The 62890-nt window shown below is 45.9% G+C and overlaps 1 protein-coding gene across 1 annotated transcript; it reads right to left on the bottom strand.

The window, feature by feature from the left end:
* Positions 1-3754: 3754 nt before the first annotated feature.
* RIMS4 (regulating synaptic membrane exocytosis 4) lies at positions 3755-54684 on the bottom strand (the record flags this gene model as incomplete). Its single annotated transcript, XM_082491191.1, has 6 exons — positions 3755-3973; positions 5910-6049; positions 6307-6408; positions 7065-7177; positions 20116-20257; positions 54588-54684. 6 exons carry the CDS (start codon positions 54682-54684, stop codon positions 3755-3757), a joined length of 813 nt encoding a protein of 270 aa, XP_082347317.1.
* Between the last annotated feature and the right edge of the window lie 8206 nt (positions 54685-62890).

Below are 62890 nucleotides of genomic sequence, written 5' to 3'. Positions count from 1 at the left end.
GGGAAAGCAACACCAGGAGACTGGGAAAATAGCACATTTTTTGCCTGAACAAACCAGGACCAACCACGGTCACAGCTGCTTTTTGCTCAGACCACAAAGTGGACAAAGCCGCGTGCCAGGCATGGTTCCAGGGCTCTGCTCTCCCTGTGTGCAGGGGATTCCCACTGGGGAGAGATGATTCTGCTCTCACCACCAGGATTTCTGCTTTCCATGGTAATACTAATGCAGGTAACATTTAGGAACCAGCTCTCCTTTTTTTTTGGTTTGGGTTTTTTTTTTTTTTGTAAGCAACCCTTCCATTACTATTAAAATGTAGTATTTCATGCACAAAGAACAGGGAATCAACCGTCAGCTGGGCAGGTATTTATCTCTCTTCAGTCTCATCCCTCATCATTGCTCACAGACCAAAAATATTATGAAGCCTTTTTCTTTTTTAAGTCTTCTGCTCTTCCTCTCCCTCCCCCTCCCTGACTATAACTAACAGCTAGACTCAGACACAGGAAAAAAACTCAGTCAGGACTTGCAAAGGGAACCAAAGTTTAGTTTTCAGCTGCTCATCACTCTTGCAAACTGCTGCTTTTTACACGACCACACTGGTAATCCCAACTGTCATATCACATCACCTTAGACAGAAACTGGCAAGTCAAATTTGGGGGGGAAAAGGGGTTAGGCTTTATAAAAATAAGCTATTCCAAGCCTGAGACTTGCCTTGGATGCTATACTAGGAGTCTTTAAATTGATGGATAACTAGAAGACTCCTTTTTAAACTATAATTCACCGTGGTCAGTGCAGGAATTGTGGGCATAAGTGAAGCAAGAATTTAGACTGTAGGGTACTGTGCAACTCTCCCGGCATCACCCCTGTGCCCCGTGGGCACTCTCAGCAGGGCTCCTGTGAGTCTGCTTTACGGAGGAATACCACCTGCGCTTGCCAGTTCGCCTGACTCGGCTGTGCGTGGCAGCCAGGGGTTGCAACGTTCGCTCACTGGGGAGAAACAGGACTTGGAAGTGAGCAGAAACAAAAGCGAGAACCACTGGACTACAATCAACCATGTAAAAAATGCAGAAGAAAACAGGACAGAGCAGACTGTTAAAACTGCCTCCAAATTTCAGAATCTGAGATGTTAACAAAAATAACACAAGTAGAACTGTAACTTTTCTTTTTTTTTTTTGTTTTACCCTGACAGTGACCTTTTAGCATGATTAAAAACATACGGAAGATAGTCCTCAGCGTTAAGTAGTGCTATTGTAACTAAACTGATCATCATCAAGCTTGCAGAGCTTTTGGAGGGGTAGGATATAGAGACACCTTGCATTTGCCGGGCACACAGGAACTGAGCTTTTCAACAGACAGTCATTAAACAAAGTTTTCGGGGCAGGGGGGGAGGGGAGATATTTTTGGCCTATATAGTCTCCTAGTCCCCATTAAAGACCGCAAAAATGTTGCATTCACCTTATTGGACACAGGAAAACTGATTAACTAGCTATTACTGGTACATAATGTCCAAACTAAGTACCAACGTGAAGTTTTTGGCATAACCTAAGACAGAAGCCCTGTTACTCAGCTGCCAGGTCTGGGATGTACCTGGAGCTCCCCACGGTCCTTTTGAAGACATAGTTATTAAAAGATCCAGTGCTACAAACCACTAAATCTATCTAATTTATTCTAGTTCATACACATATTATACAATATTGCCTAGTACTCACTACATACCAAGAGGAAAAGATGCGGACTTGAATTACAGTAAATGTGCTTTTTTAAAAAATAAAAATAAAAGAGAGAGCCACAACATAGTTTGACCAGCATGCAACAAACTTTCTTCAGCTAATATATAGAAATTGTCTAATACGATTAGAAAAAATAATTAGTGAGAGGGAGAGACATATTTGATCAAGGAAATTAAGAGATTTATCTGAAACGTTGAGGCTTTTGCCACTGAAGACTCAAAAAACTATTCATTCTACATCCCTTATCCTCCTTCCCTCTCCTTTATATTATATAATTTTTTACAGAGATTATTGTAAGGCCTATTATTTTTGCATCTATCCTGTAATTTATCTCAAAATAATTTAAAATGCCATAGACAAGCTAGGACCAAAAGCAACTGCTTTTACCATCCACTCAACACTCATGCTTTAATTCTAACAAAGCTGAGGTCCACATGCAGAAATAAATGTTCAGTATGCCTCTACGACAGCTCAAAAATCTGCTCATTCCTAAACGTGACATGGGACCTTCACTTTTAAATCACAAAGTAAAACATCTCCAAAAGTTTATTCTGAGACATCAGTCATCAAATCCTCTTTAGGAACTAAGACAAAACTTAGCCAAGAGGTCTATCAACAGCAAATCTTTGGAGATTCTCTGTTATTTTGGATAATAAGTTTTTAATTGTCTGAAGGATTTAGCGCACTTACTCCAGCACGTGACTCTGCTGACAACAGCCGCTGTAGCTCAGCAGCTCAGAGCATGTGCTTTACTGGCTTAACCTACACGACTCGTTTACAGTTAGTGTTGCACTTTAACTAACAAAATATACATGCTGTGACCACTACGTCTTCAGACTCCTCACCCACTACCTCTCCATACTTTGGGGATTGCATCTCCTCTTGCAGGACACTTGACTATGTTTGTGTACTGCCGAGACTGCCTAAAGCACCTTTCTCTCCACAAGGAAGGTTACACGCTCTCCAGCACCTTCTCGTCAGATGACAAACTGAGGGTTCTTTCTTCTGCACCCCCAGAAACCTTTACTCTCCTCTCCCGTGGCAGAATAAAACAGTCCTGTTTCAGGTCAGTCCATAGCACAACAGGAAGGGCAGCATCTCCAGCAGATATGTACCAGTACAAAGGAGATGGAAGAAAAGCGGGAGATAGAAGACATTGTGACTGAAGGATGCACAGCAACAAGTAAGGGAGTCAGTAAATTGCAGAACGTTGTATCTGACAATACAAAACGTATCTCAAGCTGCAAGTCTGATGTTCAGCTCCCACTTCTAGTGGGTTTTTTTCTGAGCAAAATTGCAGTTAATTAGCCCGCTAAACTCGAACTCTGTTCAAACTGTCTGGTCTAAGTAGGCGCTACTTATTCTCCCACCAAGTATGCTTCATCAGCAGTGTTAGACAAGTAATGCAGTAAAGACACTTGCTGGTAATTTGGCACAGTTTGAAAACACAGCAACGACACTGTTACAGTTAACATGACTCAGTGATAGGGAACCGATTCTAAAGAAAGAGTTGCAGTTTTCTTTCATTTGCTTCCTTTCAAGAAGAAAGACCTTATCAAAAACCTAAATCTTCCTCTTAAACTTTCTGCTCCTGCCCTTTTTGGGTCAGATATTGGCCTCTGAATTTTTCAGGTACTTTCTCATGAAAGAATCCATATAAGAAATTTCTAAGAGGCACAGTCAAGAAAAATTCCTTCCTTACTCCCCCCAAATTCTTTCAAATGCTGCAACTTTCCAGGGTTAATACTGATCGGAAACAAGGGTCCAAGAATGACAGCGAGAGAAGTGAAACAAGAGGTGTATGTCTAATTTGACAACTAGGACTCATGCCCCACGGCACCTCCTCCTCGGACGGAGGGGGCACAGCGCCCTCCCCCACGTCTTCTGTCTAAGGTCACTGGTTTATCCTCCTCTTCCAGCTCCACAAGAACTGATTGAACATGCATTGCGCTTGAGGTCAGAGTTCCAGCAAACAAAACCTTGACAGCATGTTTAAAAAACAAAAGCAGTTCCCCCTTCCTTACTCACTAAGACCTGTCACAGCAGGGTCCCACTGTGCTCTCCAGGGAAAGCTGTGAGGACTGACGCAGGAGCGGGCCTGTAGTGGGATCTACCATCGAGGAGGTTGGGAAGAGCTTGTACCAGCCGATTGCTAAAGTTGACAAATCCAGTTCTTCCAGGAGGACCCTGGCGACTCCCATGAAGTGCTTGCGTTCCATGCGCCCATAGTTTCCCCAGACTATCACCTTAGGAACAAGAGGGGGGAGCACAGTTAATCCTCCAACTTGCACACTTGCTTTGGGAGCATAAGTCTGATCAATCCTTCTTTCTGCTCATCCAACTTCCCGGGGCTTTACTACAGTCCGAGAAGAGCAGAAAGGTTTACACTACCAACAGGTGACATGAAGCTCTGGCTGATCATTTTACTTTTTTTTTTTTTTTAACCAACATTTTACAAATCCTAATGTTATCAAACTTCCCCCCTGCCATGGAAAAGAGGTGAATGCCCATGTGGATGAGAGACCATTCTGTGTTCTACCTGCTGGGCAGGGACAGCGCATGCACAAAGTATCCCTGGAGCTGCAGCTCCACCACCTGCAGGTAAAACCTGGTCCTGGCGCAGTGACGGGCCTTGGACACAACAAAAGATGGCCTGTGGGAAAGGAGCAGGAAGGGCTCCTGATCTGGAAAAATACACTGGCAAAAAAAGGTGGGCAATAGTTGGGTCAAGAGCCAACAGTTTGAGAAAAAGAGCATGTCTTCTGCACTCGGAGCTCGTGACACAAGGCAGATGGAGACGAGGCACGGCTACTCACCTGGAGAAAGGGCAGCAGCCGAGCGCTGGCAAGCAGGACTGGTGACGCAAGGGGCACACATGGAGTGGCATGCAGGGGAAGCGGAACAGACTGCCGAGAAAGGCTTGCAGACGCAGAGGAAGGTCTAATGAAAGAGAGCTGGCAGACGAGCAGGGAAAGCTGAATCACACTTACGACACGATGGAGACCAGTGGGTGGAACAACAGATGCAGTGAGGGTCACGGGCTTAGGCATGCTGGAGGTCTGCACGTGACCAAGTGGCCCTATGTGGCTCAAGACAAAGGTGACGACTGACTCCAGAGCGAGTCCATGTTCTGAAGAGGAGAGGATGAGTACGATGGGTTATGGTGGTGACTAGTGATCTCTGGCTAATCCTGACAGCTTCTTTCCCTAGGCTCCAAATAACCAGAATATTACAATTTTCTGTAAAATGAGGTAGGGGAGACAACGAATGCCAATTAAAAGACAAAAATAACACTCTAGGTCAGCATGAGATGGTGGAGCAAGCCACTGCAGAAGGTCGGTTTGGTGGCACAGCCGCTGGCAGAGCTCCAAGCTCCTCGTTTTATTCTCTTGGAATAAGTGCCTTTCCTGGCAGCACGGCAGCAGGTAAGGAAACCCATGCAAGGCAAGAGCAGACCAAGCCAGGTCCACCCCATTTCTGTCAAAAATGTGCAGTCTCATTGCAACAGGGAAAAAATGCTTCTAGTCACGGTAAATGAGGAAGAGTTCAGAAATGAGAAGGATCCAGCAGCTCAGCTGGCAATTCATATGCCAGTGGACATAAGCAATAGAAAGTCGCAGATTAATTACAGCAGTATTACCAATCGATTTTAGCCAGGCTTTATTGGATGGAAATGATTTAGGTATGAATTAACAATGCAAATCACTCTTTGCTCTGGAAACATAGGTGCAGAATTGAAAACATGAGTATGGCAGAAAATGTATGGCAGTAAAAGAAAAGAGGTAGAAAAAGGTAGGATGTGTGACTGGGCAATGGCCAAAGCAGAGTGCTCTGAATGCCTGTAAACACAGAAGACAACCTACGCTGCAAGATTTTTTAGCATCTATAGGTACTACCTATCTCCTAACTGGTCGGGGAAAAAAGAATTAAAAAAATAAAAATCAAACCTTTTCCTGGTAGGCACTCATGTTGCCTGGCAGGGTGTCAAATAACAATCAGTTTGAGTATGAAAAAAAGGTTTTCCTTTCCATTCGTTACGTTCAGATCGAGTGCATTTGGTTCAATGTGAAAACATTGGCTTTTTCTCATCTATGTCAACTATCCAGATCCCTTGCCAAACTTAGTATCTTCCAACAGAGGTGGAAGAGAGAGATGGGCAGACCTGAGACTTGCTCATCTTACCTGTAATACTTTGCCCTGTGGGCTTTCAGCAAACAGTAACACCTGATTGTACAAAGGATCTAATGATTTGCGAGCCACTTTTGTCTTCTTTTTCGCAATGCACACGCCATTCTCTAGCAGGTAAGCTTTGATGTAAGCAGCTGGAAAAAATAAATATGGTCAAATATGAAAAAAATCTTCATGCTCACTTTAGAAAAGACAGAGTGCCATGTCTCAGGTATTTCTAAAGAAGGCATTTACAGCAGTGAAAAGATTTGCTCAACCAGCTTTATTTTCAATACCGCATACAGACTGCTTATTTCTGCAGAAGCCAAGCAGAATTAATTTTTTTCCTATTCACAAGCATCGCAGGAGGCTGGGGGTCAGTGAATTACTTTAGGAGGTCAAAGCATGCTACCTGGCAGTGTTTTGGAGCCGGGTTTTGGTGTCAGTCCTCGAGCCTGAATGATATCCACTTCTAGCTGCCCATTTCGCTCTTGCAAGCCAATTTCCACGTCCCCTAAACCAAAATGTCAAAATAGACAGAAGACTTTCAAAACGATGTATCTGTGGGCTACTAAAATGTTAAAACAAATAGTCCTCATGTCACGCCTGCTATGAGCTAGAACAAACTGTAGGCCCTGAGTGCCTGATCTCCTCCTGCGTTACTCTGGAGCAGCTCTGCAGTGATTCAAGCCCATATTTTCAAAAGCAATCTCTAATCTCAGCCCTCTAACATGGCTTTGGTGACTCAGTCTCGTACTCTTCAGTGGCAGCTAGCCTCTCATCTCTCCCAAACTGCAGTACCTAGAGTTGCAGGCTGCTTTGGAAAATGTATTTACGGTGGACCATAAGAAAATCTTTAGAGAGCCCGGTGGGCCTTAGAAAGCAAGAAAAACACAAAGATGCACAGGATGTATTTTCAGGATTTTAACTGTGTTTTACTTAGTCTGTGCTTTTCAGATCTGACGGATGAAAGCATAAAGCTGCTGCTCTCCTACTAACACCATGTTCACAGCAATCAGCAAAACCTTTCAGCCAAGCTTACTTGATTTAACGGAGAAACGGAGTGGGGGAGTGGTAGAGCAGCAGATGCTGGACATGTTATTAGGTGGCTTGTAAGAGCGGTCTGTTCAAGATTAAATTAAAGCTACCTAACATCTTTGTGTTCCTTACCCATGGAGGTGGTGGCCAAGGTCTGACGCCCAACAAATTGTGCAGGGCCCATGCTCCCCAGGAAGTCACTAAACTGCCCAGCAGATGCCAGATGGACTCCACTGAAATTCAAGCTGCAAAAGAAATTGATTTTGGCAAGTGGTTAATTTGCATTTTAAAGCAATCCAGTAACTAAAGAACCAGATTTAATATATCTTTGAAATGAATGACATCTACTGAAGCCTTTTTCCCTTGCAAAACTCCCTGATTTTCAGGCAGTTTAGTTACATGGAATCCATTTAAAATCCCTTTCCTCATGCAAAAAAAAAAAAAAAAAGGTAATGGTTGCAATCACCAGTTGGTTAATACTTGTTTAACTATAACTGTCTGTAAGGAAAATCTCTGCCATCTCAGACTCACGTGCAGCCTGTCACCTCTTGCAGGTAGCATTATAATCTAAGCGGCTTCCTAGCATAGCTTATAGGATCTCTCTCAGTACCTGTCACTTCCCAACCTTCGTTTTTGGGGAGGAAATACTGCATCTAGAGCAGTAGTTAAAAGTGAGATGAGGAGTGCTGGCATCAATCCCCTTGGGACTCAATTCCCTGTTTATTTCTTACCCCCGCACAGAGCGATTCATCTCCTTCTTGACCAGAAGTTCCCATTTCTTACTGCTTAACACCAGAAGCACCCATCACATCCACTGTGTGGCTTTCAGACCTGCTTTCACAACCAGTCCTAAAGGGATCATGAAGAGGACCTGAACACTGGTGCAAGGCTAAAGGGACAACACCCTCAAACACCGGCAATGCCTCTGATGCAGTTGCTGCAGCAAAACAGGAGGACACAGCCCCCAAATCTATTCACCAGGCACCTGAGGCTGGTCTATGGCATGGCTACAGGTGCTGGTCACTGCACTGGACATGGGTGAAGCCATGTGAAAGGCTCAAATCCTGTGGTACGCTGATACAAAATCAAGGTTTACCCAGTTGTACCCCGATTTACGCAGCTGTATCACAGGCTGTGGGAAACCTTGCTGCCTGACTTGCTGCAAATGGTTAATGAGGAAGCTTGAGGTCACCATTCGGCACTGACTTTTGTCCTACAGGCATCTGCCAAACCGAAATACAGCTGCTGAAACACAGGTCAGGAGCTTTGTGCCAGGGTACCCAGGCTGCTGCGCTGGGTTTTGCACTCTGCCTCTGGGGAAGCTGCTGCACGTCGGAGTCAGGCACAATTACGAACCTCACGCACTTTTGGCAAATGTCCTTGGGTGGGGGACAATTACCCATGTCATGACACAGCTCCCTGCTGCCCCAAATTCGTTTCTTAGAAAGGATGCTGTGAGGAGGCTGCACGTTCGGTAGAAGCGAGGCCGGGGAGGGAACCCTGCCTGTGGGGCGGGCTGGGGACCACAGGCTCTCACGCAGCCTGAGTCAGCCACAACGATTCATTGATACCCCCCTGCAAGCCAGTTACATTTAAAGCACATTTTTAAAAAGAAAATTTTTTAAACCCTATTCAGCCACAAGAGTGCTAATTTCGGGTTGGGATTTCAGTTCTCACTAGCTATTTGCAGACCTGGTCTCAGCCCTGTGGGAATATTTATTTATTTATTCATAGGAGGAATGAGGAAGCCAGCACACACACCTCAGCATCTTGCCATGCAGGGGACTGAAAAGGACGTGTCACTGGCACATGTCTTCATGACAGGTTCATGGGGTGGCTCAGCTCACTGTGACGGGGGCACAGGATTAAACGGCCAGACTTTTCCACGGAGCACTGCACCTCCCCTCTGCGCTGACCCTGCTCTTTGAGAAACCTGGTTACTGCTGCTACACAGGGAACTGCCGCTGAGCTTTCAGCATGGAAAAACCTGCCCTTGAGCTCTTTACAAATGTCACCTTTGTGAAAAGGGATGATGGAGGAGGGCGCCTTGGCGTCCTGGAAGACATGCTCGGGAGGGGCTCTGCACAGGGTGGATTTTCCCTGGTTTTGTGGGTTTTTTTCACCCTGCATCCACTGTTTGCGCAAACGCTCCAGGTGATATTTTGAAGTACAACAGAAACAGCAGGATTTATAATTGGCATTAATTACAGAGAAGGCTTAAGATTTTTCTCAGTTTTCAGCATCTCCGACTCCTCAGATGCACATCCCCAGTGCCACCATCCACCCCGGGGACAGAGGCAGCACGGGGCCACACTCTGCTCCCTGTGAGTACGTGACTCCTGCCCCACCACCCACCTGCATCTGCCAGCCCCGATGGGGCACACCTCTCCAGGGAGCAGCATCCTGAGCACAGGACCAGGGCAGAGATGCTGGATGTGTAGCAAGGCTGCCGAGGACAGGCTGTGCACAGGGACATGCCCAGGGCTGCTAAATCCACAGGGACAGGGACATGTGATGGGAAAAGCAGGGGAAGGGGGAGCCCAGAGCCAGACGGGCTTTATCAGGCTCGTGATTTGTCCATACAAGGAGGGAAGAAGTGAGTCGTGGTGCACAGGAGGACCAGTGAGACTCCTCGAGCCTGCTGGCTCAGGCGTTTTGAGCTGCCCATAGACAGTCAAAAAACAATGAAAACTAGTGCTTAGAGAACCCAAAATAGTTCAAGAAAAAGGAGACCTGACACAGAAAGACATAAGATTCAGCAGGAGATGAATGGACCATCAGCCAGAAGGTAAATGTTTTCTTTATTCTCAACTCATGGAAGATAAATGGGCTGAGCTCGGGTCTCACTCCTACCCTGGGGAGTATGTGACCTGAACAAGCACGTAAATAACAAGCTGGCAAGACAACTCACAGCCGTTCAGGGAAATGTTCACTGCTGTGCTCAAAACAGATGCTTGGGTTCATTAACAAGATGCTGAGGACCAGAAAAGCGGAGGGGAAATCCAGGACTGAGCGAAGCCTAGCACTGGGAGAGCCCGCAGCACACCCAGAACCAGGTCTTGGAGGGATGCCTCTCTGGGGTGAAGCTCCGGCCCCGTTACTGCAGTGGGGACACAAAACTGGGAGAAGACCACCCACAGAAACTCCATTCGCTGCAATATAGCGGAGAAGAGACACCCTTCTGGCCCCTGAACACTCAAAATAATTCACAAAACCTGCCACAGGAGACCATTTCCCCTTACCTGCTGGGGAGAGAATCATGTCAAAGGCTGATGCCAAGTATTTGTCTGCACTTGATACGTCCGTGGAGAGAAACCAGCCATGCTTTCACACACCAGCTCACCCCTCCTTTGGGCAACACTGCTCCCAAAGGCTCTGCCCAGCAGCTGGGGCAGCTCAGGGGAAAATAAAAGCTCCTGCTCATGGAGCAGCTGATGCTGCAGCCTACATCAATGATATGGAGCAGAACTGCAGGAGAGCATGAAGAATCGTGTTAAAAAGCACAAGAACAACAGCTGTTGGGCTAAAGGTGAACCACAGACAACTGGAAGTGTTTACAGGAAAGCAAAGGTGCTGTTACTGCCACACAGATTTGGAAATCAGAGGGCTTGGGGGGACCTCAAAACAATGAACGCTCCTCAGTGCAAATTACAGCGAGAGGGCAGAACATTGCTGCAGGGAGACCAGGGCTGTGCCGCAAGCGCAGACCCTTGCAAGGACAGCACTGGAGCTGCTGCTCGAATGAAGCTGCTGCCGCTTTGTAGTGTCGAGGTTGATCTCAAGAGGAACAGCAAAAGCCCACTTAAAAACACAGGCCAAGGTCAAGACTCTGGCAGTTTGGATAACAGCCTCAGTTAATAGGTTTACTAGCACTATATGAAACTCAATATTAGGTTAGACAGTTAATGTTTCCCATTCTTGTTATATTTGACCGGGAAGGGAAGATGTAGGGAATAAAATCTTTAATAGATTATGCCATTAGCTGGTGGGACTGGCTGCTATGTTGCACAGAGGCTGACCTTTTGCAGTCCTGCTTTATTAGACATTAGAAGCAGCAGCTCTAAATCAGGCTTCTTGGCTTTGACGGATTCCTGGACATATATTTGGGTATTGCCAATAACCCTGGAATGGAAACAATTTCTGTCTGGAAAAATCATAAGGTACCTCCAAGAAAGCCATTGCTTCTCCCTTGAGAGAAGAGGGAAGGGGAAAATAAAACTGCTGAAATTTAGTACGAATGTGAATTAAAACCAGCAGGAACCATTTAGCTGCATCGGTTAAATTTAGGATGCTCAAATCCAGCTCTGAGCTCTGTCTGTCAAGCGCTTGGAGAAAAACTGGGGTGCTGAGGGGAGGGGGCCACACACAGTGTGATTCCGAGATCAGTGGGACAGACCTTTCCCATTCACTCACAGGCTTTTCCTGCAGCTGAAGCAGGGAGGAAAAGAGCTCCAGGGACCACCGTGACTTCTTTCAGGTCTTTAAACACAGCCCTGGTGCTCCCAAGAGTCCTCTCCTGCCACCCTGCTGCACGCTCAGCAGACTTTTTCTGCCTGACCTCTGCAGAAACCGAGCTGTTTCTCACCTGCCTTTGATTCAGCAACCAGCTCTCCAGCTGAACCACCGCACGCTGGGTGTGCTGGCAGAGAGACATGCTCCAGAAGGGATCCACCGCAGGTGATGGTGGTCGCTCCACCTTGGGTAACAGCTAGCAGATGGGTTCCACATGCACTGGAGCAGCCCTGGGAAGCCCTTCCTCTCCCATCCCCAAACATTCCTGTCCCTTAAGGGGAGAAACTGCTACAACCTGGTTATCTCCAACACGAGATGGCTTTTTTTTTTTTTATTGCAATCTATAAAGAAGCGCTAAAAATAGCTGGAGGAATAAAGGGGGAGCATTTTGCAGCTGATTTGCAAATAGCAAGTGCCATAACCAGCAGTGCCCTGGGGACCGGGGCTGCAGCAGGACCATCTCATGCTGACAAACAGCCGCACACAGAGAAGATTAACAGGTGACACTTGTCAGCCTTTTGTCTAAAGGGCACAAATCCTCCACTGAGCGAGGGCAGCGCAGCCTTTTGAACAGGAAAGAGGAATTAATTATCTCTTCTCTGGCCCCTCTGCTTTCACTAATCATGATTCATGGGCTCTGCTTTGCCACAGCTGAATGAGAATGATTTTAATGAAGTTAAAGATTATGCATTTTGCTGTGGAATTGTTTTTAAGTTGAACGTTACTCTGTTATTGACCTGAAGGCACAGAGAGAGTACAGGGAGGTCAGTGACACCTCTGGGGTGTCAAGGACAAATGAAGGCCATTTTGCTGGAAGACCTGCAGAACACGGCTCTCGGCTGTAGGTAAGGAAGCAGAGCAAGGGCAGCTGGAGGACGACACTCAGAATACCGATGCCGGGGTCTCTGAGCCCTCTAACGCGAAGTATCGTCAGCAGAAACTTGCACAAACATTCATTTTGTTTGCACAGGTACCGGTTCCACCCCAAAGCCCAGCACAAGCTGCAAACCCCATTTCAGACACATGGATAAAACAGCCATTCCCGAGCCCAGGCTGTCCCTGGCACAGCAGCCGGTCAGCGGGGATGCCTCTGCTCCACGCTGAAGGCAGCGCAGCACGGACGCTCCGTGGGACAGCAGGGCACAACTGCTCCCGTTGCAGTCGCCTGGACACCCGCGAGAGGGAGACAAGACACCGGCCTGCGGGGCGACCGAGCCCGCAGCCCAGCTTGCCAGCCCCAGGCGGCTGCAAGCGCTGCCCGCATGCAACCCCCATGCAGAGCGCGTAGCGGGGCACCACTCCCGACTACGTGAACAAGGCGACTGCGTTAAAAAAAAACAAAAAACAAAAAACAAAAAAAAAAACACCAACAAAAACCAAAAAGAAACAACAAACCCCAGGTATTTCTTTTGCCACACGTTTATATGCAGAAAAAAAACGTGTGTTCGCTCCATTTTAAGAACCGTGTGCTCAAACTGGGGCTGAGATTGCCTAGATGTTCTTCTTTTTAAACACAACATTCATAATCCTGATTATTGAGGAAAGCTGTGCAGCAGTCTATGAAGACTGTGCTCGCGCGTTGCACGCTGTAGGTCAGGGCGTATGAAATCTATCTGTCCTCTGTAGTGTAATTTAAGAGTGGCTTAAAGGCTCTTTGCCAGCCACTTGCTTCTCTGCTCTTTCAAGGTAGCAGCATCTCCCGACCTACCCATGGCAAAGATCCGTGCCCTTCCTCTCCGCCTGCAAAGCGGCGAGCAGTTGGTTCCTTCACAGCAAGGTCACTTTTCTTCAGATATATTCGAATGGAGAACTGGATTTTCAAAGTTTGCTTGTAAACTGATCAGGATTTGAATGACTATACAATGCCGATTGCCATATAAAATGGTATAAAGAAGATGCAGAGCCCCTGTGTCGATCCCTCTCATACCGCATATGTGGCTCTGCTCAGCTTCTCCCGCACCCCCACCCGTCACTGGCTGCACATCAGCATGCAGAGCATGTAACAGCACAGACACATTTAGGGAAAATGTATCATTAATTTCTTTTCCTGTCCATGCGGAGTTTGTCTGACCTCTTTTCTAAATCTATTTTTAAATTGCCTCTGGGACTCTGTATGCCAGGTATACCATTATGCTGCTGCAAGCGTCTGCAGAATCAGCTTGTCAAAACCTCGCAAAACTCGCAGGCAATACGGTAAGAAGGCATCTCCACAGGTCACCCAGTCCACAGCCAGGTCCCAAGGCCAGAGCAGCTTTATTTACATCACTCGTGACAGCTGCTTGTCTAACCTGTTCTTAAAATCCCTCCCTAGAGAATTTATTGCTGTGCTTTGCTTTACTTTTTCCTTCCAACTCTTTTTCCAGTCCCTCCTCTTTGCACATCAGTCCTCAACACCATTAGTTATCAGTTCGAAGCACAGACCAGCTTATTTCCTTTCTTTTGTGCTGGATACAGTATTTTTTAATTCTGTCTTGCAAGACTTTGGGACTGGTGGTGATTGTAGCAACTTGTAATGGCCACGCAGTGGCTGCTATGTCTGAGCAGAAGAAATGTAGAGCAAGGTATTTATCTCCTGCTGCCTTCCCAGGCTGGGTGTAACACCCTTTTGTTGAAGAGCTCTGTCAAGAAGAGGGGTATTCCGAGAAGACTTTGTGTGTCCCTTCCTTGGACCAAATTTCCATTACTGCCTCTCTGTTATACCTGCACATCTTGACTGCCGCAGAGCTGCACTGCTCCACCACTGTGGGTTCAACCAGGTGGGATAGTGGCGAAGCCAAATACCTTCAACACAGCCACCCCCTGGCACATCCAGAGAACAGCTATTTTCAGAAGATAAACATTTTGTCTTATGCTTTTCATGGATTTAGTCACACTATCCACACAACCGCCTATTTGCCATCAACTCAAGCCTTTAGAAGCAATACACTCTTAAAGAGGTGCTCCACTGTGTCTAGTATGTTACATGAGATGCGTTTGAGCCCAGGGTTGAGAAATTATTGTTCTGTTCTTGTAAATATTTTCTAAAAGACTTTTTTTTTGTCCTCTTAGTACACAAAGTTGCAATTAATAAGCAAGTTGCCTAAACACAGCCATGCAACTGAATGGTTTGACTTGCACAGCTGAACTAACAAATTTGCTATACATTTACATCTAATGCATACTTAAGTTCTCCAGCTATGTTTTTAAAAACCAGGGACAGCAACACATGCTTCTTTCATCCAGAAGAAAGGGGAGGGGGGAGTCTCCTCTGAGACTGATAATATATTTGACAGTAATTTTATTTGAGCATAAAAAAAAAAACAAAACATCAGAACTCCAATTTCAGGGAGCAGTAATGTTCTGTATAACAATCACACTCATCCATACTGCATGTTAAGGTCTTTTAAATCACATCTTACACAGAGAAGCCAAGTAGATATCTATCAGATAAGGAGGAAGGCAGAACCAGTTAATCTAACACGTCCACCGCCCCTACCTTTAAAATATTTATGGTGCACATGAGGAGTTATTAATGCAATACGCATCTGACTGCGTTGTCAGGGCACCAGGCACACAGCCCCTTACCCTGTCAAAATCGATGTGAACGCCGCAGGAGCCTTCACTTTGGCTGGAAAGCTTTTCTATGAGCATCTGTCCCTGCAGGAACCAACCCAGCCTAACCCCACCGACTGCACACCTCTCCTCTGCCAGGCAGTATCCCCGTCTCTGCCTCTCAACAAGCTCCGCTTCTCTCCTGGCCACTTCACTTTCTCTAACATTTTTAGCACTGTGACGTGCTGTCTTATGTGCTGTAACACCCTGTACTCCACTCGTGTATCCGATTCCTTCTGCTGTATGAATTCTGCCACCGAAATGAAGCTATAAAAACTATGCAGTGATTTATGTACAAAGACCTCCCCCATTCCCTTACCAGGCTAGCTCCATTTTTAGCAATCACAAGTCATCTCAAGACGCACTGAATAGAAGATAGCTACCTGCCTTCAGAGAGCAATTTTGCCTGTTCCCAAGAGGCTGCTGAAGGTGGGATTCACTGTATTTACTGCTGTAACTACAGCTCTCGGGGCTGCATCCCCTCTGAGCTGTGCTGGTCAAGCTTAACAGCACACAAGGCTGTGCTGGTGCTGAAGAGGCTGATGATTTTTTCTTGGCGTATGACAGAAACAATCTCCATGCCTTTCCTGGTTTCCATCTCGGAAGGCCTTGATTTCTCATAGCCTGAACTGTATTAACAACACATTTCATTACATTTTTTTAAAAGGACTTGGATAAAAGGAGAGCCCTAAAGATAATTTGCCATAAAAGAGTCTAGAAGACCCCTGCCTTCGATACCAAAAGAGACATTCAGTGAATAGCTACGACATGAATCTCCTGAATGGTGCGTTTAGGAATCAAGTCTTTTGGTAATTCTTGAATGACAATGGATAATTTTTGGTGAAGGAAAGTGAATTTTCACATGGCCATATGGTCACAAGCCAGGCCATTATTTTCTCCAGTTTCCTTTTAGTTACTGCTCCATAGCGAAGCAGAGAAGGGCAGGCAGCTCTCCGTGCCTAAGTGCAAGTACTGGTTCACCAGCCCTGCACACACAGAGGGGAGAATTGATCCAAGCCATAGCTTGCAGAAACAGCACGAGACAGAGCAAAGACAAGAGGTGCAAGATGCCTGTGCCAACAGCATGAACGCCAAGCTGCATTCTGCCTACAGCCCTCGTCACAACAGTGGCTTCAGGCAGGGCTCAGGCTGGTGCTGCCCTCACAGTGGGGAGAGGAAGATGATATGGCTAACGATGATGCTTCCTTGCTGGACAGGCAGACTCATCTCAGGTAATACAAGAATAATCCTCTAAGTCTTTGCTAGTCATCACCTGCTGTGCTTTTCTAAGATAAAAATCACCTTAGCTCTGCATAACTTAATCATCTCAGCAGTAGCCAGCAAGAATAAAAAAGCCAATGAGTACCACTTATTAGGGACTATGGCAGCTAGCAGTCTTTTGTTCCAGGTCCATTTTTGTCTTTCTGCTCCATTTTCAGAAAGAAAAGTGGTTAGCAGGAATAAGTCATACGTAAGTCCAGAATCTATCGCTTTCTGAATGTTGTACATGGTCTTGTGCAGCTGCAGCAAAACCCAGCCAAAACAAGATGTGGGTTGTGCAAGAGCCAGGATGGAGCTGGAGATCTCTGTTGAACCTCAGGGGTTTGTTTGTAAGCTATTCCTATATTCGGAATTTTATCCTTGCAGTAATCTTGGTGACCTGAAACTACTCGGTAGGCACTTGCTACAGTGGGTAGCTGTCCTCTTTTGAGTACATACATAGAAAAAAACACCACTGTAGAGATTTGTAACCAGTATTAAGACAGGTCTGGATGAATTATGAATGGAAACATTTGTGTGTACAGAATCACAATGAACCTGTCAGCAGCAGACCTGTCCTCTGATGACAAGAGGAGAACATCAAAGTTAGAGAGCACGCCTCTTCCATACCCTGTCTGAAGGCAGGCTGTCGCCATAAAGATGCCCCAGACAAGGACGCAAAAAGGTAGCAGCACTGCTTAAGATCCATGGAAACCAAAAAAAGAAAGACCCTAAGGTGAAAGATCACCCCATAATAACAGGTAATCCTAGAAAGCATAAAAAACAGTGCAGAAGCCATCCTGTTGCGAAGAACAGCTCAGAAGACATAGCGAGGGTGTGACAGATGGTGTCCCTGTCTACAGCACCTGGATGCAGGAGGCTTGGTGCCTGCACGGGGCGGTGAGAGCGCGAGCAAGTGAAACCTAGAAGTGTAAATGACTGAAAACAGTTTTGTTTAGAATAAATATCACCTTTCCCTTCTATAAGGTCTCACATTGAGTTTTATTATATTAATTTCCAAGACTGGTGCACAGCCACTGTGCAGTATAAAAGCTGGGTAATATAGCTGGGGGACGTTTTGTATGGCAAAAAATTACATGGAGCAGCGGGCTGACATTGTCAGCACTTACTGGCATGCGCACAAGCTTAAATTCCAGGAGACACATCCTTCAGACAAGCTAATCTTCAGTATACTTCATCTTCAGGTAAAACCCTAAAGGGAATATTTTCTTGAAGGAGGGCCTCAGCATACCTGAGGAGAAGTATATCCCTACCTAATACGCCTCTCCAAAAGAAAAAAAACACAAACCAAACCCAAAAAAACCAAAACCAACCAAAACCCCAGATTTCATACACTCTGGTATTCACAGGAAAAGCAGCATTGCTCAAATTCATGCACTACAGAAAATTCTTCAGCTGCGGTGCTTTGTACTGGCACTGAGCAGCTGCAGCCAGCTGCAGCCAGCGCGCCACAACAAACATGAAAGCAATCAGTCGGCATCACTTTAAAAGCACGTTTGTATGACTGACAGCAGGTATTTTAAGACCTTCTGCAGCAAAGTTTCACCAAATCTTTGATCATTTCAGTGTGCCACTTTTGGAAGTTCTCCTTTTAGTCCTTAAATTGAAAAGGATTACAAAAACACAGGGAACTTGGGAAAACAAACCCTCTTGGAAGATGAGGTTTTGAATCCATTTTCTTCCTCGTGTGAACATACTGAAGAGACGTATGGGTAGGAAGAACTAGGGCAACCTCGTCTTGCTGAAAAACAGGTTTGACAGTCACTGGCAAAAACTGTCTCTGACCTAGGAGTATGTGCAGCAGTCAGAAACCCAGCATTAAAAAAAACCTAAACCTGCCACAGCTAACACAGTCGTATGAATCTTCATTTTGCCTCCCTAGGAACACAGCTCCAGGAAACAAGAGAGGTCAAGAGAAATCTGATTTAGGAGAATACACTTCTGTTCCTCAAAGCTATTCCCCAAACAATTTCTTTCTTTATTGCAGGAAAAGAAAGCAAAGAAACTGCCCTCCCACCATGTTTCAAGAGAATAGAGCCCTCTTAGCTCTTTGTACTCTCAGCCATGTTTGCTTATCACTTCCAGCTCAGACAGACAGCTGCAATTCCCACCGGCTTTCCAGAGGAGATCAATTATCCCACCTAGGAACAAAGCATCCAGGAACCACTTAATCACACTTTTCAGCGAGGTAAGAGGAGAAACCATCCCGTCCCTGGCAGAGGGGCTGGCGAGGATGTCCTGGCAGCATTCGAGGTTGGAATACCAAATGTTAGACTTGTTCTAATAAAGACATTTGGATTGTAAGACAGTATTTTTTCTTTCTTTGTTGAGCTGATAGCTACATGCCGCCTTGCCTTCAGGGTAAAACAGCGCTTGTACAGATGCAATATTTTGTTGGCAGAAATATTCTCTCTCCAGGAAAGTGCAATCAAAGCAGCCAGCATATGCAATGACAGGACACAGACCTTTCAGAGAATTATACCCCTTCCCAGGAGGGTAAGCTATGTAAATATAAAAAGGAAAGAATTCTATTCTGCACGAAAGCAGATTCTTGCCCCGCATTGCCAAGGGATTGAACTTAATCACTAATCCTCTGCATCTCGTAGCGGAGGCAGAACTCCAAGCCACAGGACTGTGCCAGTGTAGCAGGAATATTTCCCCGGAGACAGCAACTCACAGAAGAGGTAAGGTACATCACAGCTTTGGAGTGACAAGATTGCTGTCGCAGCCTGTGCCTCATTACTATTTCCAACCTTCAGCACAGATCCACGATGCCTTTCCAGGATTAGCCTACTTCTAAAGCTAAAGAAAGTCTCTCTTAATTTACAGCCTGTTATTTATTTAACACCAGAATCACATTAATTGAGAGCGCCTTTGGATTATCACAGCATTTTAGCAGTATGGTGTACTTGGAATACCATATAGGACTAGAGAGCGTACAGAGTGATGCCAAGCGTGGTACTTGGCTTAAACAGAGCACGTTTTAGGCATACAAACATTTTGTCCTCATGCCTAGAAGCACACAATCGGATAATATATATTGCCCCTTTTTTTAAATACAGGGGTTTTTTTTGCCTCCAAAGATTCCCATGAATGGTCATCTTAATAAAATGATTATAATCTCCATATAGGGCTTCAAATAATGGAAATACAAAAAATGAGAACTGGAGACAAGTCAGCCCCAAAGTTCTGGCCTAAGGATCCCCTGCTTTACATTCTGGTATAAAGCCTAAGTGCAGCAAAGCGTGTTACAATTTTTCTTGGGGTCAAAAACCATTTCTTTTAGGACACTAGCTCAGATGAATCAAAAGAAAGCTTGTTACCAAAAGTATACACAGGCTTCTAAATATATATTTTGATATAAGAATAACTATTTTGCTACTTGCACTCCTTTCATCACCTTGGCACTTTTTTCCCCCCAAACCAAAAGTCTATCTTGAAATAGGGAAGACAGACACCGATTGTGCAACATTAAAGACTACTGGCTTATAATTTATTACCAGTAATGAGCCTCAGCTATTCACCCTGAATTATTCTTCTAAAGGCAAAGCAGTTAAAAGTAATGGGTATATGCTTCAGCTCAGAATAACGAGGACACTAAAAAAGTATAAAAACAGCTAGAGTATGTGCCAGCTATGCAGGCAGAGATATCCGCTCTGCCCTAATTGAATGGGCAGTACACCAGCAGCATAGGCCAGTCAGACAAACACATCATCTATCATGTGGGAGGAAAATTAATAGGTATAAGAACAACAGTGCATCCCACAAGTGATTATCCAGCTCCCTTCCAATGACTTACTTTCCCTCTGATCCATAACTGTTCATGCTGTCCTCAATGGACTCATGGCTGGCTTGACGGACCGTCCGGCTGGGCATTTCAACAGCCAGCCCAGTTTCTGTGCTCCTTTGGATGGCTCCTTTCAGTCTCCGACCATCCCCATCTAGGAAAAAAAGGGGAGAAAAGACAGTCAGCTATTGTTCCCAGAGACTGTTGCAATGACAGAGTCAAGGAGAAGCAGAGAAGGTCTTTCAGATCAGCCTGGCATCTGGCAGCCAGGCAGTATTTTGCACTCACGCAGCGTTTCGTTACTCAGCCCTGCTTCATCAGCAGCCCCCAGTCATCTTTGGAACAAACTCAGTGCTCCAGCAAGCCAGGGCCCAGCAGAAACTCAAAACATACATACCACCCTACCTACTGCAACCATTTGTACCAATTAATTATGCATCGAGCGCAGGTGCATGCAGGCACACAAGCTGGCTATACGTGGAGCTACCCAGTTCAGGAACACAGCAGCAGTAACCGTGGGCAGAGTGGAGGTGTACAGCCTGACCGTGCCTCAAAAGGTTTCTAAATCCTGTGTTGCTGCCTCAGATGGTGTGGAGCAGCGAAGAGCCGCAGCTCCTGGTGAGCATCAAGGGAGCAGAGGGGAGGAAAAGGCCAGGGAACACCAGAAGTGCCGTGAAGGCAGGAGCCCTCCCAGACAGGCCACAGCCAAAACGTTCCCAGGTGGCACCTTGAAAGACACCAGCAGTGGAAACCCTGGAGAGGACTATTCCCCTTCCTACGCGCCCTCGGCCACAGCGCAAAGGGAATTAAGTAGGTTCTGGTTCCTCCTGGGTGCAGTCTTCAGAGGCTCAGCCCTCTGAAATTAACAGCTGCTATTTTCATCCTCCATCTCTAGCAGTCTGTTGCTCAGAACAAACCATGTTATGTAATGAACATGTAATGAATACCATTACTATTAATTGCTTTAGCTAGTGTTAGGAGGCTCCAGATTTCATCCCACATACAGCACTCATCCTGAAACACATCTGCTACAATTCTGCTTTGTTCAGAAAACTTATCTAAATCCTTTAAAGACGCCCGCCCATGAACCTGGATGCAGGCAACAAACCTCTGACCCACAGCGGCCTCAGAAACCCACCAGAGTTTTGAGTACGACCCCTGGAGAAGAACTGACCCAGCTACTGAGTCTAGAGAACTCAGGATCCCCAAATATTAAAGAAAACAAGTCTTTCCCAAACACTCTGGAGATATGAGGGTATCTGTAAGAACTTGTCTAAAATATACAGAATGTTGTTATTTGCATAGCAAGCTGCTTGACCTAAAATACTTTTCTTTAGATCTTGGTGTGAACAGGTGCTTTAAAAAAAAAAAAAAAAAGAAATCAGTAAGATATCAGAAATGCTTCCTATCCCACTTCTCAAATTATACCTACACTGAAATGCAAAGACAAAAATTCTCCTATAAATACAGCTATAAAGTCCCTTTTCCTCTGGTATCATGAGGTTTCCAACCGAGTAAACGTGTTGGCCTCAGGGCTCTGTACCAGCTGCTGTCCCCACATATGGTGCAGCATGTGTATGCGTGTCCCTATGGGCTAAGAGGATAGAATATGCATGTTCTGGGTTAACATTAACTACAGTTTGTATTGTTTGTGTGCCTAGAGCAATGCATGAAGCACATTGTGTAACTTCCTGATTTATACAAACGTAAAACATTTTTAACCTGCCTTCAAAATCCAAACCTTCAGGCAAGAATAATAATATAGGTATCAATAAAAACAAAGCCTCATGAAACAGCCTTACCTACTTCCCCAACCACTGCAGAACTGTTCCCTTTGACGCACCTTCTACAAGCCTTGTACAGCTTGCTGGATCCTCTCTCTGATGGGGTTTCTAGGTTCCTTTCAGCCTTGTGGGCAGACTTGATGGTGCATTTAATTTGCCTCGTGTTCCCCTCCACAAACCATGTTTTAGTCATCTGCATCCATCAGTGTCCATCCCCCCTTCATGTGTGCAGTCTGAACCCTTATCCTTCCACACCTTTTAGGTTAGTCCTTACAAGCGCCTTGGTAGGCAACCAGAGTCAAAGCAGCAAATGACATAAACATAGGAAACAAATTAAAAATGTCCCATTGCTCAACTACGCAACATCTGTTGTAAAAAAAATCTCTTATTTCCCCCAATCTAATGAGACATGCCTGGAGACGTTCATACTCAGAAGACTATGCATTCACATCTGGCAACAAACTAGAGGTTTGGGACAGAGAGAGGCTTTAGAGCAACCCAAGATGCTTGCTGCTCTCCATCAGCCACCTCCAGTCCCCTCAAAGCTAATGGCGTAGAGCAGAAGGGCCCAAAGACAAGGAAAGGCAGCACCATGGAAGATGGGCAGTACCAGAACGCTGTACCGGAGATGATTCAGCTGGCACAGGGCAAGTTCAGCTGCAGCATCACGTACACAGCTTTCCGCTGCTGCCTTTCTATGAGTGAGCGGCTTTCTAGTATTCCTGACTGATTTTACAGCTATAACACACGGATATTCTTATTTTTAAATAAATAAATAAATATATAATGGAGAAACTCTGGAAAACAAGACGACAGGAATAGATGACAAGAATCCTTCGTTCCTCCCTCCTCTTCCCCTCCAGTCTCTTTTTGCCAGAAGTTTCCCTTGGACAGAAGGGGAGGAAACTGTTTTGCCAAAAAGGCAAGCCCCCAAACCACTGCGGCCAGAGTGAAGACTGAAACAGGGTAAGACATTGGCATAAGCACCAGAGATACCGTCAGAAAGGGGACATAGGTTCCTAAATCACTCAAACCCTTTAGTCAAACTTAACCCATAGTCAGCACGTTACCAAAATAAAGCGTTTTAACCCCTTCAGTTGGGAGAAAAGGGCAGATCAGAAATGGCACACCTGGAAAGGAAATAAACATGTACAAAGCTGCACTGCTTGGTGCAGACCAAAAGCATTTTACAAGCCCCACTGACCTACTAGCAACCTTCTCTGGCCAGTGTGGAGCATCGTATAGGGGCTGTGCCTCCTCTCCTACCTGAAATGTTGAGCTTCCACATCTCTGCAAATCAAGAAGGTAGATGATTTGCCTCTATGAGCGTGTTGCCTGGCAAAACCATTTATCTAAGTTTAATTGTTAGCAGTATCTGGAATAAGTAAAAGCAGTATCGGCATTTCTACAGCGTCACTAGATTTATTACCTGCACATTTTCCAATTAAGCCGTAAACGACAAAGGTTAAGCAGCCAGTCAAGCCTGCAGTGCAACACGCAGGTGAAGAGCAGATTCTGCTTCAGAATGACCTTGGGAAGAAGAAATTTTTTGCCCAAATACCAAGGCTGAAGACACCCAGCACCTCGCAGACGCCAGGAACCAGACGGGACCAGCAGACACCTTGCCAAATTTTCTGTGTTGACAGGCTCTTAGATTTCCCTCTGTTCAGCCAAAAAATTTACGTTTGGCTAAAGAATATCTTCTAAAAAGCTATCCACTCTGGATTTGAAGATATCAAGTGATGAAGAATCTGCCATTTGCCTGTGCAGTTGATTTTACTACCTGACATTTAGAGATGTGACTTAAGTTTGTCTGGTTTCAGCCATCATTTTTTTTTAATGCCCTTCTCCACCATGAGAGCTGCTTTGTATTCTCGCTATAAAGACTCTTCTGTAGCGTAATCAAGTCATCTCTCACTCTTTTTTGACAAGTTAAACAGACTGAGCTCTTTATGTTTCTTGTGCTCTGGCATTTTTTTCTCCTGCCCTTGAATCTTTTTAATGACCTCCCCAGGTTTTAAATGCCCTTCTGAGAACACGCACAGCAGAACTGGAGACTGCATTTTAGTGCAAAAACATGTACAGAGGTAAAAATCAGCTTGTACTCTCATCTTTACTGCTTCTGCTTGCATCTCCCAAGAACCACAGTAAAGTCTTGGTACAGCATCACACCTCGCCTGGATGCTGTGCAATCCCTGCCTGTCCTGCTGGTATGACCTTGTAGAACATTATATTAAGAAACACGTAAGAAAACACATTTTATTTGAAGGGAGAGAGCAAAAAGTCCAGACAGCTCTATATAATTCTCCCACTCTCAATACCATTTACTATCCTGCTAATGTGCATATCACCTGTGAACTTACTAAGGTTCAAACTCATGCTTCCTCCAAATCAAATAAAAAACCTGAATGGTACCAAGCCTTCAAAAGAGCTGCCTGCCTTTGAGGCTTTTTCCTTGATAACTACCTGTTGAGATGTGAAGTAAGTTTTTAATCTATTTATCACTATCAGATTTTTAGGGTCATGTTGTTCTAGGACAAAACCCTTACATACTTATCACATTTACCCAGATACCTGCTTCTACTAAAACTCGGGAGAAAAAAAAAATATCTGACAAGACCCATTTTCCCTAAATCCTTCTTGACTGGTATAATTATATTCCCGTAATTTTGTTCTTTATTAGTTGCATCTCATTATAGTGTTTCCCCTAACTCTGTCTGTGAGTGACATCAGACCAAGTAACCCAAAGTTCCTTCCAGACAACCCAGTAATGGATGGAGTGAGGCGACAGTGCAGGATCCGCACAGAGCACAGCATCCTTTGGAGAGTTCTCTTCCTTAAATACAGTTTCAAGCTGTCAACTGCATCGAGAGGCATCTCTTTTCAAGGAGAGGCAGCTCTTTTCAAGGATGATGCAGCCTCTGTGGCAGACCTGCCCGCCACCATGAATTGTATTTGTCTTAATCTTGGGGGTGGGATGTAAATAAATAAATAAAAGAGCGGCATCGTCCCCTGTTCTCCCCCAAGGAAAAAGTCACCATTTCCCATGTCGTCTTCTACATCAGCCTAATGCACAACGCTTCAAAGCCCATCCTCTCCACTGCTGATAGGTCTCTCCATGCTCACAGGACATCAAGTCTTGTAAAATCTATGCAAGTTCTGCAATAGCTCATCACAAGGTCATGATTATATAATTATTACTACTACACAGAATTACTCCACAATAGAAGTTTATCGAGTTGATGTTTTTGAGGGACAGAGCGTGCCCCTTTCACCGTTATCTTTCACTACCTCCTCTCTTGTCGCTTCCTTTTCCCCCACCCAGGTGTTTAGTACTTTCCTTCTCTTTTCCAGTTTGGTTTCAATTTTCTCCTCCATGTTTGCTCAGTTTGCTGGATGCTACCAACACAAAAAGAAACCAGCGTGATACATGTGCTACAGACCCTCCCATACTTTAGAATTAATTGGTATTGATTTAAGCCCGAGATGAGGAATTGACAAATTTCAATTCAATTAGTTTTGCTCCTAAATTAACCAAGTGCTTCCAAGCACAGAACACATTGGTACCCAATGCACATGGCCAGGCAGCACCAATACAGGCCACCAAATACACACCAAGGGTCCAGCAAAACAGCCTGGTTAGCTTTTTTTGCTCCCTAAACTTCATCTTGGGGTGCAAGGGGAAAATCAGGAAGGGAAATCAATTGGCTGTTTACTTTCTTTTGTTCCTATTACAAAGCTCTGGAAAATATAACATTTTGCATTTTCCAGGAAAGACTAGTCCAAGCTTGAGCGAAGAGACTGCATTTCTATTGCTTTTCTTACGCAAGCCAAGCAGAATGCATCGATTTGCATCCATACACGCTGCAGGGTATCGACCTGGGCAGACTCTGGTCTCCGGCTTCACACCTGGGTTCCTCAGCAAGGGAATTATCTGCTTTGCTGCAAGCTGAGGCCCAATTACAAACCACCACTTAGGAAGCATGGAGAATCGACAATCCCAGTAGGGAAACAGAGAAGAACCCAACTGACAGAGTCGATGTACCCTTCAGAGCATGTTGCGGAGCATGTAGAAGCAGAGATGAGGGGCATGAACATCTGCGACAGCAGAGCGCATCTGCAGTCAGCATGCAGGGGTACCGGGGGCACCTGGCTGGGTGGGACTGGACCTGACTGCCTGCAGAGGAGACGTGCCCTGAGCCATGCAGTGGTTTACGCTGAATCTGCCTGCTCTATCCTTGGTTCAAAGATGGACTCGCAATCCCTTTCATTTCCCACATCCATAAACTTCACTCTTAAGGTCAAATACAAAGAGTTGCTTCTTGCTTTCTTCTCCACGAAGGTCTACCCCAGAAAAAAGATGATGCAAGTCAGTTTGGGGCTGAAAACGACCCGGTACCCATCTGGCCATTATCCCCTGCTGAGATTTGGAAGAAGGTCCCCAAATCCAACAACTGGTCTTCAGCATATCTGTGGGCATTCAACAAAAGCAGCAGCGGGAGTCTGAGCTCAGCACCCTGTGAGACTCTGCTGCAGCGCTGACCATTTTACCTACTTCTTATTTTCAAATGCTCTGAGACAAGAAACAACACGTTAGCCTCTCTGTTTCAAACTTTGTCACTGCATTGTTGTTCCTAATGGGTTTAAAAATAAAAGATTTCTTTCTGTTTAGTCAGATGCTGAATCCCTACAGACATGTGCTAAGATTCGTGTGCCGTGAATCAATTCTGCAATGAATAAAAAAAATTCCATTGTTCAGCTTCAAAGGGAAGAAAGAAAAGTCTTCCCACAGCTTTGCATGAACATCCAACACCTGTGACAGCCTGGCACACGCTGAGCAGAGTGGCTGCCAGGGTGGGCACCGCTGGCCCTTTTACATCGATATCTGTGTTTGGAGCAAGCCATGCTGCTCTCCTAAGGGGATGGTACTGCTAAGAAAAAAATATAAATACTGGATTGTCATTTCAGAATGCAGTTTAACAAGATGAACTCAATCCCATCGTGCCTAGCAAGCTCTGACATCCTGCCAAGTATTCCCTACATCGACATCCTAATGGAGTGTGAATTATGAGCACCTAAGGAGAGGCAGTTTGTACTGTGCTCCAGAACATGCCAGGCTATCATCGCAGCCTGAATAATCCACCAGAAATGATGGAAAATGGCTGGGGATAAACAGGGGCACTAATCAGGCTGTTTGCTTTGTTTCCCTTGTCCTAGTTTCAGATGCTAATAAAATCACACCCTTTCTTTCCAAATTAAGCTGAAAATCTTCTATGGGATGAAAAAAAAAAAAAAAAAAAAAAAAAAAATCAGTGTGTTAATTCTTAATCTGTGCAGATTAAGTGCATCCACAGGGTTGGGAAAGGTCAGTCATCTCTTCTTGTGAGAGCCAGAAAGTAGTTACATTAGCGACTGTGTGTACTGCTGTGACAGCTACAGCCCCCAGCAGAATGCGGAGCGGGGCCAGGACACCCCACCCGCACCGGCAGCCTACGGAGACGCCAGCAAGACACCTCCTCCGAACTCCCATCCGTACTGCAGTCACGGGCACGTCCCACTGCTCCTGGGCCACGATATGGTATTTTAGCACAAGTAGCTTTCTCTCATCCTGGTGTTCAAGCCTGCCTTTCCTCCCCCACACCACAAGCAGTGGTCACACATGCCCAGCATGCCCAGATGAGTGCACATCAAACCAACTTCCCCCTGAACCCATAAGTTTTGTCTTCCTCCTCACCATTAAAAGAGGACCAAAAATCATTCACTGGGTTGTTTTTATGAAGTAGGCACCTGGCAGCAGTCTCAGAACCTGTCTTCCCTCCCTTACCCACTGAGCATGTGATGCACAACAAAAAACCTCCCCTGGACCGCAGAAGGACGACTCGTTACATAGCTGTGCACGGCACGGGAGCTCTGCAAGTCTGCATAAAGCAACAGCCCTATTTTTAAAGCCTAACAGGAGCTTAATTTAGGCAGGACAAAACTAACCTTCTTCCTCTTCCTTCCAATAAACACTAAAAATGGAACACAGATCTGAGGCTCCCCTGCACAGCCTGTCCTTCCTTCCCTCCCACCCACCCCAGTGAGACAACCCTGGGAGAGGAGCATTTCACCCTTCACACCTCTCCCACCCCACCGGTGTGGGCAGGGGAAGCACCAAACCCCACACAGTGGTTTTTAGACTTGTCTGTAGCTCCTAACAACCTGCAACCCCGCTCACATCCCCAACTCCTCTGCCACCTCAAAGCAGCATTTTCTCCTCCAAGCTGGTCTGAGCTGCAGTTTATTTTAAATCCAACTATACATGTCCGTATTTAAGCAGGTCTCCACCCCCAGTAAGATGTTATCACCTCTTGTAGGTTTGGTGGAGCAGTGGTAAATTATTGATTTTGCTTCCTATTTGCTTGAGATCCATTTTGATATTTTAAACTAGGAAAGTGTGATATATTTTTTCTGCTCCTTTTGAGGTTAAAAACAAACAGTTTCCATGACACTATTTTTAATTTTGACCTTTTTGATAATTCATCTATATTAAAAAATTAAATGGCCAAAATTTTCATTTAAAAATGTCGAAAGAAAAAGCTCTGCACCTAACACGTAGCCAGGAAAATTAGTTTTGAGATTTCTTTTCCTTCACTGACAAAAGAGAAAGCTAAGAAAGCAAAAGATAAACATCTATATTCCACTGTCGATGACTTTTAAACAGATTTTTGACTGCCATAAAAAAATTGTTTAGCTTTTCACCATAAAAAAGTTACAGTACCATAACACTGTGAAAACGTGTTTCTTTCAGAGTATTTCATGGGAACTCCTTTGCAGCTAGATCCCACTCTTCAGAATTCTTTCCATGTCTCTATTTTGTTTGCAGCAGCAGGATCCAAATAGCTTCATCTGATGGCTGCCTCTGCATTTTTATTCTTATAAGAAAATGGACCATGCTGCCTCCTTCTCTTCCCCCAGTCTTCCATGCCTTGCAGGCAAGAGTCTGACTAAGTGAAGTGTCCATATGCATACAGAAAACTCACTGCTGTAATATTTCTTCAGCAGCCGAGCAACGAACCTCAAACACTGCCCCGTCCACAGGGACAGACAAGCACTGGTGAAGCTGCACCAGTCATCCCTGGAAGAGCTGCACATCTGGGACAGACACATCTCGGGCCTTTCTCCATCTGCTGCTTCTGTGCTTGGGCAACGGCTGATGACTTTAAAAAGAACCCCAAACAATCTTACTATGATATTTATAATGCAATAAACCACATTATGTATACACACACACATCCTGATTGCACAGCAATGAGTTATCCAATCTTTCCACATTTTGGATTTGTGTGGCTTAAGCCTTTCTAAGACTTTAACTCCCCTCTTTGGCACTTGTCCACCTGGGAGGCGCCGGGGGTCTGCTGCCTGAGCCCAGGCCAAGTCAAGGCAAGTTTAGCTGATGGGCTCAGAGAACAGGTACATTTGGCACAGCCACAGGCAATTAATAAGAAAAAATAACTTATTTTATTTAAGCTACTACATTGTAATATTTATTCCCTAGAAAGCTGGGGGAAATGTCAGACATAACACCAACAACCAGCAGTGCTTTAAGACAAAATGTTCTCAGTTCAAAACTCTTAAACTTTGCCAACTATGAAGATCTGGGCATTAGGAAAACACGAAGAGCCAAAAGGTGAGTGGCTGCTTTATCTGCCAGGGCCACCCCAGGGCTTTCTTCTGATTATTTTGCAAGGAGGACCAGAGGTGGAGCCGATCTGTGCCCCTGTGGCTGGAAGTCGTCCAGCTGACCAACGTAAGTCATGAAGGCCAGGTCAGGATCTCTACTTAATTACAGAAGAGTTGAACCAGAGCACTCCGTGCTTATTCTGCCGGCCATCTCATACTATTAATAACGCTGAGGATGTTGCTTAAGACCAGGATCTGAAATACGAATGAGCCTGAGCTGCAGAAAACCTCTCAGTTTAGAAGAGAATCACAAAAATGAGGTGACTTCACAAAAATAAAGCAGCTAGAAAGCGTCATTGTAAGAGAAGGACAGCATGAGATGAAAGAGCTGCCCTGCCGACGCGTTGCTAAGCCCGGAAGCTTCACACGAGGCTGTTCTGCCCTTCCGGAGCCCACTGAACCTGCATGCTCCCTAACGATACCTCTGGAAGGGGCCAGCGTCCTGCTCTTTGCTCAGTAACTCTTGGGAAGAAAGCAGTGAGCAAAATGACTTGAGCAGCCTGTTTGCAAGCTGTTTTCCCCATTGCAGAAGAGGACTCAGGTCATGGGCCTCCTGAAGCCATGAAAACTTCTGAGGAGCTGACACCTTTCCATCCAAGGCATTTAGAATGCTCAGCTCCAGGGTTTTGCTTCAACTCAGAATGTTACTTTTAAGATGAGGTTATATATCAGACCTTTTCTTCTGGGGGCACTAGTTTGGGTCCTTCTCTCTATCTGGAGCTGTCTTCTCACAGTGTTTGTAGCATCTGTGTATCTTCCACTTCTCTACCAAATTTGGCTGAAACTGGAAAGTATGTGCTACATAGGAATGATGGAGAGAGGGGAGAGGGTGAGGACAGGGCTCTGGCTTAAGTATTGAAGAAATAATTGCCTCCCTCAAATTCACAGCTAAGGCAGGCAAAGTTTAGGTTTGGTACAGAAAAAATTCAAGGGGGAAGAGCAGATTTATTAACAAGATATTTCCCTTTTCTTCTGTCCCATTGACGCTCTTTCAGGAGCGAGCAGCTTTCTCAAGGCCACGTGTGTGTGAACACAAAGAGCGAACAACAGTCTTAGCACAGTGAATGAGTCATGCAACCTTTTGTTCATTTGTTATAAACACAATTAAAAACACAGCCACATTTCTTTAACAGGCATGAAGCCACAGCACCCTGGAGTCATTCATAAACTAGAATCATGGTGCAGAATCACACTCAGAATAGCATTTGATTTGTGTTTAGCTTGGGTTGTAATTACTTCATCATATTTTCCTTAAGGAAATGAATGATCAAATTCACAAGGAGTTGACTTTAATTATACACACTGCTTAATAACTTGCGTCCATTTGGAAGCAATTATTTGCTCCACTGTGGAAGCAAGAGAGGGGGAGACGATGGTCTGGTTTCCAGAGAAGTCAAACAATTTCAGACATTCAACTTCTAATTCCAGACAATTTCACAAGATGATACAACTACCTGTGTCAGCCTTCACCTAAGGTGCTTTCATGTAATACCTGTAGCCAATGCTAAAGGAAGCAAGCCAGCCAGCACATTTTCCCTCTCTAATTCTATACATTGTTTAGACTCATGCAGAGACATCCTTTGAGAGGTCCATGGCTGTGCAGCACCCATTGTGCTGGGCAACTACTGCATCCCACCATAGGGGCACTAAAGGGAACCATTTTCTTCCCAAGTGGTACAAAGAACAGTACAAAGACCTCCGCTTGCAGCACACCTGTGATGCTGAAGTGATGAGCACAGAGGGTGGCTGTCTTTCCCTGGGGAAAAGCCCAGCACTTTCTGGCAGGTGGAGAGAGGATCTGGCACAGCAGCAGCCCAACATGCTCCCTGGCTCTTCCAGCCCATGAACGAGAGCCCTGCTCTTGCAAATGGATCCACCGCACTCACACTGTTTCTCTTGTACGGATCCTTTGTCAGGATCTGGAATCACTTTAATACACCCAAGTGGCTGGTTCTGCTTGGATGGAGTGAAAGGAGAGTGCCCTGCCCTTCATGACCATGATAATTTGGCTGCAGACATCTCTGGACAGCTGGAAGAGAGGGTCAGGCTTCGGTGTCCAGAAGCAGGACAGGTGCAGCAGTACCTTATGATGTAAGGTGATTCACAGTGACTAAGAAATCAAAGCGGTCAAAACACTGGGTTTCCTCTCATAGCAAACAGCCCTGACAATCATACATCATAAATATCTTCAACTGATGACAAGTCAAGCCATTAAACATGGAAAGCACCATGCAATACCAAAAAACAGAGGTGCTGAAATTTAACCAGCAGTCTCCTAAAAAAATGACACCACCCCCCCCCAAAAAAAAAAAAAAAAAAAAAAAAAAAAATCAAGCAAAGCTTTCACAGCCCAACCCCTGAAGAGATGCACACAGACTCTCATCTGAGTGATAAACTCTCCCACAGATGAACATGGCAGACACATAACTGCCTCTGACATCTGTCTTCTGCATGCACAAAAGCAGCGGTCAGATACAAACCCACCCTAAATTATTTGAAGTCCACAGGGAAATTCAGTTCACTGTTTGTCTAAGCAGAGTATTGAGCTTCCAATAGAGGAAAAGAAGCCCTTTGGCCAGAGCTGGAAAATAGACATAACGTCTTCATCTCTGCTGAAAAATACTGTAGAATGTGGGAAACCAACCAAAATATCATGCCTGTCTGAAGATTACTGAGGATTAGATAAAAAAAAAAAAACCAAAAACAAAAAAACCACACACATCAATGAAGCTGATTAATATGTTTTAGGAACAATACCAAGATCTAGTTTTCTCAATTACTAACCGTTAGATGCAGGAAGAATCAGTCCTTTGTCAAGAAGAGACACACTATGGCGTTCAATATTCTATTGAATGGAATTTGCGTTCATCCCTCATAGTGTAAAACAGTCGCACAACAGCACAGCTTCATGAGAAGCAGATGGCTGTTTGTCGCATGGCTACCCCATCGCACGTACATGGCAGCAAGTTCACCAAAATCCCTTTATTTGAGCCAAATATTTCTAAATGCATTTCGTAGGAGGAGGGATGAACAAAATGCTTTAGAGCACCTTGGTGATTTCTCTCTCTCTCTCCCATGAGAGCAAAAAAGAGAATAGATGAAGAAGAAATAAAAGAGAAGTACGGACTTGTGATACAGCCAGTATCAGTCTTGCAGACACCGCTGCCAGTTCAGGAAGATCAAACATGCATTACACAGCAGTATGTATCTTTATTTAGAAGTAAAAAAACAGTTCTAACATAACTAACAAAAGAAATGTTTGATGGGAACCTCTTTATAATATATGTAGCCAAGGATTGACCAAGGTCAGAAGAGGACACTGTGCATTAACCTTGCTTATGAAGCACTTGCTTCCTTCTTATACCTGCAGTGAACTTTTCCATTTCTATTCTCATACTAGGCTGACATAAGGAGGCCTTGGGGTTTCTTAAGGTGGTGCTGGGAAGGTCAGAGAAATTAATTTGAGATGCAGCACAATCCCTGTCCATCACCAACTACTCCGTTTCACTCCGCTATGTACAACAACCGCATGAGTGACCTGCATGCCTACAGCCACCCACCCCACGGCATCAGTACGAGGGTGGAGCTGTGCCATCAGGCTCCAGCCTTCACATTTATTTCAACATGGAAACAAACGTAAGGAGGTAGGACACACAATTTTGAAAGCAAACTTTAGAGGGAGACCCTCAGTCCCAACCCATTCACAGTCCCCGATCACGAGCCAAAATTACAAAGCAAGCTCAGGAGTGAAATAACGTCCTTTCCTCCTCCTCCTCCTGCCTGCAGAGCCACAAGTTCAGGGCTCCGTTTCCTTGGCAACAAAAAAGAGCATCACAACAGCCTCCTTGCTAGCAAATGGCATATGAAAGTGTGTCATTTTTTTTCTCTCTGGTATCTTTTATCATTAGGGAATAAGCCTGAACTCAGAACTCACCACTCAGCAAAGATGGAAATAGATATCCATTATTGCTATTTAAAACCTAAGTATCTTTGGAGCCTTTAAGCTTGTCCAGAGATAGGTAGCAAGTAAGGGATTTTAATTTATTAAGTTAAAAAAAAAAAACCTTGCTGAAGTTCACCTTTAAAGACAAATTATAGAACTTGAGGAGTTTGGGGGAAAAAATGCAGCTCATAAATTTAAGATCTGTATTTTAGATTCTGTTAATATTCACTTTTGAAAAGCATTAGAAATGAAGATTACAAATTTAATAATGTAACACAGGGGATGAGTTATCCTCTTCCCCATATAAAAAGGCAATTTGTTCTTGCCTATAAATTGACTTTCTATTACTGTCATTAAACCAGCATAACGTGCTAAAATTAGGGTCTGCCCCACCACAGCTCTGTGGCAACCCACAGCCAAGAATTCATCATGCCAACAATTGAGAAGACATCCTAATGAGGCAAGAGGGGCAACGGACACTGCTCCCTGCCAAGGGGTGGATAACTCCTCGCTGCAGGACTTTGTGGTGCTGCCGGCTATTAACAAGGGTTCAAAAAGCAACTGGACAAAATTAATGAGGAAAAAAAGTCTGGAGCAGAGGAAGTCCCCAAGCCAGCAGTCAGCAGAGGCTGGGCCAGCATCCTGAAGAAGCGTCCCAATAAATCTGGGCAGCTACTACTAGCAGGGTTACGAGGTGGGCACTCATAGAAGAGGCCAAACTCACAGCTGGCAGAAGCAGGGCTCTCTAAGAAGCAGCCATGCTTCTGCTTTCAGGTTTCACCATCTCCCATTTAGTTGTGCATTACACAGAGAGGGTGGTAAGCCCATACTGCTGGTGATCAGGAGGTCAGGCTGATGCCTCGTCCCAGCACTCATGCCCCTCACAGGTTTCCTCCCTGGTGTCGGACTCTCTTACCACCTCCCTGACTTTCTCCAGACGCTTTTGCAGACAAAGAACCCTCTTACTCCTTCCATTTTGCCACAACACAGAGAAGTGAGATCACGGTCCTCAGACTACAGTAGTCTCCCATTTACTTCCTAAGCTCCTTTCAAGTTTCCCTCCTCTATAGCTACTGCAATAGGTTTACTGGATGTCCTGTGAGGTCTCCCTGCTCCATCTGTGCCCAGCCCACCAGGGCAGGCCCTGTGCTCCTATACAGCATCTGCTGTACTCACTCACTCACTCTCTCTCACTCAACACGCTCATGTCTAACTCCACATGTGCCTGGGCCATCAGGGACGATGCTGCAATGCCCACATGAGAACCTGCCTAGCAGAACCAGCATTAAAACGTATATTCAGTGGTCTCCTCAAATGGGCACCTACATACAAACAGCTCCATTGGGAAAACATTAAAATTGTACTGTCAGGTCTTTACTGTCCCATGTCCTGCCACATTTCTTCCATCTCTAAGTTACTGGTGGGTTATGACACACTTCAATAACAGAAGCCTCTTTGCCATTTCTCAGCACTGGCACTGTTCCTCCCTTTCACCAGTAACGTACCTACACAGCTACACATTAATTCTGTCATTTGCCTTTTTTTTTTTTTTAACCTGTTTCACCCATACTTTATGCAGCAGACAGCTAGAAGACTTGCTCACACCTTAGTTATTTCTAGAAGAAATCTGAGCAACTAGCACTGGGGGAGTGAGTTTATAGCATCTGCTGATGGTTCCTGCCCTTTCTTTGCTTATGAATTGTCCAGAGTTTTAAAAGAAAAGAATCTGGTACTCATTCAAGACTACCAAAGAGTAACATTGGTCAGTGCACCCAGAAGCTGTTCTGCTCCTGAGCAAGCAGGTTGGCATGCCAGGCCAGCACAGGACCTGCAAGCACTAATGGGTGGCTTTGATGAGATGTGCCCTTTGCTCCATGACCGTTTGTTCTTAGACTGCCAGATGACTCTCGCTAAGTGCAGTCATCAATATTTGCTTAAAAACTTCCTATTTACCCAACTATTCATTGGAAGAAGCTTAATGGTTCTAAATGAACACAAAGGGGACGTGTGATAACCAAAGCGAGTCCATTTGCAAGTCTGACACATGCAGAGAAAGCACTTTGCAGTCTCCACTGAAGCCTGGCTTTAGTCTCCTTCATGAAGCAATTTCTAGGTCATAACATGCAGATGTTTGGAGGTCAGTGCTTTGTTCTTGGCCTAATTTGGAGAAAGACATTATGTTTTGCTTCTGCTCTGACTGCACATTTCAATCAGAGCAACCGTAAGGCCACACTTGATTTTGAAGTCACTACTAAATTTTAGTCCTCTGGATCCATGACTGACTGGTACATCCTTCTGGTATCCTGTAAACCATATTCCTGCTCAAAGTGTCCTCCTGTTGTATCCATTCTCCTTGGAAATGTCACTTTACCAAGCATGACTTGGCCCTTCTGAATGTTACATAATGTTTGTCTTTTTCGTGTATTTTCTGCTATGAATATGTGAATTTCGCCCCTGTATTTTACTGTTGTAAAACAGCTTTCCCTTTCAACAGTCCCCCCTCCTTTGCACAGCTGCTTAATGAATTCAAAGTGTGACATTTTGTTTTCCACCGTGAGGTATAAGAGAAGCTGTAAACCATCACTGTGAGATGAACTAGAAAACACAGAAGGCAGCAAGACCTTCCCACCAGTCAGCCACAGTTCTCTCAACAGCACCCACCACACACTGCAAGCCTCAGCTTGTACTCAACTAATCAACAAACTTCACTAAACAAATCAAAATGTCAGCTTTAGGAGGTATACACAAACTTCTATACACAATACAGTTTCACAAGCCCCAAAGAGATTCTCTCCTTATTTTTGATACTCGATGTGCTATCCCTACCTGGCCCCTTGGATGCTTTGCTCAACATAACGGTTCCAGGATCCAAGCGGATTTAAAGCCTAGAAAGACTTTCCAGAGCACTGCACAAATTCCTCTGATGTCGCCCACACAGGAGGCTACAAATTGGCACCAGTAGTTGTCAACATTTTGTTTTGATCTTCTGGCAAACAAATCCACCCTCTGAAATGTTTGCAGGATGCAGAGATAAAAAGCCATAATGAATAAAGACCAAATAAGTTTGAAGGGTTTATTTTTACCAAGTAATCAATACCTTCTGGCAGTCTTCCTCCAGCTCTAATAATACCAGTGAGGACAGTAACCCTTGGCAGGTTTTGTACACTGCTCTACAAACATTATCTAATTAACCATTATAGTCCACTTCTGAAAAAAAGGAAGCATGATATGATGTTCTTCTACAGCAAGAGAGAGACAGAGAGATGATGAGTGTTGGGGAGGGACACTGATGGACAAAACAAGGTTAGCATTTAGGAGCTCCAGTTCTTGCATGCCCTAACCACGCTGTCCCTCCGGGACCAGCTACAGGGAAATGTATTGTTCACACAATGTGCGCTCGCATTTGCAATCTGTGCTTTGTCCAACCCTTGGTTTCACTTTGCTGTGATAAAACATTAGGACAGCTGTCCGAGCCAACTCATTAATAAATCAAATGACAATAAAGCAGTTGGAGGGAGATGAATTATTGAACTCAAAGCAATTTAGTGCTCAGAGACAAAACTAAACTCCATGAGCTGGGAGCTACTGAACATTGAGCTTGATTTCCCTTGGAACAGTTTTACTGACACACTGTAGACTGCCAGTCCAGTGGAAACCTCAAAGAGGAAACACCATCTCACCTCTTCATTAACACACAACAAGCAGTGGCAGCAGTCTTCTCAATGAAGTACTATCCCTTTGCAATGACTTTGGATACGTTTACATGACCGTTTCCCCATCTTCACTCCACTGGAGCCAAGAGGTGGACCCATCCCTGAAGCACTAAGCAGTGGGCCATGCTGGGCTAAGCCTGAAGTGGCTGTGGAGCTGTATCACCCTGTTCTTGCAAAGGCAGTGGTGTCACTGCTCTGGGGACTCTTTAGGCATATAAATACCTTTGATAATAATCCACCCCTCGCTCTAAGCACACAGCCCAGGAGCAGTAGTTTCCCTCTCTACAGAGCAGAGATAACCTTTTCAACAGAGCTGCCTCTGGAAACAAGACTAGCCTCTCCTCTTTTTCCGTCCTTCATAACTTCTGAACCTCTGAAGTGGACAGAGAGGTCAGGTTTCAGAGGCAGCACATTCCCACAGATTCACATAAATGGGCACCCATGGACCGAAGAGGGATTTGAATTAGTGCCCCCACCAAAGAAAACGCCTGTTTCAGCCTCTCACTGCCAGAAGAAGCACGAGCCAGGGGACCCGTGAGGAGGGACGCTCCAGCTGTGCCCAGACTGCAGCCTGCACATCCAAATCCTGCGGATGATGGCAGGAGCCGGCAGAGCCCCGGTGGGGGTGTCTGGGAAGGAGAGGTGTAATCAGTTCAGCTGCACCTGCAACAGTTCTTAAAAGGCAGGGAGGAGCGCCAATTGAAATGTAGACTTCCAAAAATGAGTCAAAAACAGTTTAGAGTCCTAAATCTGTCCCCTTCCCACTCACGCATTGTTCCAGTTTCTGTGATTTTACAGTCAGATTCACCTATTTGAAAAAGTTTTTCTTTTCTCTCCCAACACAATATAAAAACCCTGAAGAAACTGGTGGGGAATTGCTCGCCCTGCAGGGAAACAGACACTGAGCCTGCTCCTGCTGAACAAACAAGAAACTTGTAACAATTACATACCATTACTTATGTCCAACTCTGTTGTCATAAATAAGCAGTAACAGGAAAAATGTTACTTTTGACAGTAACAAGAGTTTGTTTAAAAAAAAAAAAAGTAAGAGCAGAGAAACTGCTTCCTCCAGCGTCAGCTGTGTCCTTTCCAGTGAGGACCAGACTGCAGATGCCTCCAGAGTTCCCCCCCTCTGGGAAGCACACACACCACCCATCAAAGGTTACAGAATAATTTCACCGGGGCTCCATGCTGCAGTATTAACAGCAAATGTTCTTCCCGACAGCCAAAACCACGCATTCAGCTGCATTCAAAATTCCCCTATCCTGCAGCTCTGCCTCAACGCTCCCAATGGAAAAATTATGTCACCTTTGGTCAAAGTATCTCAATATTAGTATGGCACTTTTAGCTCTCTTGGCTTTTATCGGTTTGAGACAAATCTTGAACTGTAAAACACATTAATACACAACTTTGTTTCCTCTAAAACACAAGAGAGCAGATCTGAGAATGGCTGTAGGCCTGTCTGAAGGCAAAACATGGCTAGGAACAATGCAAACACCAATCCTAAAACAGCAGAGACACACAGATACTACAGAAAAAGAGAAAATTCAGAGGTTGCTCAAAGTCCTCAACAGTATATTTACTAACCACAGTTCAGTACCTCCTTGAAAATTAGAATTTAAGATGCAGTGATAAGAAACCAGAGATAAAATCTAGTCCCAGATCAGGCATTACACAAAATACATGAAAAAGTCAGTATTAAGACAAAGAGTGACATCCAGCAACTCCACGTTGCTGAGGGCAACCCCTACTTAACTCCACTAAACGTGCAGAAGTTGCACCTTCTTCATATTCTTTTTGCATACACAAACCAGTTTTGTAGCACTAAGAAAAACAGTTCCAGCACACACATAATTTCCTTTAGTACCAGAAAAAGAGCAACCAATTGCCTATGTGACTCCAGACAGTTTTGATACTCGCATCTGTACCATGGCTCAGAAGAGGAATAAGCTATCTCACAGCATTTCAGTGGGGTACCTGATGTTTTGATGCTGATTGTTAATATTAAAGACAGAAGATGAATCTCAGGTCATCAAGTCGACCAGGAAAGCATCTTAGGGGATGCTCACCTTGACCTAAGCCAAGTCTAAGAAACAGGTCTAAACCTGGAGTCAGCATATATGTCAATTATAAATCCACTTCTGGTGTCTTCTGAACAAACTATTTGCCATTGCTTTGGGGCAGCCACTACAGAGTCACAATATTTAGTCAACCTTTTCCTTCTACAGTCGTTAATCATGCACCATTTAACTACTGGTTTGTCATTTCCTCTCCTAATCCTTTTCAAATCCTTCTGCTTATTTTCACATCTTTTTTCTATCCCATTCTATGTGTCTTGCTAATTACACTCCTGCACTGTCATAGGCTGTTTCAACACAGACATGTTGAGCCAGAGGTGGTTCGATCGCTTGCTGTGTTCTATGCCCAATGAGTTGTTTGCCATTGTGACATTTAAAATATAAACAGCGCTACTGGAAGATGATCAACTGTACTTAATTATCTGGACAGCTACTTACAACTCTAGGGCAGAAAGGGTGAATGGCCATTTGGTGGTGTGCTTGAAAACAAGATTTCTAACCCTGTAAAAAAAGAACAATGAGAAAGGGGAAAAATGCCTCGGAATTCCAACTACTCAAAATAAGGAATTTTGCTCCCTTGCCGAACAGTACTGTTTTCAAAGGACTGTTATTTGCAATTTTGCTGCGTCCTGAGCCAACTGTTCCTGCCAGTCTCAGGAGACTCTCTGTCTCCAGAAGTCAGCACGCAAGTCACAGGTCAGCAAAAGTAAAGTCACATCCAAATGATAGATGCCAAAAACGGGTGATAGACGAATGAGACAGAGCGGACATCATCTGAAAACTTAAACACAACTGAATTATTCATGGCCAAAAGGAAGAGAAGAGGCAGTGTGATGTATAAGAGAAAGAAGGGAAAGATGGAACTGAGGGAACTGGATGACTGACTGCTGTCAGGAGCAATGGATGAGCTCTCAGAGGTAGCCAGAGCATTAGAAATCTCAGCCCAAATGTACATGTCCACAGATTTACTCCCACCGACAAGTCTGACTACACAACAACATCAAGCCAACGCCATCCTGAACACTTCCTCTCTTGAATCTCAGTTTTCATTTCACTTTTACAACAATGTCTTGACCTATCGTGCCGGTGATGCAAACCTTAAAACCACACGTATGTAATGCAGAGATGATTTTACTAAGAGCCTGGAAGAGTAACTGACTCATTCACCCCAGAGGACAGTTAACAGAGGCTGGTGAGGACCAGTTATATGCCATCATTGTTAGCTACTAATTCAGTACCTTCAAAGAACATGGTAGGGAGCAACAAACACTTCCACCTCCTCCACGCCAACCTCCTCAGAGGCGGCTAGCAGCCCACACCGAGGAAACCGTGCAAAGCTCAAAGGGGAGCTGAACTCAATGCACTTAGCAGATCTTAGAGAGTACTGTCTGGGCATGGTTTGTCACAACAACACTTCCCGTTGAAGGCAGAACGTTCAACTAAAACAAGTGAAGGACCAAACGCCTCCCAAAACAACATCAGCCCTATGCAGGAATTGGTTGGACAGCTTCCACTTGCCAAGAAAAACGCTGTGGACACAAGTAACTCCCAAATACACTCACATCATGTAATCCCATTAGATCAACAGCTCCTAATTAGTTTAGAGTGCGGCTCAAACACCTATTGCTATCAGTAAGACGTCCTGAAAGTGATGAAGAGGAAACATTATGCATAACACCCGCAAGAACTTGCTGTAAACACATTTGGCAGCACAGGGAGGTTCCTTTATGGCATAATCCATTTTTACATACACCTCATATTTTCAGGTTTTCAACCAATTGTCAGTGTGTTTGTAGAGGCTGTTAATGAATCTCATTGCTAAAAGCAGTTACAATTCTGTAGCTATTAATACAACGTGACATCATTTATGTCAGCTTCCGAGTGAATCACAGTTGCAAACTTGTAGGTGTTCGATAGCTGGTTGTCAAGTCAAAATAGAACATTGTTAAATATAATCCAAGTTTGTCCTAGTTTTGCAGCTCTTTCCCCCTTTCTGCACTGGAGCCTTAGTGGACAGAACACCTGCAGGTCTGAAGAGGTAAGCACAGGCATATCAAGGGGAAAAACAGGACGACTATTAGACCACTTAGATCAGCGAGTTTTAAAATGTGAACATTTTTGACTGCAATTTCCTCTCAAATCTGATGACTATAAGAGCTTAAGAGAGCAGGCCACTAAATCTTTTACAATGTCTAAACCTTGTAAGATGTACTCATATCAAGATGTTAAGCTTTTTTTACTCCCCCCCCAAACTGAAATAAAAGGCTAAGAATCTTTCCTGACATAGTAGTTTAGCATTAGAGCAGGCAAAATCCTGTTTTCAAACCATTTACTGAATATCAGAGGCCAAATACTGCTTTAATCTGCGTGACTGACACTTGCAGAACATCTTTGTATTGGTCAACCCATACATAAAAGCACATTCTTAGCAAAACTGACAGAAGCCTTGAAAATTATTAATGAACATTTTGATCAGTGAAACATTTTCAGGTCATCATGTTGTCACGCCTTCAGGATTTACTTCCCCCCACAGCATTTTTCATGCAGTTAATATCCTGTACAGGTGATCTTTGGAAACCCACTCTTAGGGCTCTAGGGGAAATGTGTTTAAGGGAATAAACAGTTTTCTAGATTTCAGGAAATTAAACGAATTTATGGCCCGAAATAAGACTTCCTGATTTTCACAGTCAATCTGTCCTACAAGCTTGCTGTCTCTCTGCAGCAGATGGCTGCAGTGAACAGACTGTGAAAACAGAGAGTCAAATTCACCAACTAAAACGGACTGTGGATAATTTGCCTGGTATTATTCCTAGAGCAGCAAGCCAAATTATGCCTTAACCAACCATGCAATATTTCATAGAGCTCTCTAGTAGGTAAGCCAGGCAGTTCTGAGACAGAAATAGAAAAATAGTGAAATAGGGCCGACACGATGCCAGGTTTAGAGGCACTTGGCTTGGGCTGGGTCTTGGGAAAAACTGAGTTTAGGACGTAATAGCCGCCTCCTGTCCAGGAGCAGTAAGAGTGTTTCTGCAGACACAGAGCAGACAGGTCACAGGAACAGACCTACTCCTGTTACTAGGCAGAAGCTAGGAATTCAGTGGAAACAGATGAAAAAAAGTTTATAGAAAGATAACTTGGGACTCTGGCGTGGCTCAAAGCAGAGCCTTGGGCAAAACGGGAGAGCTGAGAATTGTTGTTGTGAAACAGTCCAGAAGTGGGTTCTGAGGAACAGATATGATCAAAAGTCAAGTTTTGCTCCTTCCCCTATTCTCAACCTGTACTTTCTCAAGTCTCCCACTTACCCTCTCAGTCCCTTCAAGCGAAATACTTTAGACCAGATGTTAAAAATCACAAGCCTGAGTCTTACCATACATGACCCTTTATGCTACAGCACCATTGTGTGAGAAATAGCCTTGCTGTGCACCCACGTATCTAGTTTGCACATCCATAGCTTATCCATACTGAGTAGGCAAATCGTTAGTTAAATGACTGTCTGTCTCTTTAGTCAAGCAATTTTCAGCACCTATGCATGCACAATAACAAACCCAAGATCTCTCTACTGTTCTTACAAAGCACCAGGCAGAAGTGAAAAATGTGCAGTGGTGGAAAGGCCACGGGCTGCCAAACAGAAAAAGAGTCTTTACCTTTGTTATTTCTTGCAGTAAAATATTGAGAACAGCTTTCTCTATGTCAGTGGAAAGAAACCAACAAACACGCGTTGCCTGCACAAGGAAAAAACACCCCATGATGCTAATTTTGGAAAACATCACGTAGCGGAAATACAGAAATACAGAAAGAAAAGGGGAAAAAAATACAGGGGGAATGCTGAGAATCCTAGCGGGACATTGTTACTGCAATATAAAATATTGAAATATTTATAGGCCAAAACCATTGATCAAGACACAAATGAAACCAGGAGATAGCCATGGATGAGACTCCACCCAAAGACCTCAGGCTGCTGTCTAAAACCAGCCCCATGGTCAGCAGTGTCCGGAGCAGCCGATGGCTCCTGCAAAGGGAGAGAAGGAGGGAGCAGGGTGCTGTTCACCTGCAGCCCGACATCAGCGCTAAGCATTCTCCATGCTGAAAGGATTGGACACAAAACAAGACTGAAGCGTCTTCACAAATTGAGCAATCTGGGAGCTGCCTGACTAAGAGCTGCGAGACAGGAGAGCAGGTGCCTCTGATGCCAGGTACAAAACAACCATTGCGGTGAGCTGTCTGGTCAGGGAGAAAAAGCGGCTAAAAATTAGCACAACAGAAAGCAAAACCAGGTGCTTTTAATCCCGCGAGAGTTGCTAGGCTAAAAGCAGGAATATCTGCCTTATTTAAGACAGCCGGAAGCCCAGAGAGTGCACCTCGTCCACCCTCAGCCCCATAACTACAATCAGTCACTGAAGAAATCCATATGATCAGTACCACGGCATTCCCAACAGCCCCAGATGGAGGAAGAAGTGCAACGATGACAGCATGCACTGACACCGCAGTACAAGAACGGGTGTCATGGGATGCTAACGTTACCATGGAAATGTCCTCATACCACGTAACATTTTGACACTGTCTGTTTTCTGCGAAGCAGCAACGATGTGGCAGCCTGCAAAGCCTGCACAAAACGGCTGTTAGAGTTTCGCCACGGTTATTGCTGCAGCTGGCAGCCAATTCAAACTGTCTGGGTATTGGATTTTGACCAATCTGGCAGCTCCACTTTCTAAAGTGCACGAGGAAGCTTTTAACAGAAGCAGTTCCATAAATCACCCTGATTTAATAAGCACTGTCTGCCAGGCTGAGCACTGGCCTGCACGCCTGCTTTCGGCATTGCTGCCCTGCGTTCCAGACCACCATCTCCAATGTTCCCTCCTCAACTTATCTGAATTGCAGAATGCAAGGGCGAGTCTGCCCCTCTGCTCCAGCTGGCTCTGCATGACGGAAGCGGCAGAGTCTCAGCCCCACACTTGCAGGGCTGCGGGGTGATTATCTGAGCTGCTAAAGGCAGGTACAGGCCCAAATCCCATTCACTTCCAACAAATACAAGAGACCAAAACTCCCATGCATTTTTGAAAACGCCCAATTTTGCATATTTAATATTTAAAGTAAGCACAGAGTCTTGTCAAAACTATATTAACTGCAGAAAGTTTGTTTTTATCTCAAGGCACGTCAAGGAATACTACCTAACCTTCTCCTGACTACTTACATTAAAACAAAAATCCCAAATCTGGAAGAGATGCAACTGTGGACTATGTGATTCACACAGGCAGATGTACAGGGACCAATGCACACAAAAATGGTGCATTTGTCAAAAAAACACACAAAATCACCATCATACCACTGGATTGTGACAGCAATTCCCGCAATTCCTTCTGGTTTTTGGGGAACTAGCGGGAAGCAGAATACTATCAAGCCTCAGAAGTTAGCCTGGACCACTATCCACCTTTATCATAAGCTACTATAAAAGTGGAAGTGCTCTGCAGAACTGCTGCAGAGCGATTGCTCTAATCCCACAGGCCACCGGTGAGATTTCATGGCAGGCAGCAGGGCTTCAGCCAGAGGGACGGTGGCATGACCTGAGCATAAGAGACAAAGAAAGCTACTGGGTCTAATTTGTCACACTACTACCATCCAGAAACTCCAGCTGCTGGAAGTCTAACAGGTGTCAGAAAGAGGAAAAGCATTCTCATTTATTTTCCCGACAATCTGATTAAGACCCAAATATGGATATAAAGCAGCAACCTTAAACTCTTGAATCAAATTTTCCTAACTTCTCACTAGTGCTGTGATGTCATGCGGCAAATACAAGAAAGGAAAGGTAAATAGTAAAAATAAAAGAAAAAAATCACCCACCCACACAATCCTTCCAGGATGCTGTGAAGTGCTAAACAGGGAGCTGGATTTTCAACAAAAAAAATATCTTAATCTTCTTAGACATCTTGGCTGCAACACAGTTAACATGTTTTCCATCCACGTGGCAGGATACATTCCCTGCTAAATGTAAATACACATACTGCTGGTGGGCAGCTGGCAAAAGTCCCACACCACTGGGAAACTGTCACCACTGGGAAACTGTCACCACTGGGAAACTGTCACCACTGGGAAACTGTCACCACTGGGAAACTGTCACCACTGGGAAACGTCAGCCTCATCCATACTGCCCATGGAGCCGAGCGAGGGGCAGGCTGTGCACACACGCTCCTGTCCTTTGGTCATGCCGCCGTTTCCTTGCCAAGCTGGATCATTCCGCAGGTCCGACCCCACCAACAACTGAGCTGTTGCACCTAGGAGGATGGTCAGCTCCAGAGAGGGTCACAATCACGTGTGCCATGGGGAGGGAGACTATAACCTCTTACATGAGATCTATCACCCGTGTGAAGTACCATTATCCACAATTACCTTCATTCTAGCTACTAACCGTGAATGACCCTTCAACAGTCCCTTGAACCAAGTGTTGCAAATTGAGGCGATGAGAAGGCGCCTGAAAAAACAGGCCACTCCAGATGCATTGAAAGCAAAGGTTTCCAAGGATGCTGTGCTTCACCCATGGATTCTCAGCTGCAGAGGATCTCCCCCAGCTGCCAAAATCATCCACAAAATGGTGCATCCACAAAACTTGGAGCCCAGTGGACAAAGCACCTTATCAACAGCCATTTACCCCACCTCCAAATCCCACAAACATCCTGGCAGCATGGGATACAGATATAGAATTCAGGGAGATACCGAGCGGATAAAGTAGCTCACCCCTCCAAATCAATACAAGGAGATTCAATAAAGGCACATGTAAAAAGTAGTAATTTCAGAACACTGAAAAAATTAAATGCACAAATGCCAGAAAGGGAATGAGCATCCAGGCAGCAGTCCTACAGAGAATGATCTGGAAAGTGGCACGGATCATACCCCAAAATATGAGTCAGGACTGGGGACGCTCCTGCAAAGCACCGCATGTATTTATAAAAATACTGCACACAAAGTGCAGGAGACAGTTATTCCTCCCTGCTAGGAGCCACAGCACTGCCCACACTGCTCCTCCTGCAAGATCCCAAGTCCAGCAACAAGGCCAACACCATGTCTGGACAACTGCTCTATGCAAAAACTTCAGTCAGGCTTCTTTGGTCCAAAAAGCAAAAGGAGGGGGAGGGATGCCAAGCAGCAATGGTCCTGATTACAGCCATTTTCTGCCTTGGGGTCATTGGCACTGGGAAGAACAGTTCTGCAAGGTGAAGAGTTGCTCTGAAGACAAGCAGCGATCAATTGTTTCCCACACTGCTGGGAGCAAGACAATACCAATCCACTTAATTTCCATGGAGATTTAAGGTAAATTTTAGGGTAAACTGTCCTTCTAATTAGGACTAGGTTAGTTACTTGAGGAGCAGACACGAGGGACTCCTCAGGACCCCTTCTACCTCCACATTTCTAAGAATAAGGACATGCAGACATTAGCACAAGTTCCTCTTAGTCATAAAAGAGTTTTGAGAAAAATGTGACATTTACCACCGTACACGCTGTACTCTCCAAATTGTTGACCACTCAAACATTTCAGACTGGCTTCTGCAAGGCTATACAAGTTCTTTGTGTATTGGACAGAGGTGATATAACACTCCCGTGGCACAAAGCTGAAACATTATCTGCCACAGTGATTTAACTGTAGCTGGATTTGGTTAAAAGATAGGGCTGCAAAGCTTTGCTATGTGAAGCTAGGCTGTACCAGGGCTTTCCAGCCTGTACATGCAAGCTGTTTTCCAAAAAACAAAGCCAAAGATATATCTTAAATGCAGATCCCAAGGCAAGCAAAGTTTGACAGTGAAATCAGAGCGTGCCTAATTTGTGCATGTCATCGGCAGATGATTTAAGCAATGGCACCTACTGAGGCATCATTTGTGGTGCGGGATCCCTATCATGACACATGTTCTCATACAGCATAGCATGGTTTTCACACCCTCTCACAGAAAATAAAACCAAACCTCAAAGAAACATCATTTGGATAGATGGATATTCAAAATGCACTGAACAGTTCTGCAGAAGACCAGAAATCCTTATTCAAATATGCGAAGGGTGCTTCACGACAGATGTTTGTGGGGAGGAGAGGAGTTAGCTGATGGCAGGGCTGAGAAGCCTGTGTGAGCCAGGTCTCACTGCCCCACTAAAACCAACTAGCAACTTGCAGACTGTTTCCTAAATTAAAATGTTCACCTTTCTAACCTAACTGAAGTCACTCAAATACGAGCAGATAGTGCTTCAGAAAATAATTGAACAGACAAATTATTCCTCAAAACAACTACTCCAATCAAACTTAATTCTTCCCTACACAAAGCAGATACATACATTCTGTCAAACAGAAACATTGAAGCAAAGTAGTTACAGCATTTCACAACTTGTCCTGATGCTGGAATCTGACAGAGTAAAGATAATTTTTTTAGCCTGGAGAACAGAGTGCTTTTGAATTAATAAATGTTGCATTAGAATTAACTTTACACGAAATAGAAGCAGTATGGAAATAGTCTCTCCTAGACAGAAAGCTTTCCAGGGACAGACTCTTCTATTTGGAAGTAAATTGACAGCAAAATAAGAGAAAGAGATATCCTTCCCCTGTGGCTGGCAGGGGTCGCGTATAACCAGCCCCCTGCAACTCCCGCACACATAGCTGGAACATAACGTCCCCCGAACACCTATAACGTACGTCAGGTCAGACGCAGTCACCTTTGGGGGAAGGAGACAATATTGTGCTTTCCCATGACTGCAAGTGTGTACTGCAATAAGCAATGCTCAGGGGACAGCATCGTGCCACCATCAGGAGACCCATGACCTCATCCATGTTCCCTCTCCCCTGTCAATCCAGACCCGGATGACCACCAAGGAAATGTCTACACAGGCCACCGTGGCATAGTGCTTGAGATCCCAGGGCTAGCTGCTACCTCTCTTCCCCCCATCCTACATCACTTAAAATAATTCCTCAGCCTAGATCCAGCACCAGCACGAGGCACAGGTGGACGCTCCAGGTTGGGGCATGCTGGAGGACTCTGCTGGGGTGCCCAGTGGGAGACGGGAGCGGGCGGCAGCTGGTGGCCTGGGAAGGCTGCCCACCACGCTGAGCACTGACCGATACCACGTCATCCTTCCCCTGCACTCTCCCATCTGTCTAACTGAACCCATCTGTTGGGTTTTGCCACTGACTGTAAGCTCTTTGGGACAGAGACTGCCATTTTGCTTAGCATTTCTACAGGCACAGCGTGAACTTGGCTGGGGACTATGGCTCTCGCGTGCCGCCACAACACCAAGAGCAACACAAATGAGGACAAGGTTTCAAATCTCTCGTTCCTAGTGCTGACTCATTCATAGGCCTCCTGCTCTCACCTGGTCTCACATGCCCACGGGAGAAGACAAAAGCCATCCTTGGTAATTGCAGTGTACTGATCCTATATGCATGCAAATGATCCCATGAGCAGAAAGCTGCTTTAGTGCACAGGGGATGCGAGGAACAGCACAGCGTGTTCAGCTCTGCGCCGATGGAGCACATCCGCCATGTAAGAGTCAGTCGCTGCATTTACGATCCGGATTAACTCATGACCAGGTGTCAGATCACCAACCTCTGCAGGTATTATCTGCGGCATCTTCCTCTAGGCCACTGGTCAGTTTCGTACAATTTCCTCTGATGAAAGACTGATTTGACAGCAGCCCTCCTAGAATTGTTCTCAATTTTAATCCATTTATAAACCAAACATCTGCTTACCTAGAGCTAGAATGTGCGCAGCAGGGAGAGAGGCATTTCTTACAATCTCTAGGATAACCTATGGCCAAGGATACACCCCTGACTGTGCAAGAAGAGGAAAAAGCCATGGCTTTTGCTACCTCCTGCACCAGCCGAGAGCTAGCTAAGTGCACAGCAGGGATTAGGCAACAGGCAAACTCTTCACGTACTTGTATATTCCAAGACTGATTCAGATTTGTCCTGCAGCATCTCTGGGGTAATGCAGATGAGCCCCAGAACTTGTGTCTTTGCAGTGTTACAGGGATAAACTATCATTTAATTTGTATAAGATTAATAAGAAAAATAGTTAACATTCCAGCTGTGCAAATAATTTCCTTTGTCCCCTGTATGTTTGCCACGTGAACATGGTTACCTCCCGAACAAACAACTAACAAAACTGGTTAGAGGCTTCCAAAACTTCAAAGGTAACTTTGGATGAAGCAAAAACAGACTAAACACCAAAAGGACTTAACATGCTTGACACATACACTTTTAAAAAGTATACAAATGGACTAGTTAAAAAGACTTGAATCATAATTTTCTTTAAAAATCATATGTACCCCAATCCAATACAGTGCTGCAATTGAGAAATATCCATGGCAACATGAAAACACACATAGGGGCTCTCTCTATTTAATAACTTGGTGACGCTTTAATGTTCAAAATTATAGAGAAGTTCAATGTTTAAAATTATAGGGAAGTTCAATAGATAAAACCCAGACAAAAGAGTATTCTAAACTAAACTACATGTTCACAGCACATTCTTCCATCCCAACATTTTAAATGTTTTTATCAATCCATTAAATTAATATTTCACATAGCTTCTCTTCACAGCAATTGATTGTAACACAGTGCATCTGCCAGTACTTGATAGTGTGCGAAAGCAGCAGCCCAGGCTGAATTTTATCTCTAACTCAACTCTTTTCTGAAAGAGCAGCTGACACAAGGAAGGCTTACTGTCAGTATCTAGGAGACATTTTGACTTTGGAAACCATTTTCTCTCTTCCAGACACTTGGTTCCAAGTGGCTGAGACACAATTTTATTCTGCCGTCTCGCAGCCAGGGCAGAGGTCTGCCAAGCTGGACAGTCCCTGTGCTGGGATTCTGACCCGTGGGACACTTACACCTCCCTCACAGCCATCCTGTACCTTCCCCTGCTTCCTGCTCAAAGCCTCCCTGCTCTCCACACTTGTGTGGATACAAGATCCCTGTAAGGAACGCACACTTCCCCTTGTGCAGATGCTCACGTTGTATCTGGACTTCAGGGTAGCTGCATTTGCAATACAACCCATGGCTAAAGTCTCCCAAACACCCAAATGTGCATCCCTGTCAGGGCATGCCTCAGGTGCCTTCTGCCAGTGCAAGCGGGTGCCCTTCCCGAGGAAACCAGGACGTAGGATGAAACGGAAAGGAGCTGGAGCGCAGCTGCACCTCACCTACTTAAGTCACAGCACAGCTGGAGCACACACCCAGGCCTGAGAAGGGATCCTGGATCCTGCCTTTTAGGCACAGTGGCTTAAGGAAATCCCATCCCCTCCAGTGATTTTTGGTATTTCCCTACCTACGTTTCTTTAGGTGTAGTCCTTGTCCTCTGTAGTACGCAGGGTCCTCGCCTGGAAGCTCTCACCTCTTCACAGCTGAGGACTGCTTCTGGCTCCCCAACTCCCAGCAGGTCCACCGTTACACGACTGTCCCTGCTACTACAACCACCTCCTCCCTCCTGCCCAAAGCTCACTGGGTTTTGCAAGTGCAGCTCCAAGTTGTTGCTCTCCACCAAAACCTCACTTTCTGTTCTGCTCTTGCAAATTTTCCAAACTCCATGCTCCATGCATGAAGCCAGCTGGTTCTCCTCCACGCCAGCAAACACATCCCCATTAACCTTAAGGACGTCCTTCATCCGGGACTGGGCAAGGCTGCACTAAGGCTGCTGTCAGTCAAAGGTGGATTTCACCTACCCCCATTCCCCAGTCCTGCCGTTTTAATTGCGAACTGCTCCCAGGACTCACAAGCTGCCTACAAAGCAGGTCCCCACAGACATCACAGATCCTCAGCACCCTATTATTAACCCACATGCACTTGCCACTTGGCAGTTTGGTCCCTTCCAACACATCACCACATGAATACCAGCACACCAAATGGCCGATTCCAGCCAAGACCAAGCCTATGGCAGATCCTCAGGACACTAAGATCTGTGTTCACACTGTCAGAAATAAGCACTGATTTAAGGCTCACATTCCTACAAGCGCACCCACAAACAGCGCATGATTGTCTTTTATTTCTTTTTAGTCTACTACTCCATAACTGAAAAATTATCAGAGCTCAGGACAGACATTTGCATAAGTTAAACCAAGAAATATGCTGATAATAACCACAGTTTCAAAATCCTTAACTTCACTGACATTGCTGGGGACCTCAATGGAGTGAAGACAGCAGCACTCAGCCAGCAGGAAGGACAGCAAGGTTACCATGCCAGGATCAAGAGTTATTAACCTAGAGTCCTTACACTACTGAATACGGAGAGTAATTTCTGTTATTTCAAAGCCCCACTGCAGCTTTCTGGTGAACAGAATTCAGTGTTTGCTCAGAGCATCCTCTTTGTATACGCAGCTGAGGAATGAAAAGGGTATTACAACACAGGACTGCAAGTCCGCATCCACCTCTTTGGAGAGACAGGCACATGGCATTATTTGCCAGAGGACACATCTGAAAGTCAACCACCCTCACTGTGGGATGATTCGCTTCAGAAGCATTCAGAAGAGATCCAGTTTCTTGCTCCAAGTCCTATCGCTACCCTGCCTACACTGCCCTCCTGCTTCTGCACACTGCGATGTCAGTGGGCACCATCGGCATCTACTTCCTTGCCAAGAACTCAGTCCGGACATCCCTGGTGGTGCGGAGGGCAGAAGAGTTGTGGAAGATGAGAAGAGTCTTCTCACCTAACATCCAGAAAGGCAGACAGTAAAGAAAAACAAAAAGGCCAAGGCAGAAAGAGAAATATCCTGTAAGTAAGAAAAAAGCCATTTTTCAAGACCTAAAGTGGGAAGTACTGGAACCTACAGGTATCATTAGCATTGGCCAAATGTGGTTAGCAATGTTTCCACATCGCCGTGGCTCTCTGCGTAGGCACTCCTGCAAATTTCCTTTTACACTCCTTTAATCTGGCCCACCTGTAGTAACTTAAATGAAACACCTCAAATTTTTTTCTTGTTTGTAGATTTGAGTTTTCCTTAGGCTGTTTTCTCTTTTCAGAGGAAAACATCGAGTTTCCTTTAAGCTTAGCCATTTATCAGCTTCTCTCCTTTTTCCATAGGATGACTATTCTCTTAAAGATGTGGTTCTCTGCTTCAGACAAAATGGATGATGTGTCTGTTTGAAATAAGATTGTTTACTTTGTCAATGCTCATGGGATCAATTTTTTTTTTTTCTGCCATCTCCTATGGAGAACATCTTGCCAAGTGCAGCGTTCATCTCCCTGAATGAGCTATCAAGATCTATTTTTTTGACAGAAATCACGCTGCAACCAAAACTGGTCAGAATCTCTCTCAATTTCTGGAGTGTGCATGGGTATGAATAATACAGAATCTCATCCGGCACAATTTCAGCATTTCTTTTATCATTTCTCTTTCATGACATTTATTTTCTTGAGAAAATTATATGCTTGTAATTTTAACGCAAAAAAATACAAAGCAGCACACAGTCTTTCTTGCTGTTTGCTCATACATGTCTGAATACACACTCAGAAGCACAAAATACAGGAGCAATGCTGCAATGTCCCCACAGTACTGAATGTTACCCCAAGCAGCTTTACTAACGAGACTAACTCAGGCAGGCAAGATCCACTAATAAGCTGCTGGAGAATGAGCTCTTAATTGTAGATTTATTTAATTCAGAGACCAGTGCTTGTGTTGTATTAAGAGCAGCCTATTAACGTTCATGCATGAGCATTCAGTAAGTGTGAATAAATACAATTTAGTGCAAAACCATTTTTCTAAGCACTGGAAGAGGAAGCATTCAGTTAAACTGTCACCCTGCTCAGAGCAAGAGGTCGGACACCAGGGAATGAAACGCTGTTCAAGGCATTGTGTCGGGTTCTCGTACTCGAGCATGTCTCGCTATCAATCATTTCTGAAGCAACAGCACCGAGACTTCCTAAAGCTCCCGTTGTTGTCTTGTACGCTCCCCAGCATTCAAACCAAATATGAAGTGCAAGTAAATCATCAGCAAAATTTTGAGAACAAAATTTTTAAAAAATACATCCATTGGAGGAGACAATCTTCTGCCTGACACCCCTGCACGATGCTGATGACAATCCTAGGTTAATCACACAGATGATGAATTTATTCTTACGTCAATTCCTTTAAAAAACAACAACGTTACAGGTGTAGCAGCTAGCAGCCTGATTTGCCCGTGTATTCCAGCTGGCATCTGCACATCTTGGGATGAGCCGCTAGACAAAGGAGCATGCCGGCATTTTGAGGGATGCAACCATGACAGCCAGTGTTAACGTACGCCTTAGTTACCAACTTTCATTGTTTGCCGCACAGAAGATTCACTTATAGGATCAGTCCCTGGTACAGCATGTACTGTGAAAGTGTCCCTCATTTATAAGTGAGCCGTCGGGAATGGACAAAGTGCTGATACACCGCTCTCCATCCACTCCCCCGTACATCCTCCCTACCCACGCAGCTGCTGCGCTGCCCTCTCCTCCCAGCACCTGGTGTCCTTCCTTTCCCGTTCAACCCCATTTCTTTCCTATTTTTCCTTACCAGTGGCCCTCTTTCGGAAGCTTAGTCTTATTTTATGAACCCTGCCAACTGTCGGAGGCCAGAAAGGTCTTTAGGAAGCAGGCAAAAATCACTGTGTCCATTCTGAAAGGCTTTTGTGTGTGTTTTGAGACGTACTTTGCCCTCATTTAAACAGAATCCCTTTTATTCCCCCCTCCAAAAGCAGCGCGGTGTATTGCGCTAATGACCCTCCAGAACAATTAACCTGAGAGGGTGGTGCGTGGAGCAGCGGTGGGCTGGACACCCCGTCTGTGGGCACCTTCTCCCCGAGCGCTGCCCTTCACCCCGTCACCCCGCTCGGGGGGCAAGCGGGACGGCGCCTCGGCACCCCGGGCTGTGCCACCCATCCCCGGAGCCAGCGCCTGTCACCGCCGCGAAGAAATTCGCCCTTTTAATCTCCGCGGGCGCACGCTTTCCCGCACAAACCCTTCGCCGCTCTGGGCACCCCGCCGGGAGGCACAGGGGGGGTCCCCTGACACCCCAAACCCACGTCTGACACACCGCAAACCCACCCGCTCCTGCCCACACGCCCCCCCCCGCTCCCACGGCACCCGTGGGTGGACACACACACACACACACACACACACACGCACACACACACACTGGACACCGGCCTCACCGACACCCCCGGGTCATCCCCCCCCCCACCACCACGCTTCTCCAGCCCCACTCGCGACCGAGACCCACCGGCCTGGCCGCAGCCCACCCCTCCCACCCCTCCTCGTACCCGCGTCCTCCTCGTCGAAGCTGTTCATGCAGGGGAAGTAGATGGCCAGGGCCTCGAAGGAGGCGGAGAGGCTGAGGCGGCTCTGCGACCGCTCCATGAAGAGCCCGGCTCCGGGGGCGCCGCCGGGGGCCTCGCCCGCTGCCGCTGCCGCCGCCGGCGGCTTGGCCAGCTTGGCCGCCCCATTCTTCACTCGGAGCACGGCCCGCGGCGTCTTGGCTGCGGCGGGGGCCGCGGTGAGGCGGCGGGGCGAGGGGAGGCGAGGCGAAGCGGGAGCGCGGAGCGCAGCGGAGGCACCTGCTGCCGCCCGGCGGCTCTGGGCGCCGCCCCGCCCCGCCGCCCCGCCTCACGCCCGCCGGCACCGCCCGCAGGGGAGGGACGGGCCGCGGCGGGCCCGGCGGCGGCGGGGTGAGGGGACGGAGCGGCGGACCGGGCGCTACTCGACGCCCGCGGCCATCTTCCTGAGGGGGGGGCGCCGGGGAAGCGGGACGGGCCTCCCCCGCGCGGGGCCCGGCGGCTCCTCACGCGTCCCCGGCCCTCTGTGTGTGTGTGTCCCTCCCCAAAATAATCTTGAGGCATGAGATAAACGACAGTGGTGTAATTTAAGGAGCCATCGGGCTGCCCAGCCCCACAAACAGCCATCTCGGGGGCAGCCGCTCCCCTAAGGGTTCCTCAGAGAGCCGCGGAGGCTGAAGGCCAACAGCAACGGGGAGATTCATCCATCCCTCCTGCGTCCGAAGGGACGTTTTGGCCATTGCCTGTATCCGAAGGCCCTCTGTCTCCCCAGAGAGGGCTGTTCCCAACCAGGCCAGCATAGCATCTAATTCCATGCATTAAACTTTTTCCCCTTTCCTCGACCCTCACCCCACAAGTCATTGCCATCACCACCCACCGGCAGAACAGTCTTCTCTGCCCAGGTACCTCTCTTCAGGCACCAGAAAAAAAAAAACCAGCCCACCCCAAAACCCAAATCCCACTGTCTGGAAGTATACAAGCTCCCAGACAGAAAGCATATAAACCAAGAGGTTTTCTTCAGTGGTCATTTGGAGGGTTACATTAAATTAGAAGGCTGCTGCCTGTTCTGGCTGAGCATTTAAACCAGTTCTGCAGCACACTGTTAGGTAGGAGCTGGTGGGAACTTGAGGTGCTCCATCAAAAGAGTGAATTTTGGATCCTTCCCAAAGGATCTTGCATTTCTTTTCTGACAAGCCTTATGGAGAATTACAGGCTTGAAAGTACCAGCTGTCCACAGGTATGTCTACAGCACAGACATCACAGTATCACCTGTTCCTGCTTGGGAGAAGGGCACCCAGCATATCCTCATTTATTGAGTGCAACAAAACCTGGGATGGGATGAGACTGAGCGTGCTTTCTGACAGGTCCTTGGTCTCCCCAGCAAGGATGTTGTCCCCTCAGGACACAAAGGAAGGTGTTCCTCATGGACTTGGTCTGTCCACCCACCATGATAACCACATGCCATCCCACTGAACACATGGAGCGATGGGCCTGTTCATGCTATTCCAAAAATGCAGATTTGAGCCCAACATCTCTGTAAGGAAAAGTGGGGCTAAACCTACTATATGCTGAGTGCTGCAGAACAACAGCCTGACGTGAAAAAGTGTTCCTTCTCCAGTGCTAGAGCCCAGCTGCAGACAACCAGAAGATAACCAGACCGGACATCCTGGGGTCAGTCATTCCTGCACCCGGCTCAACCTCACGTGAGCTTCAAAGCTGTAACAGAGCTAGAGACCTTGTACATACAAATACTGCTTTTGTTTTTATTTCCATGCACAGTAAGCCATGTAAGAATTATAGCCCATAATATTACCTGTACTCTTCTCTCAAACAGTTAATAAATCGATCCATTAAGTCCTCCATCTACTGAAAATCCTGCCAGAGCTGTAGTGCATTTGTGGCTGCCAGTGTTGGGAAGCAGCAGGATCAGGGCTGCTCCAGGGATGGGGAGCAGCCCCAGCACAGGGCAGACACAGTCCCACCCCACAGGAGGGAGAGCAGGGTGGTGATGGCAATGGGTCCCATCAACACGCCAGCTCCGAGGTCAACCAAGGAAAGCCAGGCACCAGCTGAGGAACAGATCTGAGACGGGCTCACCTACAATACGGACCAGGCAAGAACTGAAGGCCCCTGGGGCTGGAGGTTGAATGGAGCCCCTGGCAGAGAGGGTGCATGTGAGCCCCAGATGAGGCTCGTCAGGGCAATTACAGCTATTAGTGTGCCTCCAGCCCTGACATCCAAAGTCTTCATTACTGGTGATGCCTCTGGAATAGCAGAGGTCCTATGAATATCAGATGCCAAGCTGAGTTTGCAGGGCTTCCCAACAGAAAATACGTTTTTTAATCCAAAAGCTAATCAAAATTTGCTCTGGAGTTAGTGAGTTACATGAATTCCTTCATCGAAGCTAGGCGGGGCAAGCGGTAAAGCAGAAGGAACAGAATGAACTTATTACAGACGATGATGACTCCAGGTCTGAGTTTTGAAAGGCAGGGACACCAGTGAGGAATGTATTACCATATGTTTAAGAAGAGATTTCAGTAGCACCTATCAAGGCATTAGCAGCAGCTATAGGGACAAATCCAAGTGCATTAAAGCTGTCAAAACAGCTCCTGTCTACCAGTCCTGGCAACACATTTGATCGGAGGAGCAAGAGGCATCTGTGAATCAAAACCTGCTTCCAGGTTCCCAGGCACAGGACCTACCTAGAAGTGCTGAGAGCTGCTTTTTATTCATTTAAAGCATGCAAGGAAAAATTTAAATGGGGAATAGAAATTTAGCCTCAACTTTATGATGCGGTCATCTAAATGTCTCTTGTTTCACTACATCTTGAAAGCATAGTGATGGCAGAGGTACCAGTGCCTAGTGGACAACACAGGCCCGTGGTTTGGATAACTGATCTCTACCTCCAACATTCTTCTCTGTCCTTTGCTTTCTCTGCCAGTGCACCGGGACTGAAGACCCTTCTGCTTTGAGTGCTTTGAGATCTATCTATGAGGGGCTGAGGAAGACCATCACCATCTGTGACATCACCGCTGTGTACTTTTCTCCATGCTCCATCCATCTGCCAGCTTCCACTCCCTCTGCAGGTGCTGTTCAAACCCCTTGTGCCTGCACGGCTTCTCAGCACCACCTGGTCACATCTTCTCAATGCTCCTTTTGTACGTTTTTTTCCAAGCTGTCTCACACCTCCCTCTTTACCATCCCCGAGGGACCAGCCATGCTCAAGTCCCTTCCTGCACCCTTCTGCTACAGAAGGGCTTGGCCTCAGTGCTTTCATCATCGTCCCTTGGCTTTGGTGTCATCTGCCCCTCACTTCCCTGCTATGTTTTGCTCCTCAAGACAGGGACATACCTAATTTGTGTACTGCAGGGATCTTTGTTTGCTGGTTGGGCCAAAACTTCCTAAACCAAAACATCTGCCTAAAGTGAGACAAAATGCATTGGCAGCTGGAAATCAGATGGACAGTTAAAGGCGTAATGCCCTCCAGATGCCTGGAGGAAACAGTTTGTTTTGCCTGCCTGTTTAAGGGAAATAAGGATTTGCAGTGAAGCTGGAAACTGTTAGTCCGTAAGTGTTCTTCTTCACTGAACATCACAGACAGAAAGATCCTTGGGATAAACTTAGAGAAGTGAGGATAAGCAAGGAGGAAGATTCCAGTGATGTTGTAAATAAGCTGAGAGTGCAACCAAGAACAAATAAACTCAAAGATTTACTACCTCCAGAATAGCACGTCTGTGGCTGCTCTAGTGGAAGTGGTTAATTGATTGTTTCCCCAGTGAAGCAGGCTCTGACTGATTGAACCATGGAAAGCTCCGATAGATTTTTCCTGCTGGCTCTTTCTCTTCCCACTAGTCACGTAGCTTATATTTTTGCCTTGAGTCTTAGGAAGTTGGGTTTTATACACTGGAGCGAGAGGATATGCTGCCCTCTCCCTCTTGTACTCCCCTACGGTTGTGTGTATGCCTGTTTGGAAATAAAATCAAACTCCCTGGTTTGTGTATGTTGCTCTCTCTGCCCTGTCTGCCCACTGCTTGCTCAAAAAAGAGTCCACGTGCTGGGAGCTCAAATGCAGCAGAGAAACAAACCCTGCTAGTGAGAACACATCTCGTGCATAGATCTACCCAGAGTAAATACAGCATCTCCACGGGTAAGGAGAGTTGAGCTCCTCCCTGGCTCATACCACCCCTCCCTTCCCCAGGGCGAAGCTGATGCTGGAGCCAGGCAAACCTGATCATCCCTGCTCCCCAGGGCTCTAATAGATTCCCTTGCCTGATTTGAGTTCCCCTTGGTCTTTCTGGGTAGGCTGGAGGGCAGGAGGGGAGACATGCTGAGCATGGATACACATAACCAGTGAATAAACACCGCAGAACAGCCTGGCGTTGCCACCTGCGGTCTTGTGGCATTGCATCAGTGTGGGTTGATGCTGAGAGATACTGATTCACGTGCCCAACTCCACCAAGTACCACGGGTTCACTGGGCTTGGTTGTTGTACACTTGTATAACAATACACATTTTAACTTCTTTATTATTTCTTGTTATTTGTCTTGAGGGAATATTGCAGGCTGATGCCCTGAAGAACCAGGCACAGTATAAACACGGCGTGAAAGCCTTGTGCTTCCCCAAGTGCTCACTGTCTAAGTAGGCAAGACTAAGAACAGAAGGCAGTATAATTTTTCTTATACAAGTTCGGGGTACAAAGCATGGGAGTTTTACTTGTCTTGCCCAAGACCACATAAGGAAAGTCTCCGTTGGAGCTAGGGATTGAATGCAGATTTCCTGCCTTAATCTCAAGACTACCGTCTGCTTTTCACTACCACTAGCATTCATATACTCTAACCTTAGCAAAATTACGTTGTAACCAGACAGGCTTTCGCAGCATCCTTTGCTGGTTGGGATCCAGGCAAGCCAGGAACGCTCTGGTTTGTTGATAGCCCAACCACATACATGCCCTGCTGTGGCACAGCAAGTGCTGCCCTAAAGAGCTAGGCAGAACGCTACGCTGCGTGCACAGTGTAGTTCAAAATACACTCCACTTGTTTAAACCCAAAACCCCACCTAGAAGCATATTTGCTTTCAGTCTTGCTGCTCTTCTACCCTTCTCTGCCAATATCCTGTTGTCTTAGGGTCACATTGCTCTCTTTCTTTAGCTATCAATCAAAAACAAGCCCACAAAGGTGCTAAACCACTAGCGAGACAGAGCCGAGGGGATGAGTAATGAGATGCTGAGCTGTCAGCCTTGGGTCCCTTGCTAGCCCTGCTTCTTCTCACATTTGTCTAGCCAGCCTTTTCCCGAGGGTTAAGAGAACTCGAGGCTTCAGAGCATGCACTGCACTCTATTTGTACTGTTGGCATCTACTAAATCTGGGCAGGTTTAGCCCATTCTGTGGCTTCCAACCCCTGGGAGCAGGCGTGTGGGAATGGGTTGGGCACTGCCATGGGGCAGACCATCTTCTGCTTCACTGTGCCTTCCAAAAATGTTGGGGTTTTGGTTGGGTCTTTTTTTGGTTCAGACAGCTAGGATGGGTAAACGGATGTTAAATCAGGCTGATTCTTTTCTGATGACTAAAATAGGGACCCAGACTGATGCGGTAATTTGCAGACACGTGTTGTCTGTTGCAATATTCAGCCACAAGCAAAAAGGAAGAAGAAACACCTGTGTGTAGAAAATGCTGTTAAGAGCAGGTACTTGCTTATCCACTTCCCTGATTTATCATAAACACACCACCTCCCCACGGGCTGCGCTATTCCCCAGCTCTCCAGGCTGGGAAATGCTAGGCACAGTGAGGAAAAGCTTGAGAGACCTGGGAAAAAGAGGACGGAAGAGCAAAAGCAAGAAGGAGGCCAAAAATGCTGAAATGGAGGAGGCACAAGAGAAGAAGGAAAGAACTGGGGAATTTAACCAGTCAAAAGAAGTTTTGCAGCCACAGGCAAGTTCAAGAAAGCTGGAGAAATGGATTTGGGGCACATCCTCTGGCCAGGAGCAAAAAATGAGGCACTAATTAGGAGCGTATGTACATGAACAGCCCATCTAGCTCCTCTAAAGAGCTCCATAAGAGAAAAGCCGACCTGGAAACTCGGTCAATAGTCATAAGCATCTCTGTATTAAAGCAGCAGGTTGACCGGCCACAAACGATAGAGGGCTGCAGCTCAGGCAGGTGGGCGTCCGTCCCGCACGGGTGTGAAAACAAAGAAGCTGCTTCTGAAAACCTGAACCACCATGTCTTCATTCTACAAAGCATCCTGTAGGGCAGACATTTTGTGGAAAATATCCTGAGCGTTTGGGAGAGGGGAGTCAGCAGACAGTGGCTGAATGAAAGCACGGAATCGTGCAGACAAACCGCTTCCTTCAGTCCTTTCATTCATACCCGCTCATGGCGTTGGCATCGTCACAAGCGGAGGCGATGCTGGGAATGACAGGTGGAATTTACTGCATTTGAATTTTAATCAGCAATTATTGTAAAACACAATAATGCTTCAACTGGTGGGTAAATTAGTTCCAATTCCAAAAATATAGTCATCCACTCTAGCTGTAAATTTCCAACCTCTTTCCTCCACGCAAACTAGCACATAGAAATGTATGAATGATAACCAAGCAAAGTAACGATGGCTGGAGAATTAAGATGGCTCAGAACTAACCAGGCAAATTACAGAGCAGTATCATGGCACCTATCCCAGGTCACGCTTAGAAAGATTCAGGCTTACTTCTCTCCCTGACATTAAAAGGGCTGTGACTCCACCTGGTTCCCTGTGCGCACACTTATGTTTGTGTGCGTGAAAGGAGGGTAAATGTTTAAATACTGTTGTAACATCAATATTCAGTGCCACGACTGCGAAGTTCTGCTACCTGTGCAACTAGACCACTTCCTGGAAGGAATACAGAAAATAGACATCTCAGCTTTCCGGTATTAGCTTCTGAGTTTGAAAAGGTGACTGAAGCGTTTCAGCTAAGGCTGGGCTCGCGAGCTGCCCCCACGTGCTGGCGTTTGGCAGCCCCCAGTGCAGAACAGCGCCCGGCCAGCCCTGGGAAGCATCCCGCAGCGGGGACCACCCCGCGCCCTGGGCAGCCCCGAGGCACCAAGCCGGCTTTACGGGGCTCGGGCAGCTCAGCCCCGAGTCAGGAGGTCAAGAAACACGGCAGATGATAAGGGCATGTGAGCTCTGCGCAGCAGCAACCAGCGTGCTGCTGGCGCTCGAGCTAACTGGGAGCTGGTTTTGTTTGGGTTTTGTTGCAGTCTGTGGCATAAACCCACCCTTAGAGCAGATAGGTCTCAGCAGCTCAGTGAATGGTAATTTAATTTAGATTTAATGTTAGGATTTGGGCCCTTTAGTTGCCAGAACATATAATCCTGTGGACAAAATGTTCCTCGCTGCAGCATGCCTCATCTCGGCGTTTCTGCTCCCTCCGCAGGAGTGGCACATTGGGGTCAACGATGCTGCCGGAGTCAGAGAATCATAGAATCGTTTAGGTGGGAAAGGACCTTTAAGATCATTGAGTCCAACCATAACACTGAGAAATCCACCTCTAAGCTACGTCCCTAAGAGCCACATCTATACACCTTTTAAATACCTCCAGGGCTGGGGACTCAGCCGCTGCCCTGGGCAGCCTGTTCACTTTCGGGCTTCCATCCGCTCGTGCGCACGCTCTCAGCCTGGGAGGCAACAGGTTTGTGAAATATCTTTTTTTAAATGAGTCTGCCGAGTCTGTAATAAGAAGAGGACAGAAATAACCCCATGAGTGGCTTCCTACAGATGGGCTTTAGTACTCGTAAAAGTTGTAGCAAATGGATTTGCTCCGGGCTTGGATAGACATTGACAGATTTATAGAATGAGAGGTGATGCGACATAGTGGCTACAGCAAAACTGCATCTTGGAGGGAGAAATCACTGCAGGCACTTGAGGATACTTCAGATGTGTTGCCATCTTGTGCCTGCGCCTGTGCTGAGGCTGCTCTCAGCCAAAAAGGGCTTTTGTGTCCTGCAGTGCGGGGTAAGACCCTAGAAGCCAATGGGGAAAGGGAAAAATGCTTTTTCTTCACCTCAAATGCCAGCAACAGTTTGGTAAAATGCATTTCTATTTTTACGGTACTGCCACAAAGGCTGCTTTTACCCTTTCACTTGTTTTGCTTTGCATTTTCCCTCCCTCCTTCCCCCAGGCTGGGATAACCGCGTTCCAAAATGAAAGGAAGATTCACTTGTCTGCGGTTACCAAAGGGGCTAAATTTGTTATACAGTATGCACAGTTTTCACGATGCAACATTTTCTGCTGAACTTGAGAGGAATCATGTTACATAA

The sequence above is a fragment of the Vanellus vanellus genome (genome assembly GCF_965231255.1).
Source record: "Vanellus vanellus genome assembly, chromosome: 15".
NCBI lineage: Eukaryota > Metazoa > Chordata > Aves > Charadriiformes > Charadriidae > Vanellus > Vanellus vanellus.
This window is presented reverse-complemented; position numbering and strand designations above follow the sequence as displayed.